The sequence below is a fragment of the Gopherus flavomarginatus genome, chromosome 9 (genome assembly GCF_025201925.1).
Source record: "Gopherus flavomarginatus isolate rGopFla2 chromosome 9, rGopFla2.mat.asm, whole genome shotgun sequence".
Lineage (NCBI taxonomy): Eukaryota > Metazoa > Chordata > Testudines > Testudinidae > Gopherus > Gopherus flavomarginatus.
The window spans coordinates 52,288,382-52,358,400 of NC_066625.1; the positions used below are offsets into that span (position 1 = coordinate 52,288,382).

Genomic DNA, 70,019 nt, shown 5'->3' on the forward strand with positions numbered 1-70,019 from the left:
GAGACAGGCATCTCTTTCTCCCCCCTCCTTAACCTGGGGCAGCAATTTAGTGTAGAGGTTCCCTGCGGAATTGGCACCTATGGGTCCATCCCCACTCATCCCTGGATGAGTCCCTCTGCCTCTCAGCTCAACCTTCGCCAGTTCCTGCTGCCTCTGTCTCTCCTGCTGTTCTGCTTCATGCCTTCCCAGTCTCTCATGGTCCTCTGATTTCTTCGATCTCAGCTCCAATTCCATCTGTCTCAGTCCACTGACTGGGAACCCTCGTGGGTCTTTCGTGGCCTCAGCTGGGTCAGGAGTCAATGTGGACCCTGCGGTTCTCAGACTTTCTCGGGCCTTCAGTTGGGTTAGGAACCAGCTCCTTAGAGTGAGCCTCCTCTTCCAACTGAGTAATCAGCTGTGCTTTAGTGAGCTTTCTAATGTGCAGCCCTCTCTCTCTGCACAGCTCTACAATGTCCTTCTGAAGGAGACGGTTACAGGGCATCTCCATGCTGTTCCCAAGTGGTCACAGACTCACAGGCCTGTGCTCTCTCCACTCCCCACGATCCCTGAGGAACCCCTTAAATGTGACAGCCCTTCTTGGGGGTCACCTTCTCGGGGTTAAGCCATAGGGTCCTCCGCCTCATGGAACCGCACCTCTTGGAGCCTGCAGCATGCCTGTCTCCTGCTAATCCCCCTTCATTTTACTGCTCCCCAGTTACTTACTGCAGGATGCTCTGTCCGCAGGGTGCAGTTTATCCCACCACTGCCACCAGTTGTCACAGTGTCACCAGGGCAATGCTCTAGAACTACTTTCTACGAAGCCAGTCAGGACTCTGGGAGAGTCTTCTCTCGCTGAGCAGACTGTCTCCAGGGCAAGAAGCTTACACAGCTTCAACCTTCCTGGATCTGACCTCGGAGCATCCTCTTCCACGCCGTACGCGTCCTGCAGCGAGTCCACCCAAGCGGGCTCCTGGGAAAGCCAGAGGGCTCTGCACCCCAACTCTGCAGTCAGCCGGTAACACAGAAGTTTTATTGGTCGACAGAAACACAGCGTAAAATGGAAATTGTTAGCACCGAAATGAGTGACTTACAGCCAAGTTCATCTTGGGAGAAGGGGAGCCAAGAGCCAGGGCTCTGGCCCTCCTCCTGTGCCCCAAGCCAGCAGAGAGTGACTAGCTTCCAGATGCTCCTCTTTCGGCCTTTGTTTCGCTTCCCAAGCCAAAAGTCACCTGGTCGCGTCCCCCTCCTGGTCTCAGGTTATGAAGGGGCGGCCATAGCCTCCGCACAGGTAGCTGGAGCAACCCCCACAAAAGTCACACATGCTTGTTCCCACCACCTAGACATTGGTGCAATGCCAAGGGAAACTGAGGCACAGACAGCATTGATGCAAAACAGTAAGACTCATACAACATCACAGGGGAAAATCTCCACTTTGCCACACCCCGCCAACTTGAACACATCTATCTTAACTAAATAGTCTTTAATGTCTTCTTTCCCTAGTTTGGCTGGTGTTCCTTCCCCCTTGTGGTTAATATTCATTTTCTAGTCACAATTACCCTTTTCACTGGGGACCGAAGCAAGACAGGCATGGAATGCTCCAGGCTTCTTGATGTCATAGAACGTTAGGGTTGGAAGGGACCTCAGGAGGTCATCTAGTCCCGCCCCCTGCTCAGAGCAGGACCAATCCCCAGAGCCCTAAATGGCCCCCTCAAGGATTGAACTCTCAATAGTGGCGTTAACAGGCCAATGCTCAAACCACTGAGCTATCCCTCCCCCTGTCAGTTAGCAATGCTCCTTCCCTGCTGAGTAGAGGACCTCCACTTCTCTTCTGTCTTTTTCCTGCTGTATTCACAGAACCTCTTCTTATTGCCTTTTATGTCCCTTGCTCGGTGTAATTCATTTCATGCCTTAGCCTTTCTAATCTTGTCCCTGCTTGTTCTTGTGTACTCCTGAGCAATTTGTCCACGTTGCTACTTTTTGTTTTGTTCCCTTCTCTTTCCAGATCATTGAAGAGCTCCTGAGGGAGCCAGATTGGCCTCTTACTATTCTTCTGACCCTTCTGACACACCAGCGTGTTGCTGCAGCTAGTCAAGGCAAATCCTAGCTGGGGGTGTAGTGCTGACCTCAACTAGCCACAGCAAGGTTAAAAACTACAGAGCCTCGTTTCCACTAAGGTTTCATACTGAGATGCTCCCTTGAGGCACCTATCGCGCTGTGAAAAGCACACCTGTTTTATAGCGAGGACATCGCCTTAAGCTAATGTGAAATAAGTTAGGTTTAAATCAAAATCAGTGGGGTCCACACAGCCTTTTGCTCCAGCTTTAAATCATCCTGTGAAATCTGTGCCACTGAGCATAGCCTGGTACAGATCAACCTTGGTGGTTCACAGCATGGGCAGGGGATCCCAGCATGCAGCGAACATTGACCATTACTGTTATCTATGAAAAACACCTTTTCATTGCCCTGGAGCCCTGACACACCTGAAAAACCATCAGGCGCAAAAGCCCCTGTAGACCTGGTGCCTATCTGCACTTCTATTCTCCCACCCTTTGTCAGTTTTGTCTATTTACCCTGGAAGTTTCTAGGAACAGGGTATCTTACTACACTGATCTTACAGCTTTGCTGTGAGTACTCTAACACTACTACTAATAATCACAATCATTGTGTTGTGTCAAGTATAAGCAGGACTCTTGTAGTACCTTGTATAACAATACTGTATCCAACATACCTGTATAAGTAAACACGGACCCTATATAGCAACGGTTCTCAATCGGGGGTCCATGGAGCCTCGCAGCTAAACCCAGTGGCCCAAGCCCCAGCTCTGAAGAAGGGAGCGGCGTGGGGCTGAAGCCAGTGGGTGCAGGGTTGAAGCTGGTGGCTGCCCTGCCCTGGCCTGGAGCGGCACAGGGCTGAAGCTAGTGATCCCTCCTACCCCAGCCAGGAGTGGTGTAGGGCTGAAGCCGGCACTGCGCCCCACGCCCCAGGCCCCGAAGCCAGGAGTGACATGGGGCTGAAAGCCGGCAAGCCCCCCACCCCCGAAGTCCCTGAAGCTGGGAGCGATGTGAGACTGAAGCTGGCAAACCTCCCTCCCCAAGTCAGGAGCAATGGGGGGCTGAAGCTGGGAGCCCCAGCACCCTCTGCCCCACTGAAGCTGGGAGCTGTGCTGGGATCCCCTTCCCTGCTTGCACCCTGAGCTACCTGCTGCCTGCACACAGCCCCTAACTACTCCCTTCCCAGGAGCAGCTCCAGGCCCCAGCACGCCAAGCGCGTGCTTGGGGCAGCGAGCCGTGGGGGGTGCTCTGCCGGTGCCACGAGGGCGGCAGGCAGGCTGCCTTCGGTGGCTTGCCTGCAGAGGGTCCGCTTGTCCCGCGGCTTCGGCGGACCTCCCGTAGGCAAGCCACCAAAGGCAGCCTGCTTGCTGTGCTTGGAGCGGCAAACTATCTAGAGCCGCCCCTGCCCCTTCCTGCACCCTGAGCTACTCCCTTCACTTCACACAGCCCCTAGCTACTCCTTCCCTGAACCCTGAGTGGTTTTTAAACTTTTTGAACTGAGTTCCCCACTTTGAGTTATATTTTTGGTTGCATCCCCCCACCCCTAGCCCAGACAGGCTGGGTGGTCTCCTGAGTGAGTCAGGAGGTGGAAGTGGCACTCCCTTCCCAGACCCTGCTGTGCAGAGCTGGTTTGAGTCCTGCCAGCCCTTGCCCACCCCTCAGAAGTAAAACTGCCCAAGGGTTCCTCCCCAGCTTGGAGCCCCCTGTTCTCCCTCCCTGCTGGGCCCTGGTGTTTTTATAGCGTGTTTTGGGGGGGGGGGCGGCTCAGCAAGAAAAAGGTTGAGAACGCCTGCTATATAGTACAGTCTGAATCACTGCATTGACCTAATACATGTACTTCTGTCTGCATCTGCCCATCTAGAGCAAGATCAGCCCACCAAATGGGCTGGTCTGATTGAAGGAGTCTGGTTTTAGTGAATATAGGCAAATCTGCTGTGAACTAGCTGAATGGGTGCCCTCTGCTGTTGTGCTGAGCTGGATCCTGCCCTGTCCGGGAAACAAAACATCCCCTGCCCCAGCTGCATGCTTCTATGACAATAACACTTACATGTTGCTTGCTGGCGTGTGAGCCTGTAATGGCATGACTGTAAACCTTTGCCTGAACATCACACGGCCTTCTTCCTAGCGCATTTGGGCTTCCTTGCTGCATTGGCTGGGGCAATGCAACCTATAGTCTGTAGCTGTGAAGGCGCATCACACAGGAAGGGTTGGGCCAGCAAGAACACATGGCAGAGGCCACAGCACAAATGCATTGTGGGTATTAGGTGGAGAATGGAGTCAGTGGATTCCAACCCTCCCAGTGGAAAGCAAAGAGTTTGCATGAGTGCTGCAGTATCAGTGGACCCACTTCCATTGTTGTGATACTATAGTTCAGGCTGCATTCTGCTAATCCTGAAAATGGACATTCAAATGCATGTGCAAAGTGCAGTGTATCTGCCCCAAATATTCAGCCCCTAATCTCCCAGTAAGACTGGAATTTCTGCAAGAGTTTGAAGAGAACCAGTTACTGATTTCCTGAGTTCTAATCAATGACAAATTGTCCCCCAGAAGTTCACATTCTGAGTCTCGTGATCTTTCAACCCCACTGGCTTAAAAACTACAAACTGGAGAAAGTCGAAAAAGTGAGCCCAATGAGAGTTTGGTGGGCTTGTTGGGGCTACATCATTATTTTGTTAATTAACCCAAATTAAAAAAAAATTGGATTCTTCATCAGAACTGAATCTGCATGAATGGTGGTGATCTGATTCATGATGGCCAGGAGTAATATCTGGTGGTTCATCAAGGATCAGAGGGTACATCTACACAGCAAAGAAAAACCCATACTGCCTGGTCAATTGACTTGGGCTGATGTGGCTCGGGCTGAAGATGTGTTTTGCAGTGTAAATGTCTTGCTGGAACTGGAGCCTGGCCTTTGAAAACCGTTGCAGAGGGAGAGTCTTAGCGCTGAGGTGGGAACGTCTTCAGAGCTATGCCTGCAGCCTAAGCCCCAGAAGCTTGCCTGGACTCTGAGGCTTGGTGCTGCAGGTTCTTCTTTGCAGAATACACATGCTCGAAGAGTCACAGAGTTTAACGCCAGAAGGGACTATCATGTCCTGTGTATCACAGGCACCAGCATCACCCAGCACCCATACACCAAGCCCAGTAACCAGAATGAGACCAAAGTATTATAGTTTCCTGACAATCAAGATCTTCACCATAGAAACTGTTGCCTCCGTGAAACTGTTCAGGACCTCCTGAACTGGCTGAAGATTTTAAAGAAGACCAGAATGTGGGACAATCCATTGCTGCTTGCTCTGCACTGATGGAGCCATCGCTATGGCAGAGATCCGGCTCTTTGTGCAGATGGCTCAAAAGCTCTGTTCCTGAATCACCTGGACAGGAGAGAGGGTCAAAATTTTTGGATGAATTTCCCCCCTGCTTCAAATAATGGTCTTTAAAGCAAATGTAAATAGTGAATCATTTTTGCAATAAATAAATAAATAAATAAATTAATGTAGTATTTTCAGGCAAAAATGGCACAGTTTTATTGACAAAACTATTCACATTCAAAAAACTCCAAGTGGTTCTACCATCCAGTTGCTTCAGGGCAGAACTTGTGAACCAGCTAAACAGATAAATGAAGCTCAGGATCTCTGACTTAGCAGGGGCTCATTTCATGCACACCAGGATGTTGGTAAACGGAGTCATTGCTTTGTCATTGTCTCTTGGAAATAACTAGGAAATGAATACACAAAAATACGCCACTGCGTGTGAGTTAAGATTGCTCTTAACAGCCTCCAGCAAGGCAATGAAAAGATGAGGTTCCCAATAGTCCGTGCCTTCTGCTCCCAATTCTACAGACACACATCACTGCATTAGCTTGACTACCTCTGCCACAGCAAGTGCTCCACAACCATAACTCCGTCCAGCTGCAGGACCCGCCTTCCAGCACCTCCTTAACCAAACCTGAGGGTCTGCAGCGACAGCTGTGGGTGGGGGAGTCTGCTCTGTAGTTGAGGGCGGTGAAGTTTTCAAAAGCAGCTTCTGATTTCGAGCATACCCAGCTTGAGCCAGGTAGGACTTGAGCGGTGGAAGTGCTCCATGCTCACAGCTGTTTGTGCTCACGAGAACTGTGCGTGCACTCAGCAGCTTGGACAATCCTGTCTCCTGTGTCTCAAGGTGGAGCCACCCCAAAGCCATGGCTACTGTTGAAAATGTGGCTGTGAGTGATCTGGCCAAGGCCACACAGTGAGTCAGTCGCAGAGAGGGGTCACAAGGCAGGAATAAAGCTAGCTGGCTATGAGGGAACAATTGTGATTTCTGAATGGAAATTTGCCGGTTCTGTTCCCATCTTTTATAGCAAGCGGTTCTAGGACGCTCATCTGAGCAAAATGTTATTGCCAACCAGTCGCTGAAGATAAATTCCAGGCCTGCTGCTGAGATGCGCTCAATGGTAGAACAAATTGAATGTCGTCGTGAAACTCAGTTCATTTTGGGCAGTCGGGGAAGTGGATGCTAAAGGTTAGGTCACCCAGTCAGAGAACAGAGATATTTCCCTGTGACTGAGGTCAGAGAGGCTCAGACTTCTTGGATCACATTTTTATACAAAGATCATTTCATAATCACCTGGCCTTACATCCGTGATCCCACAAAACACCACCCTGGCTGTCCACAATGACTCAGCCTCCTCCTCTCCCCGCTGTGCTCACACAGACCATCTTCAAGCCTTCACAGAGACATCACCCTCCCTTCCATTCCCAGCCACACTACTCCGATCCACTCCCGTCCCATGTACAATAGTGTGCCAACAGCAGTCATTACTTCCATGGAAGGGTGATATGAGAAGGTATTGAATGGACTGTAGCGGTCTGTGCTGCAGTTCAGTAGCTGGAAGGAAGGAAGAAGAGCCAGTGCCATGTGATCAGTCAGATCCTATGAAGCACAATTTGTGAAGCTGTGACTTTGGGGACTAAACACATAGCTCTAATAGGGTATTCTCAGTGAACGGTGCAGGAACATGGGCTGACAGTTGTTCACATAAACTACTCATTGAACAGTTCCCCCGAAGCATGACCTTCTCATGGACAGTTCACCAACTGAAATTCACAGAATATCCTGTCTGCGGTGACAAACTGGGCCATGTCTGCTTCTGGCTCCCATTCCCACATGTCGCTTGCTAGATTCCATTGCCTGCCGGTCACATGCCTGAACAACAACATGCATCAAGAGACACTTAAAAAGCCACCAGAGAAAAGGTGAAAAACAAAGCTGAGAAAGCCCTGAAGTTGGGCCGGGGCTCGCTCTAGAGCTGTGTCGACCCTGACAAATTTAGGATGTTGTCACTGTGGCAGATCCACTGGCAGGGGAAGCAGCAATGTAGAACAGGAGTCTGGTGTTTTATCCTCATGTTGCCTCGCTCTGCAGGCAAGAGAAGAGCTGAAGGTTCAAACACATTTATGGCAGGCTTGGTAAATCCGCAGCAATACCAGCTAAATGAAGGCGTCTTGGTGGCGATCGCACAGCTTCTTGCTCCCTAGGGAACAGCTAAACTAAACAAAAGAGAAATCCAATAAGGGGGATAGGTTAGAGAAGCAATTACAGGATTATTATATCATCCACCCTTCAGTCAAACACAAAACTAGCCAGCATCACTTCTGTATAGGCATTAGAATTTGCAGGGCAGGGTCAAAATTCACTGGGTCCAGGTGCCAAAGCTGAGTATTTGTGGGACCACAATGGATTTTATTGGTGCAATTGCAACAACTAGGCTTGTTCCCTACATAAACAGCAGAATTAGAGGGAGCTTGACCAAAACTGGACTAAAATTGCCGTCTCCATGAACAAAGAGAGTGCACCACACTGCATACAGTGACCCAGGGAGAGCACAGAAAAACACACGGATTTGTTAACTCTTTAGGATTTTAACAATTCCCACCTTTCTGATTTGTGCTTATTTGCACAACGAAATCTAAATGCGTATTCCCCCAAAAGGCTCTTTCTGGCTTCCTTTTATGGTAAGCTACATTTATTGAATTGTTCAATAAAGCACAAGAACAAAAATCACAACCAGGAGATGGTCACAAGCCACACAAAGGAAAGACCCCACCTTGTGCCTGGAGCATGCAGTCTAAAGGCAGACAATTCTGACTATCCTCCTCTCACAGGGCTCCGAGACACAGTTATCCTCGTCTCTTATAAATATTGATTTCTCCACTTAGATGCTCCTGCTCCATCTCCCCTGTTCCCCACTCCCCAAGGGCATGCCTTGGCCCATTAGGGAGATGAGCCTTGTTTAGCGGTCTGGCAAAATCCTCCCCCGAATTCCACTGCCTAAATGGAGAACAAGTCTAGCTACTCTCTTGAGCACCAAGAAAAGAGATCTAGGTGTCCTGGCATAACAGCGCTGGAAAAATGTATCCAGCCCATATTTAACCCCAATCCCTGCAAATTCCATTGGTTCAATAGAGACCAATCCCCCCACCCCAAATGCTGGATCTGAGTTCTGGTGATGCCGTTGTCCTGGAATATGCTGGCATCTGTGTGTGTGTGTATGTGTGTGTATAAATGTCTGCAGTGTTGTTGTAGCCTTGTGGGTCCCAGGATAGGAGAGAGACAAGATGGGTGAGGTGATGTCTCTTATTAGACTAACTTCTGTTGGTGAGACAGACAAGTTTTAGAGCTACACAGGTCTTCAGGTGTGGGCAAGGTACTCAGAGTGACACTGTGGGCTGGAGGGAAAGCTTGTCTCTCCCCCTGCAACAGAGGCTGGTCCAATACAAGATATTTCCTCACCAGCCTTGTCTTTGTGAGGTGAAATGTCAGGGCTGGATCCAAGGGCTAGATGTGGGTGCCCAAGGTTATGTGCTGAGATGCAGCAGGCTCCCAGTGGGACAATAGGAGAGGCTCCACTTATTGTATGACACTCCCTACTTCAGGGCTTAAGCTAACTTCTCCCCATGGAGATCAAGCTGGTGGGGGGTCAGAGACCCCCTCTACAAGGCTCTTCTCCCTTAGTCTGAAGGATCTCGGTGGCCCACGGGCCGAGCCAGCGTGACCCGGCCTTCGGTCTCTATTTGTGCACCCTCCCCAAGCTGGCTGGCGCTGCGAGGGGGGGCGTCGCACCGGGGAGGGGGGGGTGCCCTGTAGGCAGCAGGGTGGGTGAGTGGCGCGGCCCAGCGGGTCAGAGCCGGGGGAGCGGGCCGGCAAAGTGGGGACGGGTCGGGACCGGCTCCGGGCGGAACGGGGCCGCTGGCCCTTTAAGAAAGTTCAATCGTGCGAGTTCATCAAAGTTTAAAAAGTTTTTCGTGGAAAAAAAGCGGTGGGTGGGGGGGCAGGAAAGTTGGCTGCGGGCGGCGGGGATTGGCTGCGGGTTCCCCGGGAGACGGTGATGCATGGCGAGGGGCCGGGCCGGAGCCCAGCTGAGCCCCCCTCTCCTCGCCCCCGCCCGGGCGGGCTGCGCCGAGCCATTGATGACCGTATTGAAAAGGCGCAGGCGGCAGCTCGGGGCTGCACTCGGGGCCGGCGGCTGCAGCTCGTTGGCACCTTCCCCCTCCCTTAATTGCTCCTCAGCCAACTCCATGTGAGCCCGGCCGGGTACAAATAGCCCCGCGCCGCGTTTCCCCCCACACCGCGCACCTCGCCCACGCCGCACCCCCGTTCAGTTGGGCAGTGGCCAGCCCGCCCCGCACCCTCCCGGGCAGCACCTGGGCACCCTCTCCGCACCTAGCTGCACCCCGGAGCCTTTTGTTTGTTGGTCACCCACAGGCACCATTTCCAAGCCCAGCCCAGGACCGCAGCTTCCCCGAGAGCTTCCTGCCCCCAAGAGAGCCAAGCCGGGGGGAAGCCTTGCGATCCCTGGACAAAGAAGCTACAAGGAACCCAGGACCGTCCACTCAGCCCCCTGCACCCCCGCCATGAGCAACCTCAACAAGGAGAGCGAGCACAGTAACAGCAGCAACAACATCGAGGAGGAGGTAGGGGGCTGGGGAGCAGCTGCTGCTGGGGGGGAAGAGGAGGGTTTGGGGGTCCTTGCCTGTTTGGGGGTGGGGTGGCTAATTGGGTAGGGAGGGATAGGGCTTAATGGGGAATTTGGATCCTGGTCTCTCTACCCTTAGCTAGGTGGGATGGGGACCTGAGTGTGTTCGCCTTGTCAGGGGGTGTGGGCATGGGCTGGTCTCACAGAGCACCTAAGGTGCTCCCCACAAGTACACCCCACTTCCCCTCTGCAGGGCTGAGCCTCCCTTAATTGGTCCAAAGTGTCTAAGTCTACCAGAAATGTAAGCCCTGCTCTTCCTCCAGTGCCCACCTTGTCTGGGGCTGGGCGGCTGGCTGCGCAGTCAGATTCCTGCTCTCTTCCGGCTCAGAGTGGAGCAGTGAAAGAGAACAAACTAACTTTCTAAAAATCTTCTGGGTGGGAGCCCTGCTCCAGCAAAAGCCAGAGCTGCTCTAAGCCCAGGGCTTGTGCTTCCATTTAGGCAACCTAGGCGGTCACCTAGGGCACCATGATTTGGGGGGAGTGGCATTTTGCTGCCCTCAGCGGCAATTCAGTGGCCGGGGGGGGGTCTTCTGCACTCTGGATCTTCGGTGGCAGTTCTGCGGCGGGTCCTTCACTTGCTCCGGGACCCGCTGCTGAAGTGCTCCGAAGACCGGGAACGTGGAAGGACCCCTGCCTAGGGCGCCAAAAACCCTGGCACAGCTCCTGTCTAAGCCCTGCTGTGGCCAGACAGCCAACCCAAGGCTGTACCTTTCTGTCGAGCTGGGAACAATCTTGTCTGAAGCTGGGGGCAATGCTTGACCTCTGCCATCCCTGAGCTTGGCTCTTGGTCTGAGATAGTTTTCTGTGCCTTCAGCTGGGACTGGCCCGAGACTCTCCAGGACTCCATTCACAAGCCAGGAGAATTTTCTCTCCCCATTTCACTCTTAAAAATCTTGCGCTGCTTACTGCTTAAAGTGATCTCAAAAGTGTGTGTGTGTGAGGGGCTCTGCCATAACCTGGGAGCAGCAGCTTTGGCAAGTCAGGAAAAGTGTGCCCCACTGTGTGCTGGTTTGATTTCTTTCAAAGAAACCTTGGCTGGGTCTGTGAACCCCTAGCTACACCCCACCCCCCAAAATGCATACACTAAGTGCTGCGGCTGGTGTAGTGCACCCATTCCTGTTTGCATTGCTGGGCAAAGGGCCCCTCATAGACCCCCGAGGGGAAGCATGACACCCCTCATCCAGCCCTGATTCCCCTTCACCCCAAAGCTTGGGTAGAGGGGTTCCCTAGGGTGGGAACATCTCAGAATTAAATGACCCCCTGGTGTGTAGCTGGGGTAATGGAGGGGGCCTCATAGGGAAGTGCAGCTGTTTAAGTGGGCCTGGTCTGGTGTGGAGAGGTGCTCTCTTTGGAGCCTTGAAATGCTCGCTCCTCTGTGAATGCACTAGCTTCCCGGCCAAGGACTGTTGCAGGCCAGCTAGAGGTCAGGAACATTAGAGTGAGAAACAAGGTATTTTGTCTGGCTTGACCTCCTGCGTGACCTTGGGGAGATTGGCTAGCCTGGCCCTGCCTGGTGCAGGAGCCCTAAAATGTGGCTCTGGGGAATGAGGACAAGGCTCCTTAGCTTCTGGGCTGTCCCCAGCTTGGCCAGAGCAGGGTTGCCATGCTCTGCTGGAGACCTGTCTGCTTTCAGTATTATGGTTGGGCGAGAGCCCCTCAGGGCACATAGGGTTGCCAGGCTCCTTTGTTTCCTCCCTGATCACTGATGGCTAGAGGTGCAAACCAGGACTCTGGTTAGCTTTGTGCTGGCTCTGAGAACCCTGTGTCAGAAGGGAGGGCAGAGCAACCTGGGATACTGCTCTCTGCAGGAGAAGCCTAGAACAGAAACTGTTCAGCCTGGTGTCTGGATGGCTGCACTGTGGTGACTCCTGCCTTGTGGCATGCTGCTGGGCAGCAGGGAAAACAATCCCCCCCATGTCACTGCCATCTCCTCCTCCTCCAGAATGTCTGTCCCTCTTTAGTCACTGCACCAGAGTATTTAGCATGGTCTCTAACTTTTCATGGGGCTCTGAGAAGTCTCTGAACTAAGCCCAAGGATGGTCTAATTGTCATGTGTGTAGCTCTCAGTGCTGGAGGGAAGCGTGATTCCCTGGTAGCTTCAGTTGGCTATGCTATTCTTCCCATCCCCTCCCCCTGCTCTCCTAGAAGGAGCCGTGCACCATTGCTGGTGCAGAATGGCGGCCGTGTTTCCACCCTGGCATTGGGCGAAATGCTCCCAGTACACTGAAGCGTGCTGAGCTATTGATCAGGGAACTCTCAACAGCTACGTAAGAAAACTCCTTAATGCTGAGGCTACCTGTCCACCCTCTCACTGTTCTTGGGGAGGGGGGGGGGGGCATGTGTGTGCGGGAACAAAGGATAGCACTTACCTAGGTCTGTGGGAAGTGGGTTGGGAAGATGCTAATGGCTAGTGGAGTGAGATGGCGCAAAGCGCTGTCTGGGAACAGGGTGGTGACTGCTTTTTCCATAGAATTTCTTAAGGGTTCAGATGGAGAGGAGGGGTCTAATACTTAGAGCCTTGGTACAGCTGGAGAGATGGTGGTGGCTGCGGCAGTGGCATTTTATAGCATGCCTGGATTTCTAGTCATGGGTTTAACTTCAGGTTTGTCTCCCCCTGCTTGGCGCTTTCCTAGTTTTCCCTCTCCTTCCCTCATCCCTAATTAGCCAAGCTAGTCCAGTTAATGCTTCTGTAACACAGGAAGGGGTTTATTTCCAGCAGTTGATCAGCACTGCCTGTGGGGAATCTGCTACAGTACAGCCTAACTAATAGGCACTAATGCCTGGGAAAACCCATTGCAGATCCTTGATCTGATTATTCACTGGCAAGTTCTGCGGCCAGTGAAACCCAAGATCCTGGGTCCCTTAATTAGTCAGGTGTAATTCTTTCAACTACACCTCTGCTGTGATATAATGCTGTCCTCAGGAGCCAAAAAATCTTACCACATTATAGGTGAAACTGCATTATATCACCCCCTGGAGCGCTGCTTTACTGCGTTATAACCGAATTTGTGTTACATCAGGGTAGAGGTGTACTATCTAGTGCACCCCATACCTTGCAGAACACTTACTGGCATGCTAATTTGGCAGGCTATCAGTCATCATGCTGGAGTAAGGTTTACTATTGCTACATCTGCTGAGAGCTATTGGCTGGTGGATTAGCAAAGTGAAGACTTGAAGCTCTACTATCCTTGGATACATGCTGGTATTGTGACAATATGCTATTGCATGGGGAAGGTAGGAACACCTGGCCCTTCCAACAGTGATGTGTGGCACTAGGATGGGACTTGACTCTTCCAAGAAAGCTAGTCTCACTGTATTTCAATGTCTGTCCACCATGAGCAGGATGAGAGCAAAAGAGTGTGAATAAAACAATTGTTTGGCATGCTGTAATCCTGCCCCACCAGTAGAGGGGGCTGCTGTGCATGCCCATGGGGTGGGGGAAGGGGAGCAGCATCTGCAATCCACAAATTAGAGCTGCATAGGCTTGTATAAAAGCCCAGATAAGTATAGTAGGTCTCCTCCAAGACTAACTTCTAGAGCATGGGTTTTCAAGGTGGGGATCATGGCCACCCTGTCATTTCTAATGGGAGTGAGTGTCCTTGATCCCTGGAAAGAAGGTGCTGGTCGGCTCCCAGGGTAGAGAGCCATGGTATGGAAAAGGCTGAGGGCTTCTATGCAAAGACACCTGGCCACTCCCAAGCAGTCTTGTTCCTAGAGTACAACACCTGCTAATTCCTTGTTGGATGTAGCTGCCTAATTCTCAAAGCTATTGGGCTTGAACTTCTTCTTTGGGAAGAGCATTCCAGTTGGGTTGGGTCCTTGTTTGTCAGACATTTTTCCCTTCCCTTAATTCCTTGTTACACAGGACTTCTCTGCATCACTCAAATTCCTCTCCCGTCTTATCTTCATCCTTCTAAGAAGACATGGCCATCTCCAAACATGCTTTGGGCTAAAGTCTTTCCTCCTAGTGTTGCAAACACCTTGGGTGACTCGGAGGGGAAAAAAATTCCCTTCCACTCAATGTGTATTCGACAGCATGATATAGAAAGATTATTTCCCTTGTATAGCCAATTACCCCCACCCCAAGCAGCAGGGAATCTCACATCAATGGGAGAGGGATAGATCTACTTAAACAAGTGACTAAAACTAGCAGGAGACTTGACATGACTTTGAATTTGGGGTCTGGAAACTGACTAGACTTCTAGTCAGTTTCAATGTTGCTAATGTTGAACCATGGCTCACTTGAATTCTGGAATATTGCTAGGACCTCTTCCCTGTCACTGGTGAGGCAAGCACTATGTTATTTAGCATCTTCACTAAGATCTAGTCCTTCCTGCTCTGACCTGAGCGCACTGCTCTTCTCAGAATGCCTTCAAACATCTATTCCTAGATGTGTGCCTCTGCTTGGGTAGTTTGGTCTCTTTGCCACATCACACTGTAAACTCCTATCAGCTGGCATCCACAACCAGCCTGTAAGCCTCTCAGCAAAACCAGGATGTCCCTCTCACTGAACACGTGTACCTTGGCTTATTCTCCTTCTAGTCTGTGTCGCTCCCAAATTTAACTTCACTAGCACCTAATCTCAAGGTCCCTGTCTTTCACAACCCCTCCTGATTAGTGTCCTCTGTAGATCTCATTAATGTGCCTCTCACTCCCACTGATTGGTCATAAAGGAAAGCTTAAATAGCAGGGCCTCACACTAGTCCCTGGCTTACCTCACCAGACACCTCCCCAAGCCACTTATCATTATCTTTTGTTTACATGTCTAAGCCAGTCATCAGTCCACATGCCAAGCTATTCTGAACTCATATGCAAAGTTGTCTCTGCAGCCCTTCTTCCAGCCACTAACTTTGGCTCAGCAAACAAACAGCTCTAGTAAGTAGCACTGCTGCTTGTGACATTGGCACAAGTAAACAAAACAGCAATGTATTGATACTGCACCAGCATCTCAGGACCCCGGTATGCCTGGTGCTGTACAAACAGAATCAGGAGAGCACCCCTAGAGCAGGATTTACAATCGATTCTTTGTGTTTAGAACACCATTGTAGTTGACAGTGTTACCTGCTAGATGGCTGTCACCCTGCCCTCTCCCTCGGGTGGGAGTTTAACTTTCACAGCTGTGGTGGCCAGTAGACCTACAAGAGGTTCCATACAGCTCCTAGCCTGAAGCGAATATAAAGGAGGGGAGAGGGCATATGGGGCACCTGTGAGGTTGGGGCAGAGACCTGGTGAGAAGCCAAGGGATCTGTCCCTGGACTCCTCTTGAAGACTCATCTGCTACATCCAGCCTCTGGCTAGGATGACAGATATGTTGCATGAGAATTCAACAGGAATCCAGTCTCCTGCTGAAGTCCTTCTGCTCTCTACCTCCCAGGCTGGCTCTGTCTCCATCAGAGAAGGACTGAGTCTAGATCATTCTAGCCAAGCTTGACCTAAACTCAGCTAAACTGGAGGGGAGGGTAGCTCACACTTACCACTCACCAGCTAGTAAGAGATGCAAATAGATGCTCTTATTTGCTAATTGCTGTTAATCTTTGAGTAGTCCTCATGCAACCACACCAGCCAGCTCTTGTTCCTTCTTTCTCTGAAAGAGGAGAGACTGTACTCTGACCTCAGTTATGTCTCTGGATGCCTATGCTGCATTCTACGCAAGTGGATTTTCACTTTCTCCAGATGTACTGTACTTATCTCTCCAAAACATAGTCTTCTGAAACTGAACAACCCTGGACTGTTGTGTTCAGTGCCCCTGCTCCTTACTATGGAGAACTTGAATAGGTAGTAGCTGCCGTCAGTGTTAACTCTGCTTGTCTTATACCCCTTTCCTCCTATCCTGCATTTTGTCTGCTTGGATTATAAGCTCTTCAGCGTAGAGCATGTCTGTACAGTGGCTAGTACAATGGGGCTTGTCAGTCAGCCCCTGCGCGCTACTGCAATAAACACCTGTAATAAGCTTTCCTGTTCAATTGCTACATCCCAAGCAGGATAGGAATACCTAGAGCCAGGAGGGTGCCTGTTCCTTCACTTCCTGGATTGTAAAGAACATCTCAGCTGAACCAGTCTGAACTGGCAAACATTTGTTACTAAAGCCCCATGAGAACAGTGGCTGAGTGCCTGGATCACAGGTCCTGGAATTCTATTCCTGGTGGCCTGTGATATTTCCACAAATGCTCTATCTACTTTTGATTCCTGATTCCTTATCCTTCCCCAACAGCTCTCACCGTCTCTCAATTAGCCAATGAGATCTTCCTGCCATACTTGTGGTACTCAGTGATGACTTCTTCCTCTTCCTGGTCTAGCACCCCAGTCAAGTTTAGATCTATCTATAGCAGAGGGTCTCCAACTTTTTTACTGGTGACCTCTTTCTCACAGCCTCTGAGTGCAACCCCCAATAAATTAAACACACTTTTTAATATATTTAATACCATTATAAATGCTGGAGGCAAGCAGGGTTTGGGGTGGAGGTTGACAGCTTGTGACCCCCACCATGTAATGACCTCAGTTTGAGAACCCCTGATCTATAGTGATCTCCCAGCTGAGTGAGTCAAGCATCAGTTACATCCACTAGAGCTGTCTTCATGGCTTCACATCTCTAGGCCCTGCGCTTCCATGCTACACAAACAGGAGTTCTCCAACTTTGCACTGGGCCCCCCTTTGAAAATATTTCAGGCTGTGATGACCCCCCCCAAAAGTGATAGCAGATTACTGTACATACTCATAGGAGCACTAAATGAAGCATGTAATCATTATCCCTGCAGTCAGAGGCACTGATGCCTTTTGAAAAGTGTAAAATAGGGTGACAATACTTAAAACTCCCCCAGCCCCATAGCAGTGTTCTCTATTTGGAACAGGGTGCATGTATGGGGGAAGTACAGCAATACCAAACCATGTCACCCTTACTTCTGTGCTGCTGGTGGTGGCACTGTCTTCAGAGCTGGGCTCCTGGCCAGCAGCTGCCACTCTGACTGCTCAGCGCTGAAGGCAGTGCCTCCACCAGCAGCAACACAAGTAAGGGTGGGAATACCATACCATCTCATGATACACCTGCCCCCCATAACCTTGAGACCCCTTTTTGGGGTCAAAACCACCAGTCTGAGAAACACTATTAGAACATGGGTACCGATGCCTGGGTGTTCTAAGCTGGGCAGTATAACCCAATCTTCTGCCTCTTCTAGACAAATCTCCAACAGACCAGATGGATAGTGTAGCCTTAATTACACACCCCCTCAAAACACAACCTCTTATGATTTAAAAAGTCTAGGTCTAGGGCTGTTCTCTCCCCTCCCAACCCCTGCTATTGCTAACAGACAGCTCCCTTTGTCAGATCAGAGTCTGGGGATTCTTTTCAAAGTTAGCAGAAACAACTCTTCATGTCTCCATAATGCATCTTAGGGAAATAAAGCATAGCTGTCATGCACGCTAGCTTTCCTTGCTTGCCTCTGTCTCAAGCAAAGCACTCCTATTCCATGCAGCTCAATGGGATCTCTGCTTTCCTCCTTATGTTGCTTGTCATGTTGGTAGTGACAATGGCTCCTTCTCAGCTCCTGAAGAGCCCTGTCAAATCCTAAAACATTCCTTGGGTTGGCCACAAAGAACCACAGCTCCAAGTGCAAAAGTGAAACTGATGGGCCTAGGCCACAGCTGTGCCCCTAATGCATAACTATGTACTGAAGCTATAGCTGTCTGACCTTTCATAGGCACTGGGCACCTGTAGCCCCCAGTCAGCTATTGCTGCCTGCCCTCAAAGTAGGCATGTAGAATCATAGCTTAAAATGAGAACTCTGGCCTCTAGCCTTCAGTATGGTGCCCAGGCAAATGAAATATAGTGGGACTGGTCCAGTCCTGTCTGTCAGCTTTGACAAATTCTAGACTTGTCAGAGGAAGGCACAAGAACCCCTGTAATAGGAAGGTTTCCCGTGTTAATTACTCCCAAGAGATCTGCTCTAAGGATTACTTTGGGGAAGGTCTCTGGCCTGTGTTAAGAGGTCAGACTAGATCACAATGGCCTTTTCTGGCCTTGCCATCTATACATTTACTCCACATCACTTAGTGGCTGGGTTCTACCTTGAAGGAGGCTTTGTAACTGACAAATGTCTGCCCTAGCTTGTGTACCTGAATAGCCCTGTTTGTTTGACCACTGAACCCTGCTAAGCTCTTGGCTTCCATCTTGTGGAAGTGAGTTCCACAGTCTTGACCAGTTTTAAATGTGGTGCCTCTAACATCAGTGGGTATTATCTGTATATAACAGAAGTAAATGGGACCTCCTGGCTTAGCTGCCACTTCACTGTTCTAGCAAAGAAGAATTTAATATCTAATCGCAAAGGCTCCAAGAAGCCTCACTTGTGATCTGCTTTCTAAAGTTATGCACTGATTCAGACAAATCATAAGATTCAAATCTAATGCATGTCTTTCTCACCTAAAAGACACATGTCAGATCAGGAAACCAAGTCACATGACACTGGCTCATTCTGGGTCTGAAACAACACATAAAATGGTAGCTGTCTCTAGAAGTCAAGGAAGCTCCTATGTTATAAAAATACCATTTGCTTCAGAGGTGGCTCCAGGCTCTAGCACACCAAGCACATGCTTGGGGCAGCAAGCCGTGGGGGGTGGGGGGTGCTCTGCTGGTGCTGCAAGGGCGGCAGGCAGGCTGCCTTAGGCAGCGTGCCAGCAGAGGGTCCGCTGGTCCTGAGGCTTTGGCAGACCTCCTGCAGGCAAGCCGCCGAAGGCAGCCTGCCTGCTGTGTTTTGGGTGGCAAAATGCCTAGAGCTGCCCCTGATTGCCTACAACAGAAAGACCCCTCCCTCCCTTTTTCTGTTAGATAGCTGAAATCTGGTTCCTCTTACCCAGAGTTTGGTCTTGGTAACCTAGTGCACATTTACTTTCCAACAACCTCCTCTGACATGCTGGAATGTGACTCCCTGTGCTGAAAAGGCTCTGCATGATGAAGTTGCTGACATGAGAGAAACTACCTTAATGCTGGATAGGGGTCCTAAAAGTGGTAACTGTTTCCAGACAAACATGTACTGACAAAATATTTTGTCAGACCCCAATTGTTACCTTCATTTGGAAAGCACTGAAACTCACAGGTTCAGGTGTCCCATGTTCTGACACCTGTCATGTAGCCATCCCACCAGTCTGAGATCATGTGACCATCACATCTGTCAGGTGTGATCCCATTTGGATGGGAGATCAAGGAAAACCCAAGCTGCTGCAGGAAGTGATGTTGGTGACCTTTAGGTCAAAGGAGAGGCAGTGCCATCTGACCTGCCCCTGGGCATGATGGGAAGGGGTAACTGCATTTTAAATGAGACAAACCAATCCTGTGTACTGAGAGGCGGTGGCTAGTGCAACAGACAGAATGAGGAAGTGTCACTGCTGAAGGATCAGACCTTGCCCTGAAGAACTGAACTTGCTCTTGGGCTCTGGCCTCATTGGCACTTGGCACTCAGCCAGCCGCACCCACTTAGGCACACTTGCAAAAACCTCTACTCTACTGTAGTTTCACTCCTTCAGGTGTCACTTGTAAACCACCACTTTATTACCAGGGAGGTGCTTGTGCTGTAGTGACGAGGGCCATATAAGTCCCAATTGGTGTGATGCCAGCCTAGAAGGTGAAACTAGGACAAACTCCTACAAAAGTCTAATTCCTGCCCTTTCCTAGACACATGGGGGGGTGGGTGGGAGAGGAATGTTCCTCATAGATACTGGCTGTGGCTTAAAGGCCAGAGCAAGCCCTAGGCAAGCACCAGCCACTTGGTGGTGCCCCTTGCAGCCAATGTGCTGGAGCTGAGGCAGTGCCAACTGTCCTTTCAGTTGGAAGGCAGGGTGAGCAGCAGATGCACATGGTGGGGACAGCTGAAGCAGGTGCCCCTGGGAACTCTGGCAATGGGGCCATAGCTGCAGGCAATGAGTGACCTTTCCACACTGGCAGTTGCTAGGCCAGGCAATGAATGGAGTGGACTAGTCTGGGATCAAGCAGCCCCCACCAAGCCTCTTGTCTCCAAGGTGCTGACTAAGGCAGGGACTGGTGGAGAGGTGGGTGGGATGACTATGATGAAATCTCTTGCAGTAGAGGGAGGGGAAGCCCTAATGATTCTGGCAGCCCTCTGGGTCAAGGCTGAACTGCCCCACCATGCAGGCCTGACACAGTACTACCTGGAAGCTTCCTCTTTGATCCAGGTCCTATGAATAGGGCCCAAAGTTTAAAGGCAGATGACCCTGACACATGACTCCCCCAAGTCAATGGCTGGCTACATGCCTTGCCGTTCACATGGGGAGGTGTGTGCGTGTGTGAAGCTTTGGACTGATCCTGCCCATAACTGGCCAAGAGCTATGCAATGGGTGACAGGAGGGAGTTGTCTTGAACTCCTGCTGCCCACTGCACCAGGCTGTTTCAGAGCACTACAAGCATAGTCAGCAGCCAGGCTTGTGAGCTGGGCCTAGGGACTCCTGGGATGAGGAGGACAGGGCTGCCCAGAGGATTCAGGGGGCCTGGGGCAAAGCTGGGGAGCTGCAGCGGTTGTACTCATCTGGTGGTGGTCCAGGTCTTCAGTGGCAGAGGGCCCTTCAGTCGCTCCATGTCTTCAGCAGTACTGAAGGGGGGCCCCCTGCTGCCGAAGACCCAGACCGCTGCTGGGCCAGGTCTCATGGGGCCTGGGGCAAATTGGGATCCTCCTCCAGGGCTGCCCAGATGGGCGAAGGTACATGATATTCTGGTCTTGTGGGGATTCTCCTGCATCTTCCCCTCTAACTGACTGAAGGAAGCTCTCAGAGCCATGCAGACTCAGCCCAAGCTTGGCTAGAGAGCTGTGTGACCAGTCAGGGGAATGCAGCCTCTTCATTGCAGCTCCCTTTCAGAGTGGTTCTCATTCAGTCCTGTTGGGTGTTGGTCCAGTGTGGTGTAGGTAGCTGGTATCTGCCTGCTCCTGGACTGGGCAGAGCTGTCATTGTGTGGGGCAGATAGACCTAGCATGCTGGAGCTGCCAGCTGTGCTTTGGCATGGATACCCTCTTGAGTCTTCATTGACAGCAAGGCCAGAAGGGCCCACTGCAATTCTAGTCTGACCTGGATAATCTCAATCTAAACCAACAGTCCTTGGAACTGAGTCCACAAGAACACTAAATATTAAACATGGTGGCATAGCTTAAATGCACATCTCCTCCAGGGCAGAGCTTCCTTACCAGCCTGTGGCACCCTAGATCCCTGCTCCTTTCTTGGAGGTGGGGGGGAGGGGATATGGAGCAACTCCAAAATGGCTGCAGAGCTGCCTCTTCCTTAAATGCCTTGGTGTGTCGAGCTAGACATGGCTCCTCCTGTCCTCTCCAGAAACTGAGTTGTCTAGGGGCAGGATCCAGAGCTGTCCTAGGGAACATGTCCCCAAACAAGCAATAGGTGAGTTGACTGGGCTTTTGAAGTAACCCCTGGGCCAGAGGTGTGCCTGCAGCACACATAGACATGCTAGCTTTAATCTTGCTTGGGTAGACCTACATGTGCAGCCATTACCTCCCCTCCCACTGCATTGTTGATGTCCCCCAAGCCCATGTGCACACTAGGGGTGCTGTGTATGTTGGATTTGAGGGAGGGGAAGGCTGTCCTTTCTTCCCCACCCTTTATGGTAGGCTGTTCCAGGGCTCCCTTGGGCTGGAGGGGAGGGAAGCAGTTCCCCACGCTGTGTTCTTTACTGGCTTTGTAGTGCTGCCCCTTCCCTTCCCCCTGCTCTGTCCTAACTTATCACTTGCTTTCTGAGCCTCCAGACTCTTCCTCCTGGGCTTCCTGCTCTGGTTGGTTTTGCCTGCCTGTGCCACTTGTGCCCAGCCTCCAAACACAGACATGAGGTGCTATCTCATTCCCTCCTCATGTCTTGCCACAGGCTGCTGCCTGCCTCTGGAGCAGTGGGAGGGTCAGAGCATGGATGCTGGCTAGTTAGAAGGCCCTGGCATGTGCTGGTGCTGCAGTTGTGCTGCCTATAGACCCACCTCTAGCAGCACTGACCAGAATTAGGGACTAGAAAAGGCTGGACTAAACTTCTCCCAGAGATGTCCTTTGTTTCCTGCTGTACTGGGACTGCAGAAGCCAGTGTCAAGACTACAGGAACTTGGAAGCTCATCTAGGGGAGGGGAGCAAGACATCACTGGGGGCTGTGGGGATGCTCACGGGCCTGTTGCTGCTTCAGGTGACTTCTATACCTCTGCAGCTCCTCTGATCCATGGCTCCGGAGATCTGGAATTCTTCCTGCTTTGCATCGCAAAGGATGCTGCAGAGCCAGTTTAGGAGCAAGGCCTGTCCACTCCAACAGAAAAGGCAGTCTGGGGGTGAGCGGAACACCTGGGCCTCTGGCAGGGTGTCAGGGCTGAGCAGCCAGCTGGATTGGGTGTGATTGGCAGGGACCTCAGCTAGAGGGGAAAACAGGAATACCTCTTGCTTGGGGGAGCTAAGCAGGTGTTCCTGCAGGGGGCCAGCTCCTTGTGGATGCTAGAGGGTACCTGCAGCTGCTCATGCAGGTGTATGTCCATCAAGCTAAACATTTTGGTGTGATAGGCCTGGTATAAGCTAGGAAGAGGTGCTGGTAAAGCCAATGCTCTCTGTAGCTGCAGTTCAGGCACACAACTAGGGCTGCCCCTTGACTTCCAGGCTCACCTAATGTACCTTTTGCTGCTGGAAGGTGGGAGGCTGACAGACATGGATACAGATGTTCTTGTTCCCCCCCAGAACAGCTACAGCACATGCTGCACAGGCTTCCCTGACCCAGAAACTCCTGTAGGGGTGTGCAGTTCAGTCTTGTCCTCACTTACTATAGCAAGAGATGCCAGTTACTAGGACCTGGACTGAGCTTTGTACATGCCTTCTAATCAAGCTCCCTGGAGAAGAGTCCCATGGCTCAAAGTGACCCTGTGAGCTACAGTCCCTGTGGTCTTGACACCAGCTTCCTAAAAGGCCCAGTTGCCTTAGTACCACTGGAGATGCATGACACCTTGGTGTGAGGAAACCTTTCCCCAGCTGGCTCCCTGTGAGCACCTGTGCAGAAGCTCTCTGCTCCAGCAGCACAGCACTGACAAGGCTTCAAAATCTGAGCAGCATTATGTCCCCTAATACAATAAACACTAGCAAAGGACTGGCTGAGTGACCTTCAGGATGTTGACTGTTCCTTAGTCTCTAGCTGCCTCTGATGTTCAATCCTTGTACTCAGTAAAGCAGTGGGGGAAGCACTCACAGCAAACAGCTTCTGGCTGGCCTAGGAACAGGCTGAGACTTTCTAGAGTTGATCATATATTTGCTGAACTCCAACAGTTACTTTCAGGTACCCATGAGTGCTTGGGACTTGAGCAGCTGTCCTCTGGAGGAACATCTCATGGCAGGCTTGTCCAGCTGGCTGGGGTAATCCATGGAAATGGGCTCTCAGTTTAAATGGCAGACTTGCTTTCCCTGAACAGACTGCAGTGCTGGTGAAAAGGTCCTGTTCTGGCAGGTGCTCCTGCAGCTAATGCATGTGCTACAATATCCAAAACATGCCCCCAGGCTGCCCCAAGGAGGGGAGCTGGGCTAGCAGAGCAGTAAACCAGCTTGGTGTAGAGCTAGGCAATTGCACTTCAGGGCTTTCCCAGACCAGGCCAGTGAGTCTAATCTCAGGGTGCACACAGTGGTGCATAGCCTGGTGTACCAAGCTAATCTCCAGCTGTAGGCTTCCTGCTCATTCAGGCAGAAACCCATGTCTCTCTGCTTCCCAGCTAGCTCAGTACTGTCTTCCTGCCTGGCCCCACTGTGGCTGGGCTAAAGCCCAGTTTTAGAACCACTCCTCCACCCAGATGTGCAAGAGGATGAAATGCTTGAATAGGAGCCTTTAAACTGCCTTAATTGGCAGAGGCAAGGGAACATCCCCCTGTGCATGCACATGGTTCTGCCTTGTAGCCAGCACAGCTGTATTTATATCTGCTCTCAATGGCTGCCACTGTAAACCTGACTCTCATAAACACTCAAGCCTCCATCCCCGTGCCTCCTTTCCTTTCAGAGATGTTGCTGTACTTGCTTTGGGGCCCAGATACTGGCACTCTCCTAGGGGGGCAGGGATGGGCTTCCTCTGACTCCATGTCATTCTTATCCATGACTTAATGTCAATCATGCTTGGATGGGCAGAAAGGCTTGACTGTCATGAGTCATGGGGGCTGAATGTGCCAGGCTGAGCATGTCTGGCTCTCTGTGCCAGCAGGGAGAGTGGGCTGCTGTGCCACAGCTGGGTGGTGCAGTCTAGGGGGAAGGGATGATCTCTTCTCCTTGAGCTCTCAGAATGAGGCTTCAGCTCCTCCATGTACTGCACACTGGGAACCTAAATCTTCCCCCTTTCTCTTCCTCAACTGCTCCCTGGGCACTCTGCTGGGTCTCTGATCTAGCAGAGAAGGCCATGAAGGCCCTGCTTGACTTGATATTATAAATCCCTGGCTGTTGATGGTGGGTGCTTGATTTCCTGGCCTGTGCCCTAAAGGGCAGGGTGGTCTCTGCCAGCATGGGGGGCAGGGTGGTGGTGAGGAACTCTCTTCTACAGACGTGTGGAAAGATCTTTGGCTTGGTCTTCAGGCAACTGGGTCACAGTGTAGACAAATGGCAAAGAACTCTGATTCAAAAACCAAATCCAAATACTTGTCAGGATCCTGGTTATGTCACTGGCAATGTGGTGTTTGGGGAGAGCAGAGGTGAACCAATGAAATCATGTACAGCACTGCTGTGCTGTGTACACTGGATGTTTCTCTACCTACTTCAGTAGTATGGCCACTTCTGGGGTGCAGCATAGCAGCTGTTCAGCCATGCATAGCAGTTGTGTAAACTAGTCCCTCCCATTCCTGTCTTAAAATCATAGAATATCAGGGCTGGAAGGGACCTCAGGAGGTCATCTAGTCCAATCCCCTGCTGAAAGCAGGACCAGTCCCCAGACAGATTTTTTTACTCCAGTTTGCTAAATAGCTCCCTCAAGGATTGAACTTGCAACCCTGGGTTTAGTAGCTCAATGCTCAAACCACTGAGCTATCCCTCACCTGTTTATTATTAAGTAGCTCTCAGTCTATTGCATTTATCAGGAAGCTCAGCTTGGCAGTCACAGCCCAAGATGGCATGTGACTGAATAGGGGCACCCCTACCAAATGCCATGCACCTTTAAATGACTAGGAGCAGTCAGGAACTCTGCCTCGCAGCACAGGGTTACCTGATGCTACCTAGCACCTTCCCTCTTCAGAAGGGAGAAGGCCAGTACTGAATGGCTAGCTGGCAGCTTCAAATTCATCTGAGTTGGGAGGTTCCAGGCTGAAGCAGTGCCTGCTGTTGCAGCCATATAGGCCACAGACCTAGTGCTGTGGAGAAGCCTGCTTGTGTGCAAGGGCTTGCCACTTGAGCTGGGCCATATTGGGTCACCTGACTTCCTCCTTGGCCTTTAAGTGGGCCAAACAACATGCTTCTGGGGTGACTTCCCTCTCCACTGAGCTTCTAATTGAGGCCACTACTGGGCCACAGGCTTCAATTCACTCATCCTGAGCTGGCAGCTAAGGTTCTGCAGCTCTCCAGGCACTCAATCTGTAGGTAAGAGAAGTCCCTTTATAAAGAGCAGGAAACTGGGATTTAAGGCATGACTCCTGTTCCCAACCAAACGCCAGAGTTGCTGTGACTGACCAAAACAACCAGCTATAGAAATACCGAACTTACAGGGACATGGTTTGTGTTAGTCTGGCTCTTAAAAGGGCAAAGTACTAAAGAGGGGAGGAATGCAACAGACTAGGGGAAAGAAGGGGACAGTGACCTACCTACTTGGTATGTTTGCATTTTGTAGGGCACTCCATTTCAGAGACTCACAGAATCCGCTCCCTCTAACATGGTGCCTAAGTTCCTGTCACTAACAGGCTCTGCTAGAATATCTGGGACTGAAAGATTAGGCTGCCAGCAAATGTACTATTTGTAATCTTCATGGTTAAGATTCCAAATGTTCCCTTCCTGCCGTTTTTTGTTTTTCAAGCCCCATGTTCCTTGCATCACTCAAGCCTTATAAGTCCCGGGTTTTAGAGCAGGCCGCTGCCTCACAACATTCCATCCTGCTATCGTCAAGTGGCCCCAGCTGCATCTCATCCAGAGCTGACACAACTCTGCAAAACAGCAGCCATGTGCAGTGGCCGGATCTCCTGTGAACAGGATGGGCTAGCAGCTCACAAGCCCTGCACTGCTTTCTCATGGGCAGGGCAGCTGTGCCCTGAGCACACAGCACGTTGGGCCTTAAGAGGAGGCACAGCTGATGTTTAGAACCACACTCTGTTCCACTGACAGACTTCCAGTGCTAGCAGCAGAACTGACAAAGCCAAAAGCATTTGTCTGTGCTGACCTCTTTCCTGCCCAGTCCCCTTGTGACAGCCTATATTGCACATGGACACAACTCTATTGCACATGGACACAACTCTAGAACTGGGCTTGGTACAACTTGATTGTCTCATAACTGACTTTATTTTTGACTTTTTTGTGTGTGTGGGGGGGTGGGTGGTCATACAACTTAATGACAGTTGAAATTCAAAAAGTGAAAGCTTTAACAATTCAAACCTAGATTGCATTGTCTGTCTGGCAAATAGCCTTAGATCAAGTTCCTAGTTCAGGCAGTGCTTTCTGTCTTTGCTTAGCAGTAAATTTAACTTATCAAGCGAAATATCTTCAACTTGTGTCTGGTGAAAACACTTATCAAGAAACCAAATTCTTCCAACCCTATATGCAACTTGAAGGGGTTCGCTCCCTGCTGAGGTGCTGATTGCAAGGCTTTCTAAAAAGTTCACTTAACTCCACCTCCCTGGCTTGGTTACAGATGTTTGGACAACCTTGGTCTGTAGGGCTCTGTTTGCTCCAATGGGCTTCAAGATATTTCTCTGTTTATATAAAGCAATTTAATGTAGGGCTTTCCTGTCTCAGAGCCTGCTGGTCTCTTGGCTGCCATGATGGACAGGCAACAGTTCATCTTGGCTGCTCTCTAGCTGTTTGAGGAGAGGACTGTAGAAGAAACCATTCTCCTCTCTCTTCTTCCCCACCCCCCCCTCGCCCCACCTCACGCCAGCTCTCTTGATTCTTGCCTGGGAGGGTGCCATAGATTTTTCTAGGCTTCCCACAATACTGTGGGAGGAGGGGAAATGCTGGGTAATGCCCTGTCTCTGTACCAGGCGTGCTGCTGGGGCGATGTGTGCGCGTGAAATGCTTGAAGACCCAAGTGATGTCTCTCTCTGGGCAAGACAGCCATGGCATTGTCCAAGTCACCACCTCACTCACCTGGCTGAGTGCTGGTGATGTGGGAGGTGATAAGCCACCCTGCTTCCTTATCGCAGGTAGCTTGGGTGGAGAGTTGGAGGTGGGATGGGGAGAAGCTTCTGCTGTGGATTGGGCTGGGCTGAGGCTTTGGGATTGGGCTGAGTGTGGTGGAACAGTACAGTGGTATGGCTGGGCTAAGAATGGGCAGGGCTTGGGTGTGTGCAGGGAGCATTGGTAATAGCCTAGGTGCCCTAGGCAAGAGGGTCCCTAGGCAAGAATTGGCTGGCTTGGTTTCTCATCTGAGGAAAATAGCCTGTTGCTGGCAGTGGATGCAGGTTCCCCAGGATGAGTCCCACTCTGCCTCCCCAGCTGGTGGCCAAACAAGGCTTCCTGTCATGGGATGGTGCTTGAGACCTGGGTCTCTGCCATGGTGCTGAAAAGACTCCTCTGGTTTCATCACACTGGTGGTGAAACCATTTTGAACAATGCAGTGGGGGTGGAAGGTGGGGAGCCTCTCTAGGAACAGTCACTGGCAGTGGAGCCCTTTCCTAGTGTAGATGGGCTCAAATTCAGAGTGGGCTACCAACCATATCCATCTTTGTCCTGAGTCTGACAGAGCTTTCAGTGTATTCTCCAGTCTCCTGGGTCTTTCCTGCTCATGCTGTTCCCTGGGACTGTCTCCACATCACTCTGGTCCTCAAGCTAATGCTGCCTCTCCCTTCTAACATGCTTGTTTCAAGGGCTTGTTAATAATAGTACAGGACCACTTTCAAAACCATCTGACTTGTATCTTGCTGCACAGAGACCATCCCATTCTGGGACCTGAGCACATCCTGAAATATTGAACAGGGAAGGCTGTTTCACATGGCTGAGGCATGTGCAGGCCTAGCATTGGTGACGTGGCCACTGCCTGTGTGCAAAATGGGCTGGTCTCTTCTGAAAATGCACAGCAGATGCTCCCCAGCCTCTGCATTAGTGCTTCTTGCTCATCAGCTACATGCAGGCTGTGGCTGAGCTGCTGGGTCCCTGGTTTGTCTTAACAGCTATGAGAACCAGTCACCTCTCCAGTGAGGCTGCAGGATTGACTTGCACAGCTTGATGGTGGCTGCCTTTGATAGTCCCAAGGAGCAGGTAGTCTAGCTGCAGGAGATGGCTATCACTCTCTCAAATGCTACTTCTGCCACTCACTACCCCAGGACTCACCTCAGCAAGGGTCCAGCCTGCCAAGACCAGGTACAGATTAAAGGAGGCCCCTGATAGGTAGAAGGAACCTAGCAGGCTGAGACCATACCTACAGCAGAGTGGATTTTGCAGGTGGCCAGGACCAGAGACTAAGCAGTTTTCTGTCACTTGCTGGACTGGAATGGTCTGCTGGACTTTGATGGTTGCAGGGAGTAACTGGCTGTGTCCCCAGTGAATTAAATGATGAATGTATGAAAATACTTTTTCTATATGCTTATGCTGAGGCCAAGGCACAAAATGACTTGCCTAGCAAGTCGGACACAAGACAATAAGATTCTTTAAGTATATTAGGAACAAGAGACAAAGGGAAGTGTAGGCCCTCTACTTAGCAGGGAAGGAGAGCTTAAAAATATCAAGAAAGATGAGGTGCTTAATGCCCCTTTTGCCTCTTTCTTCGCTAGAAAGATAAGTTACTCAACACAATACTGACAACCAGGGAAGGAATGAAAGCTAAATAAGGAAAACAGGTCACAGAATATTTATACAGATGTGTTCTAGTCATAGGGCCTGATGAAATTCATCCTAGGGTATTTAAGCAACTAGCTGCAGCAATCTTAGAGCTGCTAGCAACTTATCTTTTTTGAGAATTCCTGGAGGACAAGAAGTCCCCAAAGACTGGAGAAAGGTACTATGTTTGCTTTCCTCTAAAAAGGTGCACAAGGAGGACCCAGGGAATTATAGATGAGTCAGCTTAACTTCAATAAACTTGCTCCAGTATCTTTCCAGGTATTGAACAATGCACTTGTAAGCAGCTGGAGGGTAAAAAGGCTTATAAGGAATAGCTAGCAAGAATTTGTCAACAAATCATGCCAAACCAACTTAATTTCCTCCTTTTGGTAGGATTACTGATCTGGTGGATGGAGGGAAGCAGTAGATATGACAGACCTTGGGTTTTTAGTGAGGCTTTTAACAGGTTGTTGCATGACATTCTCATAAGCAAACTAGGGAAATGTGATCTAGATGAATTTATTATAAAGTGGGTGCACAACTGGATGAAAGACTGTACTCAGAAGTTACACCCATCCAACATGACAGCAAGGCATTGGTATCTAGTGTGGCAGAACAGGGGTCAGTCCTGGATCTAGCGCTGGCCAATATTTTCATTAATGACTTGAATAATGGAGTGGGGAGTCAGTTTATGATCCTTGCCCATGGAAGGGGTTGCAAGTACTTTGGAGAACTTGTCCTCTAATTTATCATGGTCCTTTTTAAGTTGGTCTGAAATCAACAAGACGGAAGTCATGAAGTACAAAGTACTTCACTTAAGAAGGAAAAATCAAATAACTGGCTAGGGGGTAGCAGTGCTGAGAAGGAGCTGGGGGTTAGTGGACCATAAACTAACTTGTCAATCTGGTGCAGCTGCGAAAAAGGTAATGTTCTAGGATGTTGTCACGGAGTCACTGGGCGATGCTCTGGAACTGCTCCCCACCAAGCCAGTCAGGACTTTGGGGAGCCTCCTCTCCCTTGGAGCAGACTTGTTCAGGGCAAGAAGCTCACACGTCTTCACCTCCTGGGTCTCTGCTTGGAGCATTCAGCATCCTCTGCCCCTCCAGGCGCTTCCCACAGCGAGCCTGCCTCAGTGGGGTCCTGGGGAAGCCACCGGGTCCTGCACCCCCACTTCGCAGTCAGATGTGACTCTCAGCCAGCCAGTAAAACAGAGGTTTATTCGATGACAGGAACAGGGTCTAAAACAGAGCTTGTAGGTACAGAGAACCGGACCCCTCGGCCGGGTCCATTCTGGGGGTCAGTGAGCCAGACCCCCACATCTGCCCTCAGCCAGCTCCAGACTAACCACCCCTCCCAGCCCCTCCTCTCTGCTCATCCCCTTTCCCAGGCCAGGAGGTCACCTGATCCCTTTGTTTCCAACACCTTCAGCTGGCACCTTTGCAGAGGAGGGGCCCAGGCCATCAGTTGCTAGGAGACAGAGTGCCAGGCATTTAGGTGCACTGGCCCTTTGCTCTGCCAGATACTTATGAACTGCCATGGGGACACTGAGGCACCAACACAGTACTCAGAGAAAACATTAAGAACATTCCCAGTTCGTCACATCTCTCCCCCCTTCGAGACCGAACTGAGCGAGGTCACTTTAGCCAGTGACCTGGGGAAGTTCGAACCCACCAAGGTTCCCATGGATGCCCCAGCATCTCTCCCATTCCTTGGTGTGAGTTACACCAGGACAGTCCAGTCTCACGCCCTCCCTTAGGTCGGGTGTGCTTGATGGCACTTGCAGGCCGCAGGTGGGAAAGTTTATGCAGCCCACACCCTTTGCCACCCCAATACCCCTGGGGTTCAAGCTGGGATTGGGTCTTTCCCCAGCCCTCCGGTCTGTGATTCGGGCTCTCTTGGTTAAGAGCCCCCATCTTGGCCTTTGCCAGCTCTGGGCTTGGGCAGCCGCTTCCCACTTTGTGGCCCAGACACAACACCTCTGCCGCCCCCTTGCACTTTCCAGCTTTTAATGTCAGTCCCACCTCCTTGAGGCAGCCCAGCCCCCTCTTCACCTGGGACACCTGTTCCTCCCAGGTCTGGCTAAAGATGCACATGTTATCAGTGCCTGCCAGGGCCACGTTCTCCATCCCCCTCTGCTTGTCTAGAATCTCCCCAGGCCTAGGCATGGGGTCGGCATCAGACACTGTGATGGCTTTAAGCTTCTGATAGCCCCCATAAAACCAGATCATCCTGTCTCCCTTGGGGATCAGCCCCAAGGGTGAGGCCCATGGGCTGTAAAACAGCTGGATCCCATCTAAAGCCAGCATGTCCCTGACCTCTCTCTCCAGGTTCTGGGCTGCTTTCCCAGTGACTCTGAACAGGGAACACCTGATGGGGAGATTGTCTCCCACCTCAGGGAAGAGATCCCCCAGGGGGTCTTCCCCCTTCTCCATCCAATCCTTCCCCTTTAGGTCCGGGGTCCCCTCACTCTCCTCCCATCCAGCAGCTCGAACGGGAAGAACCCTGTGGATTCCTGGGGCACCACCAGCTGCCTCCCGATTCCCCCTAGTTCTACTTCCCCTTGGGGAGCCCATTCCCAGTACAGGAATCCCTCCTCCTGCAGGACTCTGTCCCTGCAGCCTTCCCCAAGGGGTTTTGCAGCGCTGTGGCCAGCAAGTTCTCTCAGCTTCTACAAGGAGGGATCCTTCTGCAGCTCGGTCTGGGATTCAGCAGCTGGGGCAGGGAGTGGGACCTGCTCCTTCTCGCTGACTGGGCCTGGGGTCACAGCCCCCATGAGCCCTGTCCCTGGTAGCTCCCTCCGTGCTGTGTAGTGCTGTGTAATCACTTCCCAGCAGCACGTCTGGACCAGGCAAACCTGTTTGGCAGCTGACCTGCCCTGCCCGGGTGTCCCCCCACTCAGCTGGGGTCTCAGCTCCCCCCCGTGCTCAGCGCTGTCCTTGCTGTCCCAGTGGGGGCAGGCAGCGAGCTCTCTGCTCTGGTCACAGCATCAGAGCCAGTGTGAGCCCCCTCTCTGGTGTGCAGGGGGGCAGGGAGCATCTCTCCCTCCCACTCAGCCCCAGGGGGCTGGTTACAGGTAGGCAGGTATCCTGAGCCCAGCAGCCCCTCCCCCCTGCCAGCCAGGTCATTTGCATTTTCACTGACCATTTTCATCCTAGCCAATTGGTTCCCTGGATTTGAATTCAAACGCTCGGCCGTTACAGGAGCGGGGCCTGGATCCTGTCCCAAGGGGAGACAGTCACCCCCCAACAGGGCCTCCAAGCAGATATCCTGGAGAATCCCACCAGCCAGCCTGACCCGTCCTGGGTCTGCACAGGGATCTGGGCCATAGGCAGGGCGAGGGGCTTAACGCCAGGGAACTTCACCCAGGTCCCACAGTCCCTCAGCATCTGGGGCTGCACCACCACAGTTCTCTCTGTCCCAGAGTCTCGCCCCCGCAGGCGTGTTTCCCCACTCACCCCTGGGCAGCCCCCTATGTCTCTCTGCTCCACCATCACCAGTCCACGCTGCTGCTGCTTCTCCTGCAGCTTTTCCTCGGGCTCTTGCTCTCTCTCACGGTCCTCTCGCTCTCTCGGGCTCTGCTCCAATCCCATCCGTCTCCAATCTCCTGATGGGGAACCCAATCGTGAAGACCCTCGTCTGATTGGGGACCAGATTCTCGGGAATGCCTGGCTGCTGCTCCAGCTGCTCCCAGATTCTCTTGTAGCCCCATAGGGGTCAGGAATCTGCTCCTTATAGTGGTGGCCCTCCTCCTCCAACTGCACGATTAACTGTGCCTTGGTGAATGTCCCCCATGCGTAACCCTCTTTGTGCACAGGATCACAATGTCCTTCTTAAGGAGATGGTGATAGGCCATCACTTCATCGTTCCCAAGTGGCTCTGGACTCACAGGCCTGTGTGCTCTTGGCTCTCCCATGGTTTCCAGGAAGAACCCCTGGTGTGCCAGCCCTTCTCATGATCACCACCTCTTTGCCAGGGTCGAGCTGCAGACTCCTCCACCCCTGGGACTGCTTCTGCAATCCCCAGGGGAACCCTGCTACTGCAAAAATCCTTCTCTCTCCCAGGGTCGAGCAGCAAGCTCCTCCGCCCCTGAGACTGCTCGCTGCAATCCTCAGGGGGACCCCGTTACTCCAACAGTCCTTCTCGCTGGTCACACACTCCCAGAGGTTAACTGCCCCCTGAAACCGTCCCTCTCTGAGCCTTCAGCACGCCTGGTCCTCATTATCCCTCCTTTGTTTTACTGCTCTGCAGTCACTTACTGCAAGCAGCGCCATTCACGGGGTGCAGTATGTCCCACCGCTGCCACCAGTTGTCACAGTCACCGGGCAATGCTCTGGAACTGCTCCCCACCAAGCCAGTCAAGACTTTGGGGAGCCTCCTCTCCCTTGGAGCAGACTTGTTCAGGGCAAGAAGCTCACACGTCTTCACCTCCTGGGTCTCTGCTTGGAGCATTCAGCATCCTCTGCCCCTCCAGATGCTTCCCACAGCGAGCCCGCCTCAGTGGGGTCCTGGGGAAGCCACTGGGTCCTGCACCCCCACTTCACAGTCAGATGTGACTCTCAGCCAGCCAGTAAAACAGAGGTTTATTCGATGACAGGAACAGGGTCTAAAACAGAGCTTGTAGGTACAGAGAACCGGACCCCTCGGCCGGGTCCATTCTGGGGGTCAGTGAGCCAGACCCCCACGTCTGCCCTCAGCCAGCTCCAGACTAACCACCCCTCCCAGCCCCTCCTCTCTGCTCATCCCCTTTCCCGGGCCAGGAGGTCACCTGATCCCTTTGTTTCCAGCACCTTCAGCTGGCACCTTTGCAGAGGAGGGGCCCAGGCCATCAGTTGCTGGGAGACAGAGTGCCAGGCATTTAGGTGCACTGGCCCTTTGCTCTGCCAGATACTTAAGAACTGCCATGGGGACACTGAGGCACCAACACAGTACTCGGAAAACATTAAGAACATTCCCAGTTCGTCACAGATGTATTAACTGGACTGTCTGTATACAGGACACAAGAGGTAATTGCCCTGGTCTACTTGACCCTAGTGAGGCCCCAGGTGGAGTACCGGGCAATTCTGGGCATCACACTCTAGGAAGGATGTTGACAAATTGGATAGAGTCCAGAAGAGCAACAAAAATGATAAAAGGGTTAGAAAACCTGACCATGAGGAAAGATTGGGGGAGAGGGATAGCTCAGTGGTTTGAGCATTGGCCTGCAAAACCCAGTGTTGAGTGTTCAAGCCTTGAGGGGGGCCATTTAGGGGTCTGGAGCATAAATCTGTCTGGGGATGGGTCCTGCTTTGAGCAGGGGGTTGGACTAGATGACCTCTTGAGGTCCCTTCCAACCCTGATATTCTATGATTAGGGGGGAACTCCATGATTAGTCTAGAGAAGACTGAGGTGCAACTTGATAAGTCTTCTAATACTTCAAGGGCTCTTATAAAGAGAAGAGTGATCAATTGTCCTCACTACTTGTTCTCCATGTCCAGTGAGGGAACAAACAGGCCCCCAATGTGGGGACTCTACAACCTCTCTCCTTGGAAGCTCTTAAAAACAAGTGGGACAAACACCTGCCAGAGGTGGTCTAAGTTTCCTTGGCCCTGCCACAATACAGGGCTGGATTGATGACTTCTCAAGGTCCCTTCCAGCCCTACATTTTTAAGGTTCTGTTACTCTTCAAGGTCTCAAAGATGCTGGACAGAAGACCAAGGTTCTGAACCTTGGTGCAGGTGGGGTTGAGCACCATGGAGAGTGCTTGCTGCCTTGGTTGATTAACTTGTCAGAGTGGAAACTTTAGCAAGCAATGTCCTTTGACAGCCAGGTCTTACTGCCTCCTGCATGACATCCATGTCTATGGATACAGAAAACTTCTATGCACTGTGACAAAGTTCAGGATCTAGCAGATCTATGTACTGCCTGCATCACTATGGGTCAGGAGTCTGGACCCTCTTACAGGTAGATCTGGGTCTGTTAGAGGCATTCCATATGCACTGCTCATGCAAAATTCTGAGCATAAAGTGTGCAAGTCAGTCAAGCCATCTTGCTAAGATCTGGGCTTCCTCCAATTGCTTACCACATGCAGAAGTGGCATTGTGTGCTCTTTGGGTATGTCTCAGACCTCCGCATACAGTGCTCTAAGATGTCCATTGAGGCATGCCTGGTATTGTCCTGGGCTGTCCCAAAGATTTATGGATTTGCAGGATTGAGCCAGAGATGGGAGTGTCACGCTGATACCATCAACTCACTCCAGCAGCCATCAGTGGACTATGCACATATGGTGTGACCTGTCACCACTGAGGCTTTCAATGAACATTCTCCATTGGTTGTCTTGCTGTCCTTTGACTTTGAGTCTGGACCCAGAAGCCTAGTTCTGGGCCCCTTACTTTGAGAAGCATACTGAACTCCCTGCTAGACCCTTCCTGCACTGGTGATAAGGATGGAGTAGGTCTAACTTCTGTGACCTTGCAGGATGTTCTGGGGCTGTGTAATGCCAAGAAGATGACCCTTTGGTTGGTGGAAAGCTGGAATATTTCAATCCCACTGTGTGCTCACTGTGCACTCCTCAAGATCTTTGAGGCAAAACAACCCATCTCAAAATTCCCTGTCAGACTTTAATCCAGGCTCATGCATTTCTGAGCAATGTCTCGGGCCCTGCTCTAGTGTCCAGGTCATGCTGAGGTGCAGGGCCTGGGCCTAGTAGAGCCATAAAGGAGCACATGCAGCTCTGTTTTGGGTGTGAACAGTGACTGTACATGGTTCTGTAACTTGAGAAGCTGGCTCAATGAACAGCTCTGATGGGCCCACCCCCTCAGAAGGAGGCACTACAGTGCCTCTGAAGGTGAGCCAGCAGTTTGAATGACCTCCCTAGCTAGACACCCCTTCCCCCAAATCTAGGAAGCTTTAGTTCTAGAGCTAGAGCAGCATTTCTACCCCCAGGAACATGCTGCCATAGGCATGACACTCTCCCCTCTCTCCAGGGAAAGGCCTAGAATGCAAAGGGTGATGTATTGAGGCCATGTCTCTGAAATGCATGTGTTACCTAGCACTCCAGCCTCTGCCTGCCTGGCACTCAGTGTGGGCCCATCTCTTCTAGGTACGGACACTCTTTGTCAGTGGCCTTCCTGTGGACATCAAACCCAGAGAGCTCTATCTGCTTTTCCGACCGTTCAAGGTGAGTAGGTGCAAAACCAACCTAAAGTGGGCTGCCCTGCTAGCAACATGCCAGTTGGTCCTCTAGACGGCCTGCCTTGGGCAGCACAGGCTGCCGTCTGCTTGAGGGAGTGTTTCTTTTTGGGGTGGGGGGGCAGGATGATGTGAGGGCAAAGGAGATCTTCATAGAATATGAAGGTTGGAAGGGACCTCGGGAAGTCATCTAGTCCAACCCCCTGCTCAAAGCAGGACCAATCCCCAGATTTTTACCCCAGTTCCCCAAATGGCCCCCTGAAGGATTGAACTCACAACCCTGGGTTTAGCAGACCAACGCTCAAACCACTGAGCTATCCCTCCCCCCTGGGTCAGAAAGTCTAATGGGAAGAGTGAGGGGACCCAGGCTGCTGCTCAGTGGGGGTAGAGGAGGAGCCCTTCAGGGTAACCTGTTTGATGCTCAGTCACAATAGTGAGGTATCTAATGCTGGTGGCAGTTGAGTAACAGAAGCCTCAGCTGGGGAGTAGAAGCTATCCCTTCTGTCCCAGGCACTGCAAGCCATCAATCCCTCACTGTCTTGAGCCCAGGGTCAATGGGAGCTTGGAGCTCCCCATACCCATCTGATAACCCAGAAAGTGCCCCTTGGGGGCCCATGGTGGTTCCCTTCTTTCACAGGAGCTCATACCAACATACTGAAAGCTGCTGCAGGCACTGCTTGCTCCCCACTGCACCAGAGCCCTAGGGAGCAGGATGTCCCATGTTCTAGCTGCTGTTTGCTGCTCTAAGGGGTGGTGAAGAGCTCCCCTGTCCCTAATGTGCAGAGGGGTGAAATGTCTGACCCAGGTGAGTCAGATTCCCTGTGACAGCTAAACTTTTGCTCGGTCATCACCGAGGGGTTGGGGAGTAGCTAAGCTGGGTAGAGCTGCTGAACAGCTACCATGGCAACTTTCCCTCCAGTGTATCTGGAGAACAGGCCTGTTTGGGGAGGAGGGGGCTGTACCCTCCCCCCCCGCCACTATGGCACAGACTCCTCTTTCCAAATGTTGCAGGTCTCACCTGGATGAGAACATACTGTGCCTTGGGCTAGCCCTTGCCCTAAGCTATAGGGGTTGGGGCACAAGCAATACACTGCCACAGTCTTCTTTAGAGACATCCAGGCTTGCTTGGGGCACTGCCTCTAGTGTTAAGGACTCTGTGAGGCCATGTGCACAGTACTGCAGAAATCTGATCACTGGTGGCACAACAAACCATCCCTCCTGGGCAAACCTAGATGTGTGTAACTGATCTGGGAAGCCATAAACCCAGACTATGGGCTGCAACTGAACTGATGCTGGTGCTCTGGTCTGCAGTCTGTATACTTGAAGCCAATGGCTTTCAACCTGTGGCCTGTGGATCCCTGGGGGTCTGCAGACTGCCTAAGATTTCCAAAGGGGTCCACATCTCCAGTCAAAATATTTTGACTCTGCAAAAGAGAACATTGAAAACCACAGGTCTAGGCAGTTCTGGTTTCTGGTCCCCATGCATCCAGAGCAGCAGAACACCCACTCCAGTATTCCTCCTGTTCAGTAACCTCTTCATCGGCTGGGGTTAACGTGCTCTGCACCCCTCCTCCCCCCGGCATCTAGCTTCCTGAACAGATTCTGAATCAAAAATGTAGGACAATGGGCAGAGGAGGCATCTGCAGTTAAAGACCTGACTCCTGCTGTGGGGAAGCTGCTTTTGCTACTATAACTCTTCGCAGGCTCTCCAGACCTTTGTCCAGTGTGCACAGGTGGGAGCGAGCACTCATGGCACATGCCAAGTCCAGCAGGGTGGGAGGAGAAGCAACATAGCTCAAACACCACAGCTGGATCATCCAGAGTTATGCTGGTGGGGGATTACTGGAGTCAGTTGTGTTGTCCAGACACCTTGCTGGTTGCCTTGTCTTTAAGGAGTCATAACTTCCTGTTTTTTCTCTCTCTCCAGGGCTATGAAGGGTCACTGATCAAACTAACTTCAAAACAGGTAACTTGCCTTATTCCATCCCCTCTCCCCTTCCCTGGGCACTAATTCTATGGCTTCTGGTGTAGCAGGGATTAGGTTCTGAGGATGGGACTCAGGGAGGATGCCACAGTCCTTGCAGGGTGAAATGCCATCCTTTAGTAACCTGGGCTCTCTCCTCAGTCCCTGCTCCCACCTGCATCCAGACCCTGGCCCCAAGCCCATAGTGCAGCTTTCCCAAATGTCTTCCCAGCCACTTCGGCGGCATGGCAGTAAGCCTTGGAGCAGGACCCTCTTCCTTCCCTTGAGGAATAGAATGCTGAGCCCCACCTGGCCTGTTCCACTTGTCCCGATGAGTCCAACCTGCCAGTTCTTGTAGGCAGAAAGCATCTTGCAGGCAGACTAGACCTGAGGCCATTTTGATGATGCAGTGGTGGGGCAGAGGCAGTCTAAGGCTGTGGAGAGATCCTTTGGGTGAGGGTTGCCCTGCCCAGGCAGGGTACAGGCCTGTGAGTCTATTGGACAAGCTCAGTGGGTGCTGCATTGCCTCTGCCTCAGATGTGGAGCTGTCACTCCAAGCTGACATGGCCCTACAGTCCCTCTTACTGAGAGCTGTGCTTCTGTGTGAACAAAGCTGACATGCAGTCCAGTGCAGCCCCTCTCCAACAATGCTGGGGAGGGGTAGCCACAGAACAACCGGTATCCTGCTGGGTCCCTCCTGTTTGAGAGGCAAATGCTAGCAGGAAACAGGACACAGAACTGTGAAGCTGCAGACTCCGAGCCTCTTAGTGTAATCCCCATGGGTAACTGGGGCCCTCCTGCCCTAGGTACTGAGGTGTCGCACCTCCCTACGCAGAGCTCCCCAGACTCCATGGATGGAGGAGGCAGGGGGGATGAATGCTTAATCCAGGACCTGAGCTGGCTGCATGGAGGTGGTGGTGGTGGTGGTGGTGTTGCCCCTTCATAAAGGCTGTGTGGTGTCCCCTCCCACCCCCAAGGCTTAAGCACGTGCTGGTCTCACAGAGGGGGGCATGGCTTGCTGTCCTGTGTCCATGCAGCTCTCTGCAGATGTGACATGACCACAGGTGAGAGAAAGGGGCTAAGATCTGACACTACTCCTCAACCCTAATGACTTGTCTGCCCTGACAAAACTGTCCCCCAAACCCCGATGAGCTCAAACAGCAGCTGGAGCTGCAATTCAGACATTGTTCCAGGGCCAGAGCTGAGGGCGATTGGATCTCTGTGCCCTTGAAAGAAAAAACCATGTGGTGTCTGGTGCTGTGCAGATGGATTATTAGGCCAGTCAAAATCCCACAGTGCTAACAAGGCAGCCCTGGACCCAGGCCAGAAGAAGCACCAGGGGCAGGAATTGGAGTCATAGTATGACTCTTAATTCTCTGCCCCTAAATTCTGGTTTAGAGCAGCCACACTGGCCTCTTGCTGCACTCTGAATGCTGCAGGATTCTGGTTTGATTGGAGCTGAGCCTCTGGTGCTGGCAGCCTGGGGAGGAGTAGCATGGGAAGAGGTGCTCAGACCTAACCAGTTGTCTCCTCCAGCCAGTAGGTTTCGTTACCTTTGATAGCAGAGCTGGTGCTGAAGCAGCAAAGAATGCCTTAAACGTAAGTACACATCCATGACTCCAGCTGTGGCCTCATGTGGCTAACCAGCCCCACCTTTAGCAGCTAATGCTAAGTGCCACTTCTAACTAGGCAGGAAGCTAAATGGATACTTAGCTTGTCACCAGCATGTGAAGGATCCCTGCCCCTCAGCTATACCCTGAAACAGGCTGGCAAGGATCAGTACCTGCACTAGGACTTCACCCTGTTCTGGAAACTAGCTATAGACACAATGCAATGCACTTCATCTGCTCAGAACTCCTCCACAGCTAGGTAACATGGCCTTGGCCTATCTGCTGTTTGATACACTAATGAGCTGGGCACAGCAAATACTGCACAACTTCCCTCTATTCACTGTCAGCTTTCAATCCCCCTTCTGTCATGTCTTTCTGCTGAAGACTAAAGGTCTCCTGTTCTCTGGGCCTCTAGCTCTGAGACAAAGGGTCTTCACTGCCTGATCACAGCCTGCCTCATTCGTAACCATGTCTCATTTCAGACACTAGCTGCAAAACAGGCTTATCAGACTGGAGTATAGGGTAAGAGTGGCATACCTTGGTTGACTTCTGGCTCCCCTTGGTTGTGGGACCGTCAAACAAGCAGAGGGTGAATCTTAGATTCATGGATTCCAAGGCCCAAAGAGATCCCTGTGATCCTTTTGTCAGACCTCTGTATAGCACAGGCCAGAGACTCCCCACAACAATTCCCTTTGAACTAGAAAAACAGCCAATCTCCTCTGGAGAAGCTGCTACAATCCTTGACGTTGTTCTGATGGTTAATTACCCTCACTAGTAGAAATGTACACCTCATTTCTGGTCTGACTTCATCGTGCTTCAATATCTAGCCATTGGGTCTCGTACCTTTTTGAGCCCATTAACAAATACTTATTCCAAATGTAGGAGCTTATAGGCTGAGCTCAGCGGTGCCTTTTAATGCCCTAACTTGCAAATGAAGATGTGAGGACTACAGACCCATGGTTCTCTATTGCTGGGTATCAGTTAGCTACACCTGTGTGGTGGTGCTGCTGCCAGAGGAGGGCTGCCTTGCTGTTAGTGCTGAATGGCTAGGTGCCATCAAGCAGAGGGTGACAAGTCGGTTCCACAGGAAGCTGTTGTGGATTGAACTTCAGAAGCCCCCAGAACCTGGCTTACAATGGGCCCTGTAGATCTGTGGGGTTTCTTTATGGCTGCTTTTCCATAAACCATGGCATCTGAGTGTCTGCCAGGGACCAATGCACCTGCTGGCTCAGATGCACTGAGGGCATTATCCTTGCAAGTGTGCACCACTCATCACATCTCCTTCAGCCATGCATGTCTCCTCCTCCCTGCTGCATAGCATCCTGCCCCTAAGCCATCTAATAAAACTTGCTAAGGTGACAAGCCAGGCTATTGCATGTTGGGGAGCCCATCTTGCTGCCTCCTATTTGAGCTGAGCAGCTGCTGCCTGTGGCAGCCTTTTCTGCACTAGTGCGTCCCCACCCGGTGTTACCAGGCATCTAGCCCTGCCCATTGCCCACAGGAGGAAATGCCAGTGTGGACAGGGCTCTCCAATCTCCAGCACAGTCAATTTACTCTGAGCAAAGCTCACCCACTCTGAAAGATGGTGCTGTGTGAGGCTTGGTCCTGTCCACATGCACATGCTTCCAACACCAGGTCAGCTGTACCTGTTGGCAAGAGGGAAAAATTCCCCAGTGCACAGAAGGCTAGAAAGCCAGCTGTCCTGGGTGAGTCAAGCACCCTATTTCTGGTCTAGTGTCCCCTGGCCTCACCCTGCTATGCTCTGCATAACTGGCTGTCACAGGCTGGGCTCTGGTCCCTGGCCAGGGAGAGGACTAGTCACAGCTTATCTGAACCCACCTGGGGAATGGAATTGGCTTCAGTGCAAAACGCTGTGCTCCCCTCTTGCAGGGCATCCGCTTTGATCCAGAGAACCCACAGACCTTGCGGTTGGAGTTTGCCAAAGCCAACACCAAGATGGCAAAAAGCAAGCTGATGGCCACACCGAACCCCACCAACATCCACCCTGCCTTGGGCGCACATTTCATCGCACGGGACCCATGTGAGTAGCCACCAGGGCCATGCTGGGGAAAGAGGGGCTCTGCAGTGGAGCAGATGCTGTGGCTGCTTCCCTTGTTGCTGTCTAGATGGCCATTAATGCCCATATTGGGCAGGAACCTGGCCTCAAATGTGCCAGTGTCACTACTGCAGGCAACAGCCTGGCTGTTGGGAGGGCACGGAAATGGGGGAGAGCTCCTCCAGCTTGGTCCTTCACCCACAGCTGCAGCAGGACCTGCTTGTGGGCTCTGTTGGGGGCAGCCTGCTCTACATACAAGGGCTCACCAGGTGTAGATAGCAGCAAGAGTACTCTGAGCTATAGAGGCTGTCAGGGTTAGCCCCTCTGGCTCTCCACAGTAGCTAGACCTCCCCTCTGGGGCAGGAGAGGAGGTGGCATTGCTGGCATTAAAACTCTCAGCACATCAAGCCATAACTTTCCTAAGCTTAAACACTGGTGGCTGAGCTGCACCAGGCTCTATGTGCAAGGAGCTATTCAGGGCATGGAGGCAGAGGAGCTCCAGTTTGCTTAGATCTCTAATCCTTCCCTGAGGGATTTCTGGAAGCAAAGCACTGCTGAGCCTGGTCTTGCTGCTGCAGAGTCCAGCTCTGTTTCCCCTTGGTGCACACCTCAAACACTGACTGCTGTTTCTAAATGTCTAGATGACCTGGCTGGAGCAGCTCTTATTCCAGCATCTCCAGAGGCGTGGGCTCCCTACCCACTGTACACCACAGAGCTAACCCCTGCCATCCCCCATGCCGCGTTCACATACCCAGCTGCTGCTGCCGCCGCTGCTGCCCTTCACGCTCAGGTGAGTCATGCCCAGCTGCCCTGCTCCCAAAGGAAGCCCTCCCTCACCTTCTGGAGAACCATTAACTTGGAGCCTTATTTGTTCCTCCTCCTCTGTATGTTTGGCTTGGCCATTGGCTTCTGCACCTTGACCCACCTACTGAGCAGGGGAGTGCATTCCTGCGCTGCTGCTCTAAGTAAACAGACTGTGCTGGGGGCCCTGATGAAAGTGTAGGCTACTGAACAACAGGCAGCCTGAGGTCACATGCCTCCCCCCATGCAGTGAAAGCCCAGACACTTCTGGCACTGCAGGTTCAGTCTGCTTGGCTGCTGACAGCAGGGGAAGCCTGCCCTTGGGACTTAGCTGGCAGGCAGTGCATCGAGCCAAGCAGAATCCTGCTCAGCAGGGCTAGAGGGAGGAAATGCTGGCAGATCAGTGAGCTGTGCAACCTGCTTATGGAGGGGCAGGTCATGACTCTGTAGCCAAGGCTGCGTTCCATTTGCACGTGGGGCAGGGGTTCCATAGGAGTTAATTAAATTAGGTACTTGGGAGATTCAGCTTTGTTCTGAATGGTGCTTTTTCAAACTTTGCATTGCTAAAACTAATGGGAATTTTGTGCACAGGCTGTGTTTGAATCAACTCAGTAATAGCTAGGCAGAGTTAATGGTTATGCTATAGACAAGGTGAGGTCAACAGCTCAGATGACAAATCCAGACTCCACCAATTCTTGCCCTTCCATAGCTTGTCTGCGTGCAGTGATCTTGTTTCCAGAAATGAGGTAGACTGGTCATGTGTCAGGTCACTTCACTGGTAGATGGCTCTGCCCACCTGTTAATCATCTCTGATGTTCTGTGGCTATATGCTAGCTTGGGGAGCAGTGTTTAAGAGGCTCCCCATGGCTCTGCTGCACCAGGGCAGCCCTGGAGGTGAACTGAGGCAGAAGCCTTGGTACCCATAGGGAGCCTGGTTCTTGAGGTCCGTGTCTTAGCTCCATCTCTGGCAAGGATCAGATTTACAAGGTTGCTGTGGCTGCTTTGATAAAGCTTCACAACTGGAGCTTGCAGGCTGCTTTGGCATGCCTGTGAATCTGCCCTTTCAAAGTTAAAATAAAAGACTTAAGGCTGTTACTACCAGCTCTTTGAATATGGAGCCATTGCATTATTTTTGGGCTCCTTGTTAAAGGTTAGCATAGATTTTTTTCTCTTAAAATCCAAGGAATTCCAAGGCCACCTACACTAAAATGGAGCTAAGGTTGAGTGTGAATCCTTAAGGACAAAGTACAAGGATGTTATAATGGTGCCCAGACCAGTGACTAACCCCCACACCTGTTGACCATTGCACTGAAAACGCAATCCAAACATGTTAAGGTTTTGGGTGCTTCTGCCTGTTGATGCCCTGCAGGGGAGGAGGGATAAGAACCTTAAACAAGCTTTTAACTCGAATCTGGGACCCACAATGCGCTAATTTAAACCTAGCATGGCATCACTATGGGGAGGCAGAAGAAGGAAGGTTCAGTGGCTAGACCCCTGCCTAGACCATGGAAGAGCAGGAATTGACCCCTGATCTGCCACAAACAGCCTGGGGTGGCCTGAGCAAGTCACTGGCTCTGCCTCAGTTCCCCATCTGGAAGTGGGGATTAAGAGCCCAGCCTTGCCTCCCAGGGTGGGGCCACAGGGCTGTGAGGCCATAGAGGTACCATGGATAGTTAACCTTGTCAGGGAGCCTCAGCTCTGTATTGCTGCATCTTAATGTGTCTGGTTTCAGTCGATGTGCAACAGAGCTGTGGTTAGTTGCTCTTGTTGCTGTGTAGCTCTGACATAGGCTTGTGTCCTGTATTCTGTCCATCAGAACTGAACTATGGAGAGACCTCCTCTGCCCAGCTGGGCCTCTTTAGCCAATGGTTTGGTATTTTACTATGTAGGTGAGGTCCAGCAGGCTGCTAAGCTGCATAGGGCTGGACTGAGAGTGGTCTGCCCTTGTATTGACTGACAATCGCTTGGTTGCTCAAGTCCCTGCACTGCTGTTAAACATTGGAAGTACGCATGCCTATCCTAAATGGGCCAGTAGTGACTTGGGATACTGTACTCTAGAATGACTAGGGTTCCTAGATGAGTCGCATACTGTGCCTCTCCATACAGCCTTAGGCTGTTGAGATCCTTAGAGGAAAGGAAGCAATTGCAGCAACTACATTTTACAAGAATGGCCTTGAAAGGGAAGTCCCAGTTGAAGCTTACCCAGACCAGGAAGCCTCACCTACCCTTCCCTAGGACTTGAGCCAGAGAGGCACAGGCACCAACTTTCCTTTGAGCTGGGGGGTGCTCAACCCCCAGGCCCTGCCCCCATTCCACCCCTTCCCCAAGCATGCCATATCCTTGCTCCTCTCCCATCTTACCCCCCCCTCCACCCCAGACTCCTGCATGCTGCAAAACAGCTGATTGCAGGTGTGAGGAGAGTGCTGATGGGGAGGGGGACTTTCCCTATGGGTGCTCCAGTCTCAGAGCACCCATGGAATCAGTGCCTATGCAGAGGGAGATTAATGCACTTGCTTTACAAGATCAGCTCTGCCCATCTAGCTCACGAATCCTCTAAAAGCTCTTCAGTTGGCTCCACTTCTACAGGGCTGGTATGTCTAGAATTCCTCTTAGATGCCCAGCAGGCAGCAGTATTGGAGCTAATGCCCACTAGCAGGAGCTCTGCCCTAGGCAGTGCTGCCATGTTGTGCTGGGTGGCTGGGCAGATGGCACTAGCTACAGTACAGCGCATGCAGCCAGAATGGAGCAGTAATGGGTTAACTTATCCAAAACTGTAGAAGTCTGTACAGCTCATTCACATGCAAGTAGCATTCACCCGGCCTTTCCCACTCTGGGGGCAGGCAGGGAAGAGGAGGAGTGTCTATCTGGCAAAGGGCTGTAGTTTGATCAGGTCTCTTCATTAAAGTAGTTTTGGGAAGAACATCCTCTCCTGCAGCTCTGAGTCACTACCAGGTTTCTCCCCATGCTGTGATCTCTAGCTGGCAAGTCCTCAGGCATTCCCACAGGTGCCCAATAAAAATGTATGGAGTTAAACATTACTTGGGTGGCTGAGCTGGCAGCAGCTAATCCCATAGGCAGGAGCCCTCTGCTGCTGCAGAGGCCCAACTGGGTGGGGCTGCAGGGTGGAGTGAGATTAGAGTGAAGACTGTAGTTCTTGAATTGTGGATAAAATCTTTGCCAAGTAAGTGGCCTTCAAACCCTGTTCTCAATACGTAACAAAACAGACCACTGGCAGAGTCCTCCATCCACACTGGTTATGGTGGCTAGTAGACAAGCACTTTTCTTGCTGTGATGCAGCATGCAAGCACTTCCACAGGTTCATCACTGCAGCTGCTCCTTCCCAGGAAATCAGGGTGAGCAAAAATGCTGGTCTGCCTGGATGTTCCCCTGCACTGTGGGACCTAGTCCCCCTACACTAGGCTTCAGCAGCTTCACAGCCTGTTGGAGACACTCCTGTAACACTTCTTTTAGATCTCCTGGCCTGAGACTATGTGCACTATGAACCCCTAACAAATTATTAAAGTACCTCAAGTAAAGCCAGACCTGTGACATGTGGCTCTTGTCTGGGCACATGGCTCATCCCTGAGGGATCCCATCCCCTGGTGGCATGGCAGCTGGAGGGGTGCATACTGTCTGCCTTCTTGGCTATAACTCTAGGAGTGACTCAATGTAATAGTTCCAGCCAAGCTGGCTCCTTGGGATTGGTGCACATATCTCCTGCTTAGATGGCAAGCGGTGGTATGAGGCTGGTCTAGGGTCTCAAGTAGCTTTGAGCTTTCAATAACCTGCTCATTGACTATTACCTATCTCACTACCAATACTACCTGGGCATTGCTGTGGCCCTCCTAGAGATGATGCCATAGCCCAATGGGCTGGCACACCTGAGACTGCTTACTGTGTGATGCTGCTGGCTGCAAGCCTCTGCCAGGGGGACTCCCACAGTGGCCAATCACTGACTTAAATGATACCATCTGCCTTCCCTCCCTCTCTCAAATCCCTCCTTTGATGTCCCTAGTGAACGCCAGCCATGATGCCAGCGCAGGCTAGCCCTGAAGCTCAGAGCTGTCCCTGGAGATGGGACACCCTAGTGATGCCTAATTGCTGCTAGTGGAGTGGCTGTCCTACAGCTTCATTCCTAAGCGTGATGGCCCCCACGTCTGGAAAGACTGGTAAGGTAACCATCTCTTCTCCAGGGTGCACAGCGGGATTTGCAAGCTTCTGCCCGTCTCTGTAGCCCATATCTCCTTGGCAATCAGTGCATGGGCCTCACGCTACCCACCCACCAGAGCCTGGGGAATGAGATGCCAGGCATTCTTTCTAACCCACATCTCCAACTTGACAGCACAATATGGCACCACAGCATGGCACCATCTTACATTGAACTTCTCCCCAACAAGCTAGGATTTACTTAGCCCTGTCAGAGGCTGAGGGGCAAGGCGGGAGGAACCTCATTGAACCATGGCAGGAAAAACCTGCTACTAGGCATCAAAGGAGTTCATCTCTCCCCAGCCACCCCCTCCAAGGCGATTGGCCACACCCTTGTCTCACTCATGTCACATGGTGGGGGAGGCAAGCGACGTGATGACGGAAGTACACAACTAAATTCTCTACTGTGCACGTTCGAGAACAGCACTTGTCAGGCACTTCCTTTCAGACTCTCCGAAGGGGATAGACTCAGCCCCACGTTGTCAGGTCTAACCTTCACCTTTCCTCCCCAGTTAGCACAAACAAAGCCAGCTCCTGCCTGGGGCTCAGCTCCTCTCAGCGGACTGCCAGTGTTGCCGGGAAGGCTGCTCCAGAGAGCCCTAACTAATATGTGGGGGATTTGGGGCGAGGGAGAACTGCACAGAGCAGCACAGCAATGCGCTCCCCAGTGCCAGGGGAGAATGTGGGGTCTCTGCAGCAGAACATCTGCCACCACCACAATGCTCTACTCAAGCAGAGGAGTTAGAGGTGCCATGCAGGGACACTGGCTCTCCTGGCCTGAACTGCAGTAGGAAGAGGTGCAGGGAGGTGTTTCCTGCTCCTGGAGCAATCTCTGAGCCAGTGTAGGGACCAGGACCCTTGCTTCCTGTGGCTTAGGCACTGCTGTGGGCATGGCAGGTCAATTTGCCCCATACCAACATGGCCCTTCAGGAAGGGGCCAGGCTATCTGGCTCAATCTAGAAGTGCAAAGTAAGGATCTGCTATAACCCCTACTGCTGCAGAGTCAAAGGGTCGTAGTGCCCCTGCTGCAGAGTGCTGGCCAGAGTCTGACCTAGGCTCTGCATGGGGGAGTGGGCCTCTTGTAATCTAACTTGTTCAATAAGCATTATGTTCCTGTGCCTGGCCCCTGGTGGCACAGCTGTCCCGTAAGAGAGCACCTCACTGAGCTCAGAGCAGGCAGACTGGGTGAGCCAACCTGCTTCTGGAAGCTTGCTTCAGTGCCTGAAGCAATTCTCCAGCTCCCATGTGCTTTACCCTATCTTCTCTTGGCTGCCTTCTCCTGGCTCACGGCTGCCTTGGCAGGTCTGTATTTAGCCAAGACTAGGAACAAAAACAAAGTATTCCCCATGGATGTGGATTGGATACAGGTGGAGAGCAGAGCACGAGGGGATGTATTCTTCCAGCAGTGTAGCCTGTCAGAGGCCAGCTGCTGCAGCCTCTGCATCCAGCCGCAGAGCTACCCAGCCTGGAGGTGACGCATGCATGGCTCATTGGTCAGCTCCTTCCCTGAAGGGGTGCTATCCCCTGAGTGAGCTGGAGGTGGAAAAGGGATTCCTCTATGCTAACATCTGGCTCTCCAGACTTGGTACGGAGGCAGCAGAACCCGAGGCTTTCTGGCAACTGGAGGCAGAGCCCATCGATGGAAGGGGAGGTCAGTGACAAGCTACATGCTTTCCCCTCCCAGCTGATATTTCTGCCTTGCCCAGGCTTAATGGGAGCTGGCTGCTCACTTGAGGGCTTGTGTCCTGCTGGAACTGAAAGTGGTGGCTGCCTCTGTAGGGAGGAGCTGCAGCTGACTACCCTGGTACCCAGCAGGTAGATGTCAGTGGAGTGTGTGTGTGAGGGGGTGTTAGATAGGTAGGACAGGTCCTGGGGGACTGCAGGTGATCTCTCTGGAGAAGAGCAGATGCTCAAATAGCTCTCAGCTCCTGCTGAAGAGGACTGACTGCCATTGTAGTGCTGCACAGTGACTTCAGCTATGCCATATGGGTGGGTGGCAGAAAGGCCAAGTAGTGTGAGCACTGAGGTGACCTCTATCAATTGGTATTTTGGGGGAGCCGCTTTCAGGGTCATAGGACTGTTGCAGAGTCCTGGTCTGAAGCCATCTGGAGAGCATCCAGGACATTAGATCTCATGTAGGAAGCCAAGCCCATCTGACTTTCCCAGCAGAGGAGAGCTTGGAGCTGGAGAGCTTGTGTTGTGTTGGCTTCAGTGTGACTTCCAGGCAATCCAGAGTGGGCCCCAATGGCAGGGAGGCAGTGCCAGCTGAAACCACTTCTCCCTCTAGTCTCCTTTCTGTGGCAGAGGGCTCCCTTTGGCTCTTGCTGAGCTCAGCTGGCATCTCCATCTTGTAAAGACCTCAGCCTGCAGGGCAGGGTGGTGGCTGGCACACTGACCTGCAGCCTGCTGGAAGTGCAGCCGCTAACAGCCCGTGGCTGGCTCTCTTGGCAGCCAGACAGCACATTCCTTCCTGCACTGTGTCGAGTACTCTCAGCATGTCAGGGCTGCAGTCTAACTCCAGGAGACTCTTCTGGAGCAGTGCTGGGGACTCTGAATTCATACTAGTCTACCCTGCTCCCTCAGCCAGCTAGTCTGGCATCCAGGGCATGGTGCAAAGTCAGTCTCATTACTGTGCATGAGGGGCTTGAGGCTGACAGCTTGGAGTTTTTTTGTTAGCAGAATTTACTGTACAGTCAGCTAGAGGCTGCACTGGGTGCCTTTGATTAACCTGAGCCTGCCTCTGAGAATTACTAAATTAGCTCTTGTCTGTGCAAGGTGGCAAGCAATGCAAAGGGCAGTAATCAGCGCCTCTGCAGTACAGGAGTGTATGGGTAGGTCTACACTGATTAAACCCATGGCTGACCTGTGTCAGCTGACTCCTGTTAACAGGCTGCTTAATTGCTGTGTAGATGTTTTGGACTCTAGACCCTGTGAGGTGGAAGGGTCCCCAGAGCTTGTGTCTACACTGTAATAAATAGCCCCTTAACCCCAATCCTGAGAGCTGCATTACAGGCAGGCTGCAGCTGTCTAATTGCTGTGTAGACATACCCTAGGTGGCTGCCCTGGGCTGCTCATCCTTTTGACAGATTGTTAGCCCATGGGGCTGAGTAGTGGGAGTCCTGCACAGAGAGCAGGTGAAGGATTGGGTTAGCTCGGTGACTGAACTCTCCTCCCACAAACATTCCAATTTTCTTACCACAGACTGGAGTGAGTCTTCACCCTTCCTAATATTTCTCTGGTCAGAAATCCAGGGACAGGTCTAACTGGGTTGGAGAGCAGTGGACTGGCTGGGTCATCTTAGCTCAGCCTTCTGGCTTCTTATATGCTAACATTACAGCTCCCAGATGACTTGAAGTGTCAAACGGCAGCTTGGGTCACTGTCTATTTCCAAGGAGTAAATCCTCTCTGAACAGAAGGACAAGGGGGAAAATGCAAATCCTTGCACTGTGCAATGCAGGGAAGCACTTGGAGCTGCTGCAAGTGTGAAGTGCTGGTGGCTGGCTCATGGGCTGTTAGGTGGTAGATTCGCTGCTGCTGATACAGCCCTGTGCCCTTGGAGAAGACCCTAAAGTCTATCCCTGCTGATGCTCTGAAGTGGCAAGTAGCTGTGGTGTGCAAGGCCAGCTTGAGGGAATGCTGGTCTCTTTGTGCTCAGACAAGGGATGAAGAGCTGGGTGCACAAAACTCTCCACTAAATCTCATCCTACAGAAACCCTTTTGGGGCAAGGAAGCGGCCAAAGCTTCCACCTGGGATGAGGACCCTGTTGTACTAGGTCCTGTGCAGACATAGGAATATGTAGTCCCTGTCCTGAAGCTCTCCCAGTATGAGTTGAGTGGCCTCACAGAGGAAGACTCAGCAAAGCTCCTGTCTGTAGTGTGTGTGTGTGTGTTTTTTTTTTTTTCTGTGGGATCATCTCTCTCAATGGCCATGGTGTGAACGAACACATCCAAAAACCATTATTCACTCTCCTATCCAGTCCATTAGGACCTGAGTCAGCACTGGGGAATGAACAAGTGCCAAGTCATTCTATACAGGAGAATCTCAGCTAGGTTTGTGTCAAATGTCTAATTGTGGAGGGCTACCTCTAAAGTACTCATCTAAATCCCATGGCAGGCTTTTTGCCTTGTTCCAGTAAGCAGCTCACTCTCTGGACTCTGTGCTGGTGTCTCTGAAGTCTCTCTAGAGTCTGATCTGATGTGGCTCTAGAAATGACTGAGACAGCAGCATCACTTTGTCTTCAGGAAACTCCTTTATCCATTGTAGCCTCCCAACACTGGCTCAGGACAAGTCTGAATTTTTCTCCTTTTCAGCTGTGCATTTGACCTGAGCAGAGGCTTGGAGACACCTGTAGGTCCCTGGATCTATCATAATTCCCCCATTCACACTTCCACCATTTCCTACAATGGCAGAAACTAGTGGCATCTTGGGATATACCTACAATTTTCTACCTCCTGTTTTCAGTAAGCTTCCCTGGGAACTGACTATCTCCCTCCAGGAAAGGAGTCTGCCTCAGACTGCCACTAGGCTGCAGCTCTCAATTCTAACTGGTCAGTTTCTCTAGTTCTCAGGAATGTGGCTTCTCTCCCAGCCTGTTTGTCCTTTACACATGAAGATGGCATGAGCATCCTTGCTGTATGTCTGTTCTAGCCACAATCCAAGAAACAATCCTGAGGTGTTCATGGAGGTTCCTGCAGTCTTTCCCACTCCAAGCAGGGGAGCTAGTCTTCAGCAATTCCATCTTGGAGGCAGGTGCAGGCAGTGGTGGCTGCTTCTGCCAGGCCAAGGGGTGGGTGGGTGGGTGGTACTAGGTGCTCAGAATACACTGCTCCCCTAGGGCCGAAGCTGGTGTCTCTTCCAGCCCCAGTCCTGTAGGGGATGCTTGGTATGAGCCACTGGGCAGCAGGCGAGGAGGCGGATGTCTCCAGTGCTGTGCAGGCCTTGTGGAATGTGGGGTTTAAACCCTGAAGTGGGCCCTCTCACCTGGCTTAAAGCACCTCCAAAGCCACCTCAGACTTGTGTGTGGATGCTGGGAGGAGTTGGAGGTGAAACCTGGATAAGAGTCCAGGTTTTCTACCGTGAGGACCCCCTGCTCTCTGCTAGAGACTGAACAAGGGCTAGATCTAGGATCCTCTTTGGCATGTACTTTGTGCTTGGCAGCTGCAGCCTGGTTCTACAAGAGTCAGTCTCCTCATCCCCCTGCGAAGGAACCTCAGCTCAGTTCTGGGGGTGGATCCTCTCTGCAGCAGAGGCTGCTGGCCCAGGTTACACTACATCATAAAGGGGGAGGATGGAAGAAACTAATTCCAGATGGTGTGGGGGAGGGACAGAGAGGACATGGAGTATGAGAAACTTGTATAAACTCTCTAGCTGTCCCTGTGTGTGGAGGGATGTTTAGAGGAGGAGGACTTTGAAATGTGACATAGTAACTGGCAAGGAGCAGCAGTGACTGGCCTGAATCTGTAACTGGATTCATCACCTGTGTCTCACAGGGACTTCCTCTCCCTGGTGCAGTGGGACCAGAGGAGAGCTATGTGAGAAGGAGAGGATAAGCAGCAAGGGGGAATTGCCCCAGGAGAAGACTCTGGAAAGTTAGGCCCTGGTGGCTCACCACAGCAGGACTGCATCTTCCTGAAGAGGATGGGCATGATGGTCTCTAAACTTAAGTCTACACTGCATTGTAGACCAGGAGTTGGACATAGGCTTGGATGCTCAAGCATAGGCTTGGAAACACCTGGGTTTACAACTGCTGGACCTGGGTGTTTCAGCTGTGCCAACACATCCATATTGTGCAGCTCTGGCCTTCTGACTCAGCTCTGCTGCTTGATCTGCATCTACACTGCAGAATGATGGGGCTTAGAGCCCAGGTCCTGCTGTGACTCAGGTCTGACTTGCCTCTCCCCCAGCAGGGTCCTTGGTGCTTGCTGATGTGAGCCCACACAAAGGGGATGGGGTGGGCTCAAACCTGATTCAAACCCAGGCTTGGTGTGCAGTGTAGACAGTCCCTAATGGGCTGAGAATTGGAATTCTAATTCCAGCTCAGACTTGCTGTGGCCTTTGTCCTTCCGCTGGTACCATGGGGGAAGTGTGACACACCCAGTTATTTCCTAGCTGAAACTTGTTCCCTACTGCCCTCTGGCAATTAAGCCAGATCCCCTTGCTGGGGGCTCTGCATCCAGTCCAGAGTCTGATAGGTTGAAGGGGATGGGGGGGGAGACCCTACCATTATACAACCCAGCAGTGCCTGGCATGGCCTCTGCATGCCCAGGGCTGGTGAGCTTCCTGCAGCCTGGGAGGGACTAGTGGGTTCAGGCTTTAACTTTCACATGTAGATGAGGAGCCATGTCTGAGTGGCTGCCATATTGTGGATGCCAGTTAGCCTTAAAATGAATGAATGGGTGCAACATGAAGTGACCTGAGTGCCAGTGACAGTGGGAACAGAGGCTTTGATTGCAAGCTCATTGGGGCAGGGATGGTCCTGCTATGTCTGAAGCACCGTGCATGTGACTGGCACAAGAAGTCCACTTGAAACTAGACTCAGCAGAAGTTTCAAAGGGGCCAGGGACTAACAGGGCCATTAGCCTCAATCATCCCACTAGGCTAGATTAGTAGGGCTGTTGCGGGGGAGGATGGGGGGGACTTCCTCTGCTGTTCCTGTCCTGTAAACCCACAGCACCCCCATCTCTGTGGCTGGCTGTCAATCCAGCCCCTGAACTCTGACATGATCATAGCAATACTCTAGCTCTGACAATTTCAGGCTGTTTCAGCTACCCTTAAAACTCAGTCCAGGACCATATGGCTGCCTGCAGTAGCTCAAGTCTGCTTCCATTGCAACTCCTAGGAGTGATTTCTCTCTCCTCTCAAAAGAAGGCTGCAGGTATTATGGCTCAATCAATGCAGAATGCCCTGTCTTACAGGGCTGTGAAATTCTTGGCCCAATCTCAACCCCCCAGACATCCCATCTCCCTGATGGGCCAAATGAGCCCCAGATCCCAATGCTGGGAAGGTTTTGGTTCTGAACTGCACTTCTTGGGCTCAAATGCAGCTTTGGTCTGCTCACCCTGCCTCAGCCTGTAACAACCTTTAAGCTTGAAAGGCTGTTCCTGACTGACCCTATTGCTGCCAAGTAGGGTTGGGAGCAAGGCAGCAAATGTGTCAAAGGAAAGAAACAGCATAAAGTCACACAGCTGAGCCCTTGGCCTCTCTGATCAGGAGGAGTTCCTCCTCCTGTGGGAGAACTATGTCCAGAACACCTACGGCACAGGATGGAAGACTCCTCCAGCTTTCCTTCTATTGAGCTAGATGATGCAATATGCTCAGTGACTAAGCAGGGGGTCTGTCAGCCAGCCCACTTGCAAAACCCCTCCCACCACAGGGGGCTTCTAGCACAGCTTCTGAATGGCATTTTTCTGCAGCAATCCACTGGATGGCTGGAAAGGAGCTAATATTAGGAAGCCAGTGTCCTACCTGCACAGTAAGACTTGCTGTACACATGGCACTCAGGCTGCCTTGGAATCTACTTTTAAGAACAACTGAGTCTGTTCTCTGAACAGCTTGCTCCTTCTGTGGAGAGGCCACAGCACAGAGCAAGTTTACTGTCTGTACCCCTGCCAGACCTGGGCCCTCAATACTGGGTCTGTGCAGCTGGATCAGCAGGATTGAGGGGTCTGGCTTTCCAGCACTTGGGTTGGAAAATCTCCAGTATCTTCATCTGCCTGCAGTCAGCCTTATTCTCCCAGCATGCCAACACCTTCCTCATACCCAGAGGTGCACAGCCTCTGCTTGCAGAGCTTTCATCAAACATGGACTAGATCTCTTGATGCACTTCCTGTGGCATCCCCCAGCCTGGCCTGCATGAGAGCCAGTGTGGTGACTAATACAAACCACTGCTTTCTAGTGTCTGTAGCAAGCAGCTGGCTGTAAGGGATTAGCTGGAAATAACTGGCTTAACCCCTCACAGGCTGCAGCTACAGCTCTAAACACCAAGTGAGTGCCCCCTCCCCTCAGGCTGGAGGTGGAACTTTATTGCAGACTCTTCCAAGGTAACTTCTAGTGGTGTTGGCTTAAAGCCTCTACCACAGGGAAGGTGCCACTTGCCAGCAGCCTGGACACAATCATCTGCTCCTGTAACTCTGCAGTGTCTCCCTTTGAAATGGATAGTCTTCGTGATGCTGCCATTCTCACTCTGATGCGAAGAGGCCAAGGTGCACAGAGTTCTAGCTCTTTCTTGGCATTGATGCTTGGTCAGTGGTGAGGCTGGCACCTTGCAGGGCTATGCAGTGCCAGCTATTAGCGATTGGAATGGGTGTTTTTGTTTTAAACACGGGGCAGGATATGGTGTTGTCCTCTAATGGAGGAATTGGAAGGTAAAGGACCTTCTGCTAACTTGAGCTAAATCAGGCTTTCTAGCTTGGTAGTGGCCTGTGCAGTCTCTTTGCTCTTCCTCTGCCAGGCTTCTAGTCTCATTCCCCTGGCAGAGCTGGGATTATCCAGTGATTGTCCTCTGGGAGCTTCCCCATTTAGAGTGGCACAGCCCTTCAGCTCTAGGGGCTGTGTATACTTGGCTTAGGTATGTGGCATCTCCAAGGGCAGGCTGGAAGAGGGCTAGCCCAAGGCAGTGGGGCAAGTCACCTTGAGGCTCAGGAAATGTTTCTTCCCTATTTGCTGCATCATGGTAATGCCTCCACTTCTGACTGCTCTCAGGATCCTGGGTGCACCCCCTTCTGTAGGGCTGATCCCACTAGGCTGGCACTGCAGTGTCCTTCTGCTGGGGGGAAGGGGGGGAGAAGAAGCTCTAGGACATAGGTCTTGATATTGGCCAAGGCTCCCAATCCCCTTAAGTAGCAGCTATCCACCAGTGGTAGTCATGGCTGTTCCAGAGCGTCCCTCCTTGTGCTATGGACATGTGACTGAATTTCCCATGAGGACCAAACACTTTTGCATCCTAGTGATGTTTCTCCCATATGCTGGTGGCCTCTTCACTGGATCACATACCCCTGCTAGCAGGCTTGATGAAAGTAGATGGGCAGAATAGGCATCTGGCCATCTTATTTCTATTTCCTTTTTACTCTCTCCTGGCCTCCCAGCTGTACTGAGCCAGTGACTGGGAGTGGGGTTGCAGTGCTGAGTCTGGCCCACTTAGTGAAGGGGAAAGTGGCACAGCTGAGTCACAGGGCCTACTTGCGAAGGGCATGTCCCCATCTTGTACCAGCTGTCCAAGTTGGAGTCAGGCTTGTCCTTCGGGTTTCTCTCCTGGGGGCAGGATTGTAGGCCCAGGTGAAATAGGGGTGGGTGGGTGGGCATACATTGCCATAAGGAGGGGGGACTTTGCATGAAGCAGGAATGCCACAGCAAGTGACCCATGGGTTCCATGTGCCAGGATCACTAGTATAATTACTGTGGTGTACCCTGCTGGGGTCTTCACAAATGCCAGATGGCTTGATAACCCCTAGCACCCTTGCTGGTGGCTTGAGCATCTCCTGACTGATCAGTGTTGCTCCTTTCGCAAAAGGGGTTGGCAAGCAATAGGGAGTCCTCCCTTTGTTTTCTCCATGTACTAGGGCTGGTTGTGTGGAGGAGGATTTGGATGTAGGTACTAGCTGCCTCTGGCCAGGCCCAGGCAGAGAGGCTGAAGCCATGTTCTGTGACAGTGCTGTGCCACCTTTCAGTCTCCCCTAGGGGATGCAGTTCTGCTGGATTGTGGATGAGATGTAAGGTTATGGTCCTGCGTGGGTCTGGACAGTAAAGACCTTATGGCAGGGCATGAGACCTGATGGTGTAGGTAGGTTCCCTCCCCCTCCACATGCCCTATTTGGGGGACAGAATCAAATGTTCCATGACTTCCTTCCAGTTGAGTGTACTCTTGATTCCTTCCCTAATGCTAACCAGGGCTGCTGGGCATTGGTACTCTGCCTCCTTCCACCCAGAGTCTCCTATGTCCTTAGTTTAAGGTTTGAATCAGTGGGAATTTATAGCTATGACATTAAGTTAGTTACATCTAAATAATCAATAGGGAAACCCCCTCCCCTCCTCCAGCTTCCTCATGAGTTGCAATATTAGACACTTCCCATACAGCTGGAACTCAGCAGGCCAACTTGAGAAGCCTTCTACCCCCAAACTCTGTAGCCCATGTATCTTGTAACAACCTGTGCGCGTGCCCCCCCCCATGCTAGTCTGTCTTGCTGCTATCAGATGTACTTGCCCTTAACAGTGACTCCATGAGTGATCTTTTCAGAGGAGTGCATGGCAGTCAGCTGGTGGCTCCCTCTTCCTTCACAGGAAGTTTTCCTCCCCAGCTTCACTGGGAGAAGTGTGGTGTGAAAGGACCCTCTCACTCTAATGGTGTTGGAGAAGTGACACTTCTCCAAGCCCCCAGGTAAACTCCCCCAGGAAACTGTTGCCAGGGCTCATGGTATTCAGGTCTAAAAAGGCAGATTGTGCTTGGGGTCTTAGGGTATGTCTATGCTACCCGCCAGATCGGGGGGGTAGTGATCAATTGGGGATCGATTTTATTGCTTCTAGTGTAGACTCGATAAAATCGATCCCCGATTGCTCTGCTGTTGACTCTGGAACTCCACCGTGGTGGGAAGCGGAAGCTGAGTTGACAGGGGAGCAGCAGTGGTCGACTCTCTGCCATCCTCACAGCCAGGTAAATTGACCTAAAATACGCCGACTTCAGCTACGCTATTCACGCAACTTCAGCTACGTGATCTTGCGCTGACTCCTCCTGGTGTAGACCTAGCCTTAGACTCAAATCTGAGTGGTGTGACTGAGTACGCTGGTTAATGACTTGTCAGTGTGTTTAAGACAAGGGCTACGATGCTGCAGGTTTGACAGGGCCCCTATTGTGGGCTCCTACCAAGATGGCTTCTAACAATTCTGGATGCCAAGCCATGCTCCTGTTGTACTTGATAGGCTGGCACTACCAGTACGTATGCTGTGGGGGACGGGGCAGCTAAGATTGTCTAAATTCAGACAACTTCCGCATCTTGGCTGAACTCCATATTGGCCCCATTCCTAAAGCCAAATCTTATGTGCTAAATGGGGGAAGAGGCTCTCTTAGGCTAAAGGGCCTAAAATGGGAATAGGAGTCTCCTGATTTATCCCACAGTAACTTGAGCTCACTGTACAAGAGCCCTTGGTGGTGCTGGGGTCTGGATTTCAGCATGTGGAGCAGCATGCAGCCATAATGGTAGACTTGAGCAGCAGGCACTCCTGAGGGACAGCGTCTGGGTATTGGTCTAGAGGCCACTCTTCCCCATGTGCTGGGTGGAACTGGTGCTCTGTGGTGCAAAGGGGCATTCAACTCTGTCTCTAGCCTCTCAGTGCAACATGTTATCACAATAGCAGAATGGCTTTCTCTTCCAGATGCGCTGGTATCCTCCCTCCGAAGCTACCCAGCAAGGATGGAAGTCTCGTCAGTTTTGTTAGTTCTTCAGTAAGTATGTCTGCTTGGAAATGGGCCGGGGACAGTGCTGCTGTCTGTTCTGGATCCTTGCATTCCTGACCTCCAGACTGCATGAAAACCTGGCCTGGCCTTGCTGTTCTGCCTTGAGTGGGACTTGTATATATCACTGTGGGGGTGTGGAGGGAAGAGCCTCTCATCCAGGTGGAGACTGGCGAGCATTCTCAATAGCCCACACATCGTCTCCTACAGCATCCTGCTTAGATGATGCAGGGACTGGAGTAGCAGAGTTCCCTCTGCTGTCTTCCTTTACTAACTGCGTGAGTTCTGGGGCTCTCTTGTTCCCAACAGCCGGTGTGTAAATACTGACCCCAACCCAAGGACTGCATAGGAAACTGGCCAAATTAATGCTAAACATTGGCCTAGGTGTGTTGCATTAAGGGTCTGAATGTCAGATCTGCTCACTCAGATTGCAGCCGGCTTGGAGAATCCTTAAAGGTAATGAAGAGTAAGTGTGTAAAAAGGAAGATCCTGATAGTAAACTTTGAGTCCCATCATGCCTGCTGAAAGTCCAGCATGACTGTTCTCCAGACCCACTCCTTAACATGAGTGCCTGGGTAACACTGACACTTGGACAGAGCTCCAGTGCTGCTAAATGTTACCACCTCAGCAGGAAGGAGGCAGCCCCTCACTTGCTGTGTCCTGTGATGAAGGTGAACACACTGCCCCAATCGCAATGGCCTGGTAAATGAATTACAGGGCACACTGAGCATTGCTCTTTTATGTTCCAGAGTCTCTTGGCTTGTTCCCTTCTTTGTCTCTCCATGGAGCGATGTGCCAGGGATGAAGCAATGGATCCATCAAAATCAGTTTGGTTTGTGGACACTCCGCAGTAATGTCACATTTCTCCTGGTACGGCATTGTGGGCTTCCCCATTAGACTGTGCATATATCCACACCTAGCTCAGTGGACTGCATTCTGCCTGTCCTCTCCTTCCCTTCCCCGCCTCCCCTCCTAACGGATTCCCAGACTGAGTTTCTCCTTCCTGTGCCACTGAAGCCTAGAGGGAGGGACTCAATCCTGGTGGTAACAGACGGGTTTGTCCCTACCAAGACACTGGTGCCAAATGAGGCCTAGCTGTACAGAGCAATACTCAGGCTGCCTTGCCCTCAACTTTATGCAGCTCTGCTGAAGGAAATGAAAGACAATCAGTTTTGCATGTTTTCTGGCATGAATTTAAAACACTTAACTTGTGTATGTGTGAGTGTGTACGTTTGTTCTAGCATTTGTGTTACTGTAGCAACAGGTCTTGGCCTAACTATTGATCCAGCAAGGTTTTTCATCTTGCTTCTGTGAAGACTTGGCTTTCAAAAATCCTATCCTTGTCTCACCCCTCCTGTCCACCTCCCCCGCCCTGCGTTCTCCAGTCTGACCAGAAGATTTGAAAAATGTTTGTTTAGAGTACAATGCACTGGGTTTCTTTTCCTGTCCGGTCTCTTCTCTTGTTTTTAAAGTCAGGGTTCGTTTTTTCCTCAGACTTAAATATAGGACAGCTGTAAAATATCTAACTTTTTCTTCCTCCTCTCCTCTTTCCCCCCGCCCCCCACATCTTTCTGATTGGAGAGATTCCAGTGTTGCCAAATCAGCTATCCTTATGGGAATTCAGAACAAAAAGTACGAGTATTTTTGTACTATGTGTAATAAGGAAATATTTATGCATCAAAGAATTTGTGTTTTTTGTGTGCAATTATTGAAGAGAAACTGTAATCCAGTAAGATAAGTTAATGTTTAGTTAAGCTTGAAAGAAAAGTTTTTTCTGTAACAATGATTCCGTCAGGCGTAGTAAACAAACTGTGCAATTTTTGTTTTTTATTTTAGCATCTTATTGCTTGGTATTGAAGTGCTTAAGTATTATATAAAACCATGGCTGTCTTGCTTGTATTAAGACTTCTGAGAATAAGTTGCTAGAGAATTGCTGATCCTATGAGAATGTGAAACTGGATAATATATGAAATGCAAAAAATATACCCAGAGGCTGCTGTGACTCTTTTCTGTTGTCTGTGGTCTTTCTTCTTCTGAGCAACAGAACTCTCAAAGCACCTCAGCCTGAGAGGAGTCTTGCACCATCCCTAGGAGGCAGGTCTGTCATGCCCATCATAGGTAAGGAAAGGGAGGCACTAGGGTTGAGTGACCTTTCTAAGGTCACAGCAAGTCAGTAGCAGAACAGGCATTCTGGTAGAAACATACAAACTTTCTCATTCTCTTGTGGCAGAAAGCGCTTGGGTTGGTTTGCACACCCAAACTGGGAGCAGCTTGATTGTGGTTTTTCAGAGAACCAAACTTACCAGCTCTAGAGTGACTTTCTCCCCCTGAAGCTAGGAGCCTCCAGTGCAGGGCTGGCTCCAGGCGTGGGCTTGGGGTGGCACTCTGACTTTACTTATATATTTTTTGCTTGAGGCGGGGAAAAAAGCAGGAAGCCGTCCCTGGCTAAAGCCCTGCTGCTGGAGAGCCAGAGCATCATCCCCCTGGAGCTGAAGGAGCCAGGAAGGGAGGGAAGCAGGGCCTGGGATGCAGGGAGGGAGGAGGGGTCCTGCTGCTGCTCTGAGTCTCCCCAGGGCAGCATGGCATTTCCCTACCCCAGTGGGCTGTGCAGGGTGCTGCTGGGCCAGGTAGGGGGTGCAGATCTTGGCTCACATGCTGATGGGCAAGTGGCTGGGCAGCCGGAGCTTCCCCTAGCACCCTCCCTGCCTCAGACCCAGCCTGCTGCACACCTCCCCTGCCTTGACCCTGTGCTGCTTGTCCCAGGCCCCCACAGTGGCAGGGCAGGGAGAGGTAGAGCCCAGCTCCAAGCAGGGCAACTGGGGATGCTGCCCTGCCAGGGGACCCCTCACAGCTCAGGCACCTGGGGGGTCAGTGTCCATCCTCTCATCTCTGCCTGCATGGGGCTGGAGAAGCAGCTGTCAGCACCTGCCTCTCTCAGCCCTTGCACCCCCCCCCCCCCGATCCTGCTCACAGCCTCTTCACTTGTACCCTCTCCTTCCCCTGCACCTCTTCTCCTGCAGCCCTCCTGGTTTGATTTCCCCACTGCAAGTGTAAACGGGGATTGCTGTGGTGAACAAGGAGGTCACATTTGTGCGGGGGGGAGCCCAGGGCTGGGGTGGCAGGAGGTGTGGGTGGGGGAGGAGGGGAAGAGGGCCTAGGGTTGGGGGGGTAGCCAAACTTTTTTGCTTGGGGCAACAAAAAACCTAGAGCTGGCCTTTTCTACTGTCACCTCAAGTGTCTCCTGGTTCTTGTGATGACATGCTGGGACTCCCTCTAGCAGAAATCCTCCAGCCTGCCCCTCTCAGTCAAATTCAGCATGTGCTGTACCAAGGCAAGGGCACTGAGTAGGCACCTTTCTACCCACTCTAGGAGACCCTGGCTGATGTCTGCAAAGGGTTATCTTGCTCAGTCAGTGACCTGCTGCTTCACTCAGTGTCAGAACCTGCCTGGATGCCGATACTTCACTTCACCACCTGCATTGTCTTCACAGCCCTGCTATGTGTACAGCATAGCTTCTCCTAGGTCAGACGGACTTCCTCATTCCCAAGGCTCCTCTCCTCTCCTCCATCCCTTTTGTAGATGCTTCAGGCCCTGACCTGACCAGGTCTTGCATAGAAGCACTGGCTGAGACCTATCTCAGGATGACTCTAGGGGCTTTGGTCTGTGTAGCCCTGAAGCTTTCAAGTCTAGCTCACACCCCAGTCAGAGGCAAAAGGAGACATTTCCTTTGCTGCTTGTACGTGAGGCTCTCTGCTCTTGGCACGGGTTGGATGAGGTCAAACACTTCCCCAAGCTGCTTGCTGTGTGAATCCTAAGATGTATATGTAACCCTTCTGCCTCTCTGAGTTGGCAGCAACAAGGGCCAGGTTCAGTATCCAGGGGTTCCGTTTCAGTAACACAATGCATAACCGACTCGAGCCCCCACCCAGTGACCTGGGACACTCACATACCACATCCCCCTGGGCACCTCTAGGAGGCAATACTTCCCCTCTCGCAAGCACGGAGTCTGAGTGTAGCAAAATCTTTTTTAATAAAGGAAGGAATCAATGCGGCATCCCATTGGAGAAACACCACAACCAGGGTTATAACACAAACCATGTACGTTTGGCAATGTCCTTTTTCCCCTTAGGGTTTTAAGTCCAATCACCCCAAAGTCCAACAACCCAAAAGTCTCTGGTCAATGCCACCCTAGAGTTCGAGAGTTTATCTGTAGAGGTCCCTCCCCCCAGTCTAGGTAGAAAGGGGCACCTTATGTGGTCCGGGGCCAACTGCCCTGCCTCTCCGTGGGTTCTGCTTCTGCCTTCTCCACGAACTGCTCCACTTTACCAGCTGCTCCACTCTACTCCTCCAGCCGTCCTCACAAACTGCTTCGCTCCACCAGCTGCTCTGCTCCATGAGCTGCTCCAGTTCTCCCTGCAAACTGCTCGGCTCCGCTCGCTCTGTGGACCACTCCACCTATCCCACAGCTATTCCGCTCTGCCAGCTGCTTCGCTCCACCAGCTGTCCTGTGATCCGCTCCAGCAATCCCCACAAACTGCTTTACTCCGCCAGCTGCTCTGTTCCACAGTGTAGCTTTAGGCTCCCCCACTAGTTAGCACAGTATTCAGTGCTTTCAGCTCTTAGTAGGGGAGCCCCAGTGCTAGTGCACCATTAGCCCAAAGTGAGTTCAGCTCAGTGAACCTGTATCTAGATTCTTGAGGGAATAAAAAAAATCAACTCTGACACTCCACAGTGGAGAGAGGAGGGGGTGGAACTGGTGCTTCTGGCTCCACGAGGAGACTGCACCACCACACACAGATACCTGTCCCCAACCTCTCTCCATTCACTGGGTTTTGGAACCCATGTCCCTTGTCTAGCAAGTACCACCCAACTGAGGTTGAGTCATTTGTCACAACGCAGTCCCACAGCTCGGCAGCCTGGGATGGGGTAGGCGTGCCTATGCAAATACACTCTCTGAAATTCTTTCCACCAGATGTCAGGGTAGAGCTCATCCTGATTCTGCTTATATCTGCAATGTGGAGCCTACCCCTTTCCACCCCCCTTGAGTCATTCCTTTGGCTTCTAGAAATCTGTCTTCCCCCCAACCCTTACTGGCATTTCCCAGGGCTAGAGTAACAGCTGGCCCTAGATATGCTCTCCCCAGGACTAAGGGCTTGGCTGTTTTGTCCTGGCCAGGTGCTGCTTCTGAAGTTTTCCTGGTTGTTGACATGCTCCTCCAAAGTGCACCATGCAAGCACTTTGTCTGCTGCTCAGCACAAGCTGCCCACGTCTCCTTCCCTTGCTCCACATGGCTCTGGTTTTAGCCTCTGCTGCTGGAGAGAAGCAGTCATGGCCTGGCTGAAGTACTGTCTGCCTGTAGCAGTCAGAGGCAGTTTTGTTACCCTGTTGGTCCCTGGCTAGTAGTGACAAGGGGTGTGTGTGTGAGAGAGGTAATACCTTTTTAGGGGCCAACTTCTGCTTGTCACCACCTCTAAGTTAATCAGAGGCTCTCATCCATTTTGCTGCCCTCTGAGTGCCTCCTCATGAGGCGAGGCTGCTCTCTAGCCTTCTGCTGAGGATAGGAAGGGCTCTCCCTTGGCTGTCAATGTTTTGCTGTTTTTCCTGAGTAGGACGGGAAAGCAGAGATCTCCATAGAAGGAAAACATCCTCCACTGCTGCCTGTGGTCGTACTCCTCGTGAGTACTCATGCTGGAACAAAGGAGTTTAAGCTGGCTGGCTCAGCTGCCAGGCCCTTGCTCTATGCCATGGTAATGCAGAGCTCCAGAAGGCAAGGCAGGGAAGAGGACAAGAGGTTGCAGCCATAGCAAAGTCTGTACAAGGCAGCGTTAGTCTGGCAGCCCAGGTCATGTGCTGGGCCCAGTCCCATGTTGTTAGCAGCTGCTCACTTCTCCCTTCACTTCAACCTTTGCTACTGGCCCAGCCATTGAACACTGACTCAGGTGTGACCTACAGCTAGACTAACTTGAGATCTTAGCCAAAAGCAGAGCTGCTTGAGCAGAAGAGCCTGGCCCACCCTGGTTGCTCTGGGATTCCAGCAACTGAGTGCTGATGCTCTGATCAGCTGCCAAGAGGGGCTCGGCTAGAAGGCTTCCACTCCTGTGTTGCTGTGCTCCTGACTTGGGGAGCAGAGTGTGCTGGGTGACTGGCTCTTTGCAGCAAGGCACCTGGCAGGCCCCTTCTGTCTTCCAATATTTCCCATTCATGCCCTGTTTAAAGGGTTGCTGTGATTGCAGAAGCCAGCTGGGTGAGCGCTCTAGGAGCTAGCAAGGGTGAGGCCAGTGCTGCATGGTGGGCTTCCAGTCAACACCAGCTCTTGCTGTTAGGCTGGCAGAATGGGCAGCCCTCCCCCTCTGCCTGCACAGGCTCAGGGCCACTCTGGGGGCCAGTGGCACATCACGCCGAGCTCTGAACGGAGAGGTATGTTTCTATGAATAAATGATGAAAGAGCCAGGCAGGCGGAAGTGATCACTCCAGATCCCTTCAACTGGAGGAGAAACAGGCCCTGCAGCTGATAGGGAGGGGGTGGGTGTGTGGGGGGTGGCCTTGCTCACCCCATGCTGCGTGGGCCTTCCAAGCCTAGCTGTGAGCCAATTCCCAGCTGCAGGATGGTTGCTCTGGGGTAGCTGTGTGCAGCTGGACCAGCTCCTTCCCTGGCTCCTGGAGCTGCTAGAATCCCATGCTAGGGTGGGCCTGTGGGGGAGAGGGGACCGCCAAGGTGCCCCATGGTGTCCCAGCAACAGTGGTGTGGGGCAAAAGGAGGCCTCCTGTTCTGCGAGTTAGCCACTGGTGGGGTGGTGTAGCTGGCTGGGGTTGGTCTCCCTTCCCCTTTGCTGTGGCACAGCTCAGTGATGAGTGGAGTGGCAGGTGCTTAGCCCCAGCAGGGGCAGCACTTAGTGCCTGTGGGTATCTTCATTGCTAGAGCACAGGGGTAGCATCACCACTACTAGCACGAGCTGGGAGGGAGCATTTAACTGCTAGCCACAGGAGAGGAGGGGACTGGACCCTCCTGGCCTTTAGCTGGGCTAGCTCCTGTTGTGGGCCCCATGCTGCCCTTCAGTGGCTCTAGGTGGCTCTGTGCAGGCTGCTGGCTGAGCTGTCCCTGTGCTGGCAACCTTGGTCCCCAGCAAGCCATGTGATGGCTCTGATCTCACAACCAGCTGTGCCCGCTGATGGCTCTGCTTCCTCCTGCAAAGGTTGTGGCTTCTTGAACTTGTTTTCTCTCTCTCTCTCTCTCTCCCTCCCAGAGCAGGGCCCAGCTCTCCAAGGGCAGAGCCAGGCAGCTTAATAAAGGCAACAAGCAGAACCAAGGAGTTTAAAAAGTCAGCTCTAAAAATAGCCCTTCTGGCCACGATGCCTGGGAATTGGCTCACGCTGAGGTCCACTGGGCAGGAGAAACAGCTCCGAGCAGTATCAGAGGGGTAGCCGTGTTAGTCTGGAACTGTAAAAGCAGCAAAGAATCCTGTGGCACCTTATAAACTAACAGATGTTTTGGAGCATGAGCTTTCGTGGGTGAATACCCACTTCGTCAGATGCATGTAGTGGAAATTTCCAGGGGCAGGTATATATATGCAGGCAAGCTCCGAGCAGAGCAGCCTGAGCAAATGTCTCTGCGTGACCTCCCTCCCTCCCTGGCTCCCTGCTTGGCTGGGCCTTTAGAGCTGCTTCACCTTCTGCAATGGGCCGGAAGGTGGGGCTGGGGGCAGCTCCTTGCAGCTGAGATCAGCATGCCCTGGGGACGCAGGGGCTAGGCCAAGCACGAGGCCAGGAGACCAAACCCCTCCACTCTGCTGTATCCTCCTGAAAGTGAGCAGCAGCAGGGATGTGGGCTGGGGCCTTGGCTGGCAGTGCTGGAGGAAGAGAGCTCTGGGGAGCCTGCAATGGGCCCCTTCCTTTCTCTTCCCTTCCAGGAGCGAAGTGGTTGATGCTAGTACCCCACCCACCAGGACTTTGCCCACTGCATTGAGGGCCACACATCACTGATTCAGCCTCCTTCCCTTGCCCTGGGAGGCTGTGCCCCCCCAACCTCTCCTAAGGTTGGCTCTGGGGCCCTTAGCCCTGCCCCTGGAATGGGCCGGTTTTGTCACTCGGCTGGGTACTCAGGGCCTGCCCCAGAGCCTCCCCTGACACTCAAGAGCTCTTCCCTGCTCAAGTCTCTGGCTGGGTTTGTGATAAGCCTTTCTCCTCACCTCCTCTCCCCTCCGTCTGGCTGCCAGATCCAGCCACGTCTCAGCTTTGCTCACCTAAGTGGAAAGCCTCCCAGAGGAGAGCCGGGGGCCAGCGCTGCTGGGCTACGGGGCTTTAAATTATAGAGAAGATTTAAAAAAACCTTTAGCACATGCATTAACATGGCCTGGGCCATGAATAATTGACACCCAGTGCTAGTCAGCTTTTACATAGGGACCCAGCCCAGCCTGTGCTGCCGCCGAAGTAGGTCACGGCTGCTCCAAGCACTCCTCGGCTGTGGCTGTTGTAGAAACTGCGAGTGTGTGTGTGCGCACGCTGACCTAACCCCACCCTGTGTGTGTGTGTGTGTGCGTGCGCTGACCCACCCCCACCCTGTGTGTGTGCGCTGACCAACCCCCTCCATGTGTGTGCACACGTTGACCTACCCCTTCCCTGTATGTGTGTGTGCAGGCACTGACCCACCCCCTCCCTGTGTGTGCACATGCTGACCCATCCCCACCCCGTGTGTGTGTGCACTGGCACACCCCCTCCATGTGTGTGCACACGCTGACCTACCCCTTCCCTGTATGTGTGTGTGCAGGAACTGACCAACCCCCTCCATGTGTGTGCACACGTTGACCTACCCCTTCCCTGTATGTGTGTGTGCAGGCACTGACCCACCCCCTCCCTGTGTGTGCACATGCTGACCCATCCCCACCCTGTGTGTGTGTGCGCTGGCACACCCCCTCCATGTGTGTGCACACGCTGACCTACCCCTTCCCTGTATGTGTGTGTGCAGGCACTGACCCACCCCCTCCCTGTGTGTGCACATGCTGACCCACCCCCACCCCGTGTGTGTGTGCGCTGACACACCTCCTCCATGTGTGTGCACACGCTGACCTACCCCTTCCCTGTATGTGTGTGTGCAGGCACTGACCCACCCCCTCCCTGTGTGTGCACATGCTGACCCACCTCCACCCCGTGTGTGTGTGCGCACGCTGACCTACCCCCTCCCTGTATGTGTGTGTGCAGGCACTGACCCACCCCCTCCCTGTGTGTGCACACGCTGACCCACTGCCTCTGTGTCTCTGTGTGTGTGTGTGTGTGTGTGCACTGACCCATCCCTTCCATGTGCGTGCACATGCTGCCCCCCCTTCCCTGTGTGTGTGCAGGCACTGACCCACCCCCTCCCTGTGTGTTCACACGCTGACTTACCCCTTCCCTGTATGTGTGTGTGTGCGCTGACCCACCCCTTCCATGTGTGTGCACACGCTGACCCAACACCACCCTGTGTGCGTGTGCGTGTGCTGACCCATCCTCTCCGTGTGTGCACACGCTGACCTACCCCGCCCTGTGTGTGCACTGACCCACCCTCTCCGTGTGTGTGCGTGCGCGTGCACGTGCAGGCACTGACCTACCCCTTCCCTGTGTGTGCACACGCTGACCTACCCCTTCCCTGTGTGTGTGTGTGTGCAGGCACTGATCTACCACCTCCCTGTGTGCACATGCTGACTCACCCCCTCTGTGTGTGTGTGTGTGTGTGTGTGTGTGTGTGTGCGCTGACCCTCCCCCTCCGTGTGTGTGCACACGCTGACCTACTCTGCTGTGTGTGTGCAGGCACTGACCCAGCCCCACCCTGTGTCTGTGTGCTCAGGCTGACCCAGCCCCTCCCAGGGCGTGTGTGTGTGTGTATGCCCCTCCCTCCCTCTGTGTGTGTGTTTGCATGCATGTCCCTCCCTCCCTCTGTGTGTGTGTGTGTGTGTGCATGCGTGCCCCTCCGTGTGTGTGTGTGTGCATGCCCCTCCGTGTGTGTGCGTGTGCGTGCCCCTCCCTGTGTGTGAGTGTGTGTGCACGCTTGTGTGCCCCTCCCTGTGTGTGAGGATCACAGGCTGCCCCTGCCTGGCCTTGTCTCTGTGTGGCTGGGCACTGACCCTCTCCCTTAGGGTGGGTGCAGCTGTGACTGTGGCTGTGCAGTCCCTCCCCTCACCCCCCATGGGGTCTCTCCTGGGCAGGGGCCATTCTAGCACATCCCAGCAGCTCTGGCTCCTCCTGGCTCTCTTTCCCCTGCCCTGGTGGTGGTGCTGACTCCTGCCCTGAAGGGCTCTGGCTCAGTCTGCCCCACAGGAGCCTGTGAGACTCCCACTGGGCAGTGGCAGGGGCTGCTCTCCAGCTGGGTGCTGGGGATGGTCAGTGAAATCTGGACTAGGTGGCACATCCCTGTCACTTTAACAGCCTCCTCCTCCTGTCCCTGGGCACAGCTGGCAGGGGAGCTCTGATGGGCACAGCTCTGAGAAGGTCAGCAGCAGTGCCAAGGGGAAATCCAGACTACTGTCCCTGAGGCTGTGAAGAATCTGCTGCCAAAGCGGGGGGCTTGGCAAGGAAACCTCCATGTGCCCAAAACTCACAAGCCAGGGCCCCAGAAATCACACAACTGGCTAAAATCACAAGCTTTTATAACTACAGGGAGCGTGAGGCTCTCGTCCATTGCCAGCTGGTTTCTGAGCTTTCAGGTCATGTTTTTCAAACCTTTCTCTGCAGCCACCAGGGCAAAGACTTCCTTTTTTTAACAGGAAAGCTGAGATTCTCGTGTCATCACTTGCCTCCAGGAGCTGGGGATTTAGGAAACACCTCAAATATTGCGAGAGTCACACTAAACTGGGGAACGCTGCCAGCCCTGGCAGTTGGTGTCTGTTTCTTGCCTTGTGTCCTACCTTTGCCCAGTGTGTTACAGACGAGGTGTATACGTGTGCACGTGTGTTTGTGACCAGGGGCCTGCTGCCTCCTGCTGGGGGCAGGATGGGGGAAGAACCATGGGTGGGGCAGTACTACCTGCCAGCCCCACCCAGAGCCACACTGGCACTGCAGGCAGCTGAGTTATCCAAATGGCCTGGCATGTGCGCTGAGCGAAGGAGACGGCTGCACTGAAGGCTCATGGAGATGCAGCTACCGCCTGACTGCCCACTCCTTTGCTGGGTGTACGCTCCAGGCGGGGATCCCTGACCAGCAGCACCTCATTCTTCTGCTGCTCTTGTGCTGGGCACCTTTCTGTGCCACGGTAGCGGCTTTGAGCTCGGAAGGGATTGGCTGGTGCCTTTGCCTGTGGGCTGCCCTAGGCCAGGCAGACAGGCACAGAACAGCTGATGCAGGAGGGACCTGGGGATGGGCATCGGGTGCCAGGGTGAGGGGCAGCAATTTGGGGGTGAATCAGCATCAGGCCCGGCTAGTACTGTGAACACCTCCCTCAAGACAAGCCCCAGCCTGCCCCATCCCAGCCCCACGTCTGCTTTCTCTGTCCCGGCCCTGTGGCTGCCCAACTGCTGAGCGCCACCCTGACCCTACTGCTGGTCCACACCCTGCAGTGAGTGGCCCTACAGTGAGCACTAGGGGGACATATGCACCCAGCTCACTTGACACCCCCCAACCCCTGCTTGCTCTGAACAGACTCCAGGGCTGCACATACATACCTGGCACCTCCTGGAGGACAAAGAGCAGCAGTAGCCTGGGCTGGGCAGGATGCAATGGGACAAGAAGCCTTTATGTTGGTTTGGGGCAGCTGGGAGAGGGAGCTGGACTCCCTCGCATTGGCCCTTGGCTGCAGGCTGTCATGGAGTCCCTGGGCGATG

The 70,019-nt window shown here is 52.3% G+C and overlaps 1 protein-coding gene across 2 annotated transcripts; it reads left to right on the top strand.

Annotated features, from left to right (window-relative positions):
- The first annotated feature begins 9,466 nt into the window (after positions 1–9,466).
- RBPMS2 (RNA binding protein, mRNA processing factor 2) lies at positions 9,467–60,240 on the top strand. Of its 2 annotated transcripts, none has more exons than XR_007776170.1 (8): positions 9,467–9,982; positions 36,065–36,142; positions 38,081–38,119; positions 39,653–39,715; positions 41,617–41,767; positions 42,424–42,572; positions 46,599–46,752; positions 58,155–58,220. XR_007776170.1 is itself a non-coding variant. In XM_050966843.1 (8 exons), exons 1-7 carry the CDS (start codon positions 9,923–9,925, stop codon positions 58,215–58,217), a joined length of 603 nt encoding a protein of 200 aa, XP_050822800.1. In that variant the 5' UTR covers positions 9,468–9,922; the 3' UTR covers positions 58,218–58,224; positions 58,983–60,240. The 2 variants fall into 2 exon arrangements, 1 of the variants encoding a protein (XP_050822800.1); XM_050966843.1 differs by lacking the exon at positions 46,599–46,752 and adding an exon at positions 58,983–60,240 and having other exon boundaries at positions 9,468–9,982; positions 58,155–58,224.
- Positions 60,241–70,019: the final 9,779 nt, after the last annotated feature.

What these genes read in the sequence shown, in the direction of transcription:
- RBPMS2 (XM_050966843.1), top strand. Translation starts at nt 9,923, where the DNA reads ATGAGCAACCTCAACAAGGAGAGCGAGCACAGTAACAGCAGCAACAAC. An exon ending in CAGCAAAGAATGCCTTAAAC is followed by an intron (nt 39,716 to 41,616) that starts GTAAGTACACAT and finishes CCCCTCTTGCAG; the next exon opens with GGCATCCGCTTTGATCCAGA. An exon ending in CTGCTGCCCTTCACGCTCAG is followed by an intron (nt 42,573 to 58,154) that starts GTGAGTCATGCC and finishes TTTCTCTTCCAG; the next exon opens with ATGCGCTGGTATCCTCCCTC.